The 71,612-nt window shown below is 46.2% G+C and overlaps 2 long non-coding RNA genes across 2 annotated transcripts; both read left to right on the forward strand.

The window, feature by feature from the left end:
* The first annotated feature begins 14,196 nt into the window (after positions 1–14,196).
* Positions 14,197–29,046, forward strand: LOC134144185 (uncharacterized). The gene is made up of 5 exons (XR_009959307.1): positions 14,197–14,409; positions 15,073–15,273; positions 21,032–21,085; positions 22,430–22,513; positions 27,853–29,046. It is a non-coding gene; the product is annotated as an uncharacterized LOC134144185 (long non-coding RNA).
* A 51-nt stretch (positions 29,047–29,097) lies between these two features.
* LOC134144124 (uncharacterized) lies at positions 29,098–33,926 on the forward strand. Its single transcript, XR_009959286.1, has 2 exons — positions 29,098–30,662; positions 33,489–33,926. It is a non-coding gene; the product is annotated as an uncharacterized LOC134144124 (long non-coding RNA).
* Positions 33,927–71,612: the final 37,686 nt, after the last annotated feature.

The following is a 71,612-nucleotide window of genomic DNA, read 5'->3' on the forward strand; positions in this document are numbered from 1 at the left end:
TAAAGGCTTAGTTATGTATTGCTACTACGACAGCTGCAGTCTTTAGAATAATAGACAGATACAAACTACAGTGTAACTTGAAAAGTGAACTGCTTGTATGTCCAATGAAACATCTGGCCTCCAGGTCCTCCCCAACTCCAGTCCTGCACACCCTTGTGCATTTCCAGCCTGGGGTTCACTGTCAGGCTCCCCCAGGAAGGGAAAGACGTGTTTCCTCCCTGTCATATGCTCGCAGCAGTCCTCTGTATGGAGTATTTTGAGGGTACCAGTTTTCGAAATGCTCCTGGCTGTTTCTCATCTTGGAAGCACTGGTGAGACATCCATCAACTTCAGCCCACAGAGGAATGCGAAGGTAGGTCACTTTTTAGTCCCATTAATTAACTTTTTTCTTGTCTGGGTGTGAAGTACCTGAAGGAACAGAATAGCCTTGCTTCTCTCTCTGGATTGTAGCTGTAGCTCAGTTAAGATGGGCAGCATGAATAAAAGCAGACTCAAGCAGAGGGGTCCCTGTAAGCTTAGGAGGTCACCAACCCATGCAGACAGATCGGGTGTTGTCTCACTCAGGGTGGTGCTTTGCAGATACTATTTCCAGACATGAAGCGATAGCGCCAATAATATTTAAATAAGCTTGGAGAGTGAGGGACAGATCCTTGGATTCTGGTGTGCATGCAGAAAGACAATGGGAGTTTCCAAAGTGGGTATAAGATGTATTTCTTTGCGTTGTTTCTGGTTCTGTCTGGACTCATGTGTAAGCTAGAGCAGCCACAAGGTTTCCACAGTTCAGAGTTTGTATGAATGTTGGCTAACTTGGAGGGACCTAGATATCATCAAGCTACAGTGTGCTCAGTCATGTTCCTGTGATGCTGCCATGAGCCCCACCACAGCTTTCACTTGTGCACTCTTGGCTGTCTGGACCCTGAGACACTATTTGCCGTGGAGCTACAGTGGCGAGGGAGCAAGGTGCAACGCTAGGCTTGAAGTACTGTGGGAAGCTGGTTTGCCAAGCGTGACTTGGGTCTCAGCATTGCTGGAGTTGTCAAGATCTCCATGCCTTGACACATTCCCAGATGGGCAATGGAGATTTCCCTCCTTTTTTTTTTTTCTTTTTTTTCCCCTTCCTTTTCTTTCGTTCTGTTGCTCTGTTAAGCTCTCTTCACTGCACTCAACCTAATGGTCCCTTTCTCAGTTTATGTCCTTCAAACTCTTCCCTTTAAACACTTAGTCATCACTTAGCTAAACTGCTACATACAAATATAGCTCTTTTGATCTTCCTACATAAATCAATACCTGCTGCCCTTTAATCTTCATAGTGTCTTTCTGAACTCCCTCCAACTTAGTAATCCATGTCTGCAAATGAGTTGTCTTTTGGGCCTGATTCTACCTGGTTTCAAATCTCCTGAAGCACCAACACCTGCCCGTAGCAGGAGTATGTGATGGTTTCTTGGCCGCCTCATTTGTCTTCATATGATACAACGCGTCCCATGTGCCCTTCAGCTGGTACGGCTCTTCTCAGGTAGCTCAGCCCTCACTAGAACTGACTCATGATGCAGTCCTGGTCTGCTGGTTGAGGCCTCTTTGATCACTGTCTGTGGGGTTAGACTGCAGGCTCAGAGGGAAGACAGACCTGGGAAACCCATCTAAGATCCACGTGGGCTGAGAGACACTTACCATCACTGCGAGAGGCAAAGACTGTCTCCTGCCAGCTGCTCAGCTGTGGATGAAGCTGTCGGGGTACCAGGAGTGTCCCACTGATGGATAAAGGAAGGTAACCTTGTGCCTTGATTAAATGCAGATGCCAGACACTGAGCCCTGCACAACCTTTAACTCAAGTGTTAAGCCTATTGGTTATGTTACATTTAGTAAATAAAACTGTCAGTGAAGCAGTCTTGAGTATATGACAGTGACTTTCAGGCAAGAATCAAGGCTCTTTGTAGGGCCCGTTGTACAATTCCTGTCCCTTTCCCCATCCTGACAGTTACCTACAGCCGTCCCCTAGGACCATTCCACGCTTGGACAGGGAATGCTGAGAGAGTCACTTAAAGCCGTTACAGTAAAAAGTTTTTTTTTTTTTCTTTCTATGAAAGGGAAGGCTTATAATAGCAATAAACCCCTTCTTTTAGCATCTCGTTATGGGTCAAATAAAAGCCGGTCAGAGCATGAGACAGAGAATTTCATCACTCTCCTCATCCCCACTGGATCAATGTAGTAGTGCTGCCATGGGCCTTATAGCTTAATTAGTCACTATTCTCTGCTGTTCCTTAAAGGAAAAAAAAAAAAACTTTGCAAAGCCTAGGCAAGCTGTGTCATATTTCCTGTGTTCTTCGAGGTGTTAATGAATTCATTAATCACTTAATGGCAAGAAGGGTCTTCGGGGACGAGCATTGCAATTTACTGCTCCCAGGAGGCATATTCTCTCTGTCGCTGATCTAAAGTTTCAACTCCACTGGTTTGTGCCAGCGGAGCTGGTGAGCGCCTGCCTGCAGTCCTCACCGCGCACACGAAACTCCTGGCGTTGTGGCTACTGCAAAAAGTGCAGTGGTGTATAAAGCGACTGAGGCCCTTTTGCTGGATACAGCATAGGTCTTGCAAATGCTGGAAGCGTGTCCTGAGCACGTGAGGTTTCTTGCTGACTTACAAGGAATATAAGATAAGGCAGAATCACTATGGAATATGGCTTGGGACCGTAGGCTCTGCTGGGAAGAGCAGAGCTCTAATCCAGAGGCTGGATTAGACCTGCTCTACCTCGTCTTCCTCCCGCCTTCCTGTGAAGGTGCATGGGTGACTGATGGTCAAGTGAGTCTTCTAACTAAAGAATGACAAGGTGGTGTATTTTAACCTAATCTGTTAAAATGTGAATTTGAATGTTTGCATTTCTGTTCCATGGGAAATGTTGATTATTTCCATCCCTCGCCCTCATTATGGGAGAGAGGCTTGTGCCAAATTTCCCTACTAAAACAACTCTTTTGGCTTCATTCTGATTGCGCAGTCATTCAGCGCACGCGAGGAAGCGAGCGGACCCCTCATTGCTAAGTCTGTCCCGCCAGCCTGTCATCGCTTTGTGATTGCACCTTCCTAAAGGTTTTTCTCCCTGCTTTTCTGCAGCTGAGTTCTCGCCTTTAAATTCTGCTGCAATTTGTCTTCCCATCTTCCTGCTTGTTCCGTTACTTTTCCAGCCTAAGGTCAAGGGAAGCGAAGTGCCGTAAGGTGAGGGATAGTTGGGATGGCAGAGCTCTTAGTCCAAGGCAGGAATACAAAATCACTTCATAGTAGAGAGCACAAAAGGAGACGATTGCAGTAAATGCCAGATGGTCAGAATTAACCAGAGACATGTAGAGCCCTGCACGGCCAACTGTTTGCTTTGGCAGAGATTTGTCAGCTCCTCACATGAGTCTTACAGCTCCCCCTTTCCTCTCCTGGGCCTCCCGCTCCCCCTTCTCTCGTGCTCTGGACCCCACTTTTTACCTGCTCTTCTCTCTTGGGCCTTTGTCCCAGCATCCCAGCCCTTGGGCCATGGTTCATGGTGGCAGCAGGGTCACACTGAACCACACTGCATGTGTTAGCTTGGGAGGCTGTAACGCAGAGATGAGCCCTTCTGCTTCATAACATGCTTCCACCATGAGGAAATGTTCTCGTCCCAGAACAGACACCTACTATGTGGTGGGACATTAGGCAGGTGGCCTTGATCAGGTAGGAGGACAATACCATAGAGTTTGAGGGCTTGGAAAGACAGGACAGTGCAGTCGGAAACACTGGATCACTCCACCTCCCAGCTGCCTTCTTCTCTGGCATCGTCGTTTCTTTTGAGCGTTAGCTTCTTGGTCCGATTTTAATTTTTGTTTCCACTGCGGGTGCCCTTGCAGTTTGGCAGGCAGGGGACCAGCGCATACTCCTCACCTCACTGGAGCTGCTAAATTGGGGCCCGCTGCATGACATGGGCCTCCAAACAATGCAATCAGAACGGCCCTTGTACGCTGCAGTCTGAGATCCAGCTAATGACAGGCTCTTTTGTGAGGGTGTGCGCATGTGCGTTCTGTACCTTCTGAACATTTATTATTCTAAATTGCCTTCTGCACATTTTACAATAATTACGACTAGTGTTGGCCTTGTTATCTCCACAGTTGCTAACAAGAATGCCGTCATTATTCCAGTCATTAACAAAATGGATGTTGTTGTCCGGAGTTGCCGGCTGTGGGCCTGCTTTCAGGAGGAGTCTCGTGCTATCCAACCTTGCTTGCTCCATTCTTCTGTGCAGAGCTTTGTTGTTGTCAGTAGGCTCGAACGTAAGGAGGTGAGGAGGAACGGGGATTATGAGAAGAGGAAATGGCTCATGGGAGTGCTGGTAATGGCAGCAGCAGTAGAAGCTGGAGACCAGCAGCTGTCTCCCTGTGTGCCTTGTGCGTTTGGCCCATCTTTGGTCCTGTTCCTGGTGGCCATGGCCGTGTTGGTTGGAAATGAAGAGATGCATGTTGCTCTGATAACAGATGTACACAGGCGAAGGAGAAGAGACCGGAATTAGCTGACCTATTTCAGCTGCTGTAACATTAACACCGATGATGTGCAGTTGTGCAGTCTTTGAAAGCCCCAGCAGAGATTCGGAACCCACTGGCCCTCCTTAGAGAAACTCATGCGTCAGGTATATTCAATTTTCCAATGAGCCTACTTTTTCTGTGGCCTCCCTCCCCAAATTTGTCAACCCTGAGTAAAAGTTTGAAATAAATTTAGATTTTGCCCATTGAGGGGAGGAAGAGGGAAGGGTTTTATACCTAAATACCCTGCCACCAGCCTTTGATTAGTTTGAAGCCTTTGATTTCCCCATTTTCATGAAAATAGAGCGCTTTAAATTTTAGAATCTCACATACCTTTTTCTTGAACTCTTACAACTTTTGCAGATGCCTGGTAACTGAATGAAGCATTTTGTTTTAAGTTGAGTAATAGATTTCATTCAAACCCAAATGATTGTTTTTTTTCATTTTAGTAAAAGGAAAGTCTGTTAAATTTTTGAAATTTTGAGAGAACCAGAGCTGTTATTTATCTAGCTCACTATGAGACTCCAGGGGAAAGGTCTTATTTGTTTAGCGTATAAAGACAAGATGCACAAAGAGAGATAAATTATGAGCAAGATTTGGTCATTTCTTCCAAAATATTGATCTTTTGGACCGCAGCGCAAATCCCACATTCTCCCACAGTTCATTCTTATAAACCTTGGTTTCTCACTGAAAACCCACTAACGTCTTTGCAGAACAACCAAATCCTCAATATTTTTTAACTATAGAATCACATTGTCTGTCCTTGGTTACAATAGCAAGGAAGGGAAAAAAATCATTATTTATGAGCATATTTTCCTCCTTACTAAAGCCACATTATTAATTCTAGGAAAGCTATGTATAATCATTTCCTGATATTAGGTATTTTTTAATGTGTTCACATCTGAATGCAACCAAGCAGACCTTTTTCCATTGCATTTTTGAAAGAAAAGCAGATTTCAATAGAAATGTATTTTTGAATACTGATTAAAGTAACTGAACAGAATTAGGAGGTATAAAATGGGATGAGTAACTTACTGAGTTAAATTATTTCCTGTATCTTGGAGAGATGTCACTAGATTAAAACATAACTAGGATAAAATAAAACTCATAAGGTAGATGATAAAATAATGTTCATTATAATGAAACAGGAACTTTTCATGTTCTAGAAAACTTGGAATACAGGAGAACAAGTAATATACATGTATATTGAATGACCCAAATGTGCTGCAGAATGAGGAATCTGCATGCATATTGAATTATCCCAACATGTGCTATTTGAAAGATATTAAGGTTCTTTTCCAAGTCTTGTGTAAAGTCAAAAGAAAAGGTGGTCTTTGATTTCAGTATGAGCCATCTTTGCCCCTGAGACTGTACTACAAATACAAAATTAGGACTTCTAATGGGCAGCTCCCTGCCCATTCACAAAGGTGCCTGAGTCTTGGTCCAAACCATTGCATTCTTCCTTTCTGTGACATTTGTAGAAGATCTTCCTCAGTAGTTGTGGTTCCCTTCATGGAAATCTGCTGCCCTTCTCCATTCCACATCTCCACCTTTCTGTGTGCACAACCTACACTGGGTTTCCAAGCTTTGTAGCTTCTTTCTGTTAGCTCAGCCCTACAGTACTAACTCATGTGAGCCCACGGGTACCCTGACCGTGGACATCAAGCATCTTTTCCTGGCTATGAAACTAGTATTAGGGGGGTAACAATGTTGAGAAGTGGGGAAAGGAGGGGAAACTACATGATTTATGTCTACAGCTTTGAGTGAGGACTAAGGGGATTGAGGCAGAACCATAGAATGGAGGCTTGGCTGGAATGAAGGCTGCAAACTTGCGTTTTCTGGCCAAAAATGTGCCTTTTCATATGTGCCTGAGCAGGATGAACACCTTTGCTGAGAGAGTCCTTGCTGTTGCCCTGACATTATCATATTGTCTCTGGGCCATTTTAGTTCACTTGTATCTGGAGGTCACTCAAGAAGCGAGCCTTGAGCAGTGTGCTCATGGAGAGCAGGTTTCCATTGACAGCTTGCAAAGCTGAATCTCTGAGCCAAGCTATATGCCTTTGTTGGCTTTAAACTTGCAGGTTCTGTCCATTTATCCTGCGTATTCATGATTTCCCGGTGCTGTACAAGGTGACTTTTGAGAGCACGTACACAGTGAGACCGCATGATCCTGAAGAACGGACAGGGAGCTGTGCTGAATATTGGCTGTGTTTATCAGGGAGGGCTGGTGGCCAGATTGCTGAGGAAAGTGTGCAGACTTCTCAAGGAGTCCTTCCTTGCTTGCCAGTTGTGAAGGAAGGCGAAGAGTAGAGCTGTGGCTGTAGGCGCTGGGCTTCTATGTGGTGAGCTGCAGTGGCATAGTGATGAGTTGTTCCTGCAGCTTGGAAAAAGGAAGCTTTCAGGATCAAGTAGTAGAGATATCAGCGATCTTCAGAGTGGCTGATACAGCCCTTCTAGGATCCTGAGAGAAGCACCACTGGATCTGGCCAAAAAACTAGCTTGCTCAGGTTTCTGTATAAAAAGGGCCAGATGTACATCCTTTGGGAAGAGTGTAAAAACAAGAAAGCAATTTGCAATAATCCTCCTAAGATACTCACTCAGCCTCCAGCCAATTTTAACTCAGTGCCTTTTTGAGCTATGGAGAGATCTTTGTATTGAATAGCTGTGAAAGGAGTTTTCTTCCAGGTATTTGATTCATCACCTTTGAAACTAATGTGAATGTGTGGGATCCACAACTGCTCAACAGGTCCCGAAGAAGTATTGAGAACATTTCAGTCTCTAGAAACCTCTCATTGATCTTCAGTGCAGTAAACCTAACCCCCTGAATCTGATAAATCTAAGAGGATTGTGCGGTGGAATTAGGAAACAAAGCTGGTGACAGGACCCTGTCTGGTGCCTGTTTGGTTGATATTCCCAGGTTCTTGAAGGGAGACAAGACTCCTGGTTATTGGCAACATGTATCATTCAAGCCTATGCTTCAGAGCTTCCACTACTTTCCTGCAAGGTATCACTGGGATACCCAGTGTGCAGTCCACATCCCAGGAGCATCTGAACTTACTACCCTCTGAAGGGGACTGAACTTGGTGACATCAATGTCCTACGCCAACCGAAGACTTTAGTGCATTGGTCCTGGTAAAGTACACAAGAGCATTGCTAGCAGCATTGCAGTGACCAGAGGCGCAGGTCCTGCCATACTGCACTTTCCGTCCACCTCTGGTAAGAAATGATCCTGAGGAAGCATGCTTAATTAAGCAAGATAAAGAGGGCAAGGGAACCAGAGGGGTTAAACCCAGCGCTGAGTAGCGAGGAGTTGACGTCGCTGTAGTTTATGCTGAATCTCTCCATGGGGGCTGTTCTTCAGTTTGTCTCAGTATGCCAAGAGTCCTTTAAGTGAGAGGCTGCGGTTTACAGAGTCAACAGATTTAAGCAAGCTACGAATATTAATTATTAATCACTCTTGGAGAGTGCTATATATCAGATAGTGAAGTAGTTAACGGCTCTGTCTCCTTCTCCCCACAGACACACTCTTGCTGTCAGATTTCTCTCACTGCCTGAGACCTTGGTGCTAGAATTAGGCCAGAAACTATTTTCCAGTAGAGTGGCTTTTAATGGGCTCTCCAGATTTGTTCTTTGCATCCTGTGAGTGACTAGATACGGAGAGAGGAGAGAAGGTGGGATTGATTCATACTATAAGAAATATTTGAATTTTAATTAACCAGGTGGTGCTGCTGTAGCTGCATAAAGCCCCGTAATGTTTTTATCTTGTACTCTGGAAGCACCCACCAATTCCCTGTAGGGAGTGGGTCTGCTGTATAGGTGTGCATTTGCTGGAGACCTTGGGGAAATGGCATTTCTAATGAAAGGTACACCAGTGGTCATCTTGGATCTTCTCTTGAAGTTTGTCAGAGATCAGCATATTTCTGTGAGTCCTTAGTCTACTTCAGCCATGGCAAAATGAATTAACTGATGTTTTGTGTAGTTAGCATGATGGTTTGGAGGTGTTGGCATGTCCCTTCTCTTTGCAGATGTTATGGAGGTGTTTGAGTGTCACAGCTTTCAAAGGAATTGGGCATCTGAGTACTGCTGCCCTCTGAGGCTGTTTGTTTTTGTGCAACACCGCAGGTGTTGGTTGTGCGATGTGTGCTGTTAAGGTCACTCGGACCTTCTTGTTGTCTGGAACTTGGCCCACAGAAAGAGACTTGATGTGAGAGTTGAGTGCCGTGAGGGAAGGCAGTTTGGGATGATTTTGCTGGACTTCTTCTTACCCAAACCAGCAGACTTCTTCTGCTTACCCAAACCAGCACAGCTCTGCTTGCTGTAGAGGTAGGTCATGGCATGGCCTGGGCTTGTGTCACCGTATAGCACTGGTTGTAAAAGACACAAACTGTAAGTAAGCAAACAGCAAGCTGTCTCCTCCCTGTGGGTCTCATCTCACTCTCCAGCTGTGTGAGGAGCAGAACATAACCTTCCTCCCCCTTGTTGCGTGCTCAGGCTTGTGGCCCATCCAAGAGCCGTGCCTGCTCTTCAGCCAGGCTTTGCAGAGCAGTGGCCAGGCATGAAGCTCAGAGCTGAGCAAGGCTCTGTGGGCTGCAGCTGAGCAGAGGAACTTATCAAGCAAAGAGCTAGAGCCTGTTAAGAGATCCAACCGACCATTGATTCCAGCCCCTGTTAACTGTGTTTCCCCCGTCTCTTGGGATGAGTCCTTGTCATGGCAGTTTGGGCAGTAAGGGGTGGTCCTAATTCTGGAAAGCACTCAAACAAGGGCAGTGGAGAGTATGCTCAGGAGCTTTTTCTACAAGGGGAAGAAATATTGTGATCTGTTAGCAGCAACTTGTTTCCAAACACCGAAGACACTTTGTTCATGCAATGTATTAAGTAGCCTGTAGAATTTAATTCCTCTGGGGGGAAAAAAACCCAAACCAAAACAACCTCTCCACCCACAAAGTGCAGCAGTTTTGTAATTGGTCTGTGAAAAAACTGAATGCTTCCTGATTGTGGAGTTACTATTTTTAATTCTGCATCATAATAGAGACACGGAGCGATCCGTTGTCTAGGCAGACAGTTTGGCATGGAGAGTCACAGATGGGTGATTCTGCCTCCCCCAAGCAGGGGCTTTTAGAGTGAAAACGCTGACAGATCCATAGCTATAGCGGGCAGGACCCTCATAATTTATTTTTAATGCCATGCTGTCTTTAACTGTGCAATTTCCTCCGGGGTGTTTGCTTTGAGATTGCGAGATAATTACATCTCAGAAACCAGGCTAATTACAGTTAACAGCCTGAAAAGCGAAGGCCCCCATTTCCCTCCCTCGACAGGTTTTTCCACCCAGATTCTTCGCGAGAGCCTGTGAAAACGTACAGCAGCAGCAGCGAGGAAGTGGCTTTGGCACCGCGCTGTGACGGATGCTTCCCGTCCTCGCCCCACCAAGGTGACGCCCCATTGATTTGTGTTGGGTGGGGACATGGTAAGCCCCGCCAGGATTGCGATGAGGAAGGCGATAGTGGGAAGGTCATCGCTGGTGCGACGGGAAGGAGAAGTTGGCGCTGGGGCTGGCCCGCTTCCCTGGCTGGGATGACCAGGAGAGATCGGTGCCTGTGGTCAGGGTGTCACTGCCCTCTGTTGGGTGTGAGTGGTGGGACCAGCCTGCTCAGCAGCAGCAGTTGCTCTACTGAAGTGGAACAATGTTTCCTTCAGCCAAGTGGAAAAAAATCTGAATTTTCTAAGCCTCGCCCCAAAAGTTCTAGGCCCAGCATCATGCAGTTAGCTGGGGAGCATGTTTTCTCCTTCCAAGTTTCATACTCTTCTTGTTACCATCCTCATGAGCACATAGGTCATGGACCTGGGTGCTTGGCCAGCCGTTGGCTTGGGGATCTTATTACCAGGTCTGCCACTGACTTTCCCCAGTGTCACAGTGAAAGGTGCTTCACCCTCCTGTGCCTGTGCTGATTTATCTGCATTTAACATACTCATTAATTATATTAGCAGTGGTAGGGTGATCTATGGCTTTTGCAAGATAGTTGTCAACTGTGGTGATCTATGGCTTTTGCAGGATAGTTAATACCTTTATTAGTCCAAATAATGCATTGAGGAGAAGAGGAAAAGAGAGAGAAAAATAGCAAACTTGACAAGCTGGTGGGTTTGGAGTCTCATGAGACAGGAACAGAGTATGCGTTCAGGACCAGTCCTTGCTCTCTGAATCAGCTGGTCTGATAAAAGCTCTTAATACACCACAGGATCAACAGATTTTGTAGGGAAGAAGACTTGGTGCTGTCTGATGCTGGGCCTCCTGTGGTCCTCTTGGTCCTGAGCTCAGCACCTTCTCCAGGTGCAGACATACTTCTCTTGGCAAGGCAAGGGGCTTAGGCTTCTGCAAGGATACATAAGGCTATACAGTAATATATAAGGATGATGCTATCCCTAGTTCTACTTCTCATCCTGCATAAGGGACAGAGAATCCAACTGGCATGGTTAGGGGTAGGACAATGTATTTTGTGTGTGTGAAGGGAGAGATGAAAATGGCCCATCAGTGTCTTCCTGGTCAGAAACACAGATGGGTGGGAGGGATGCTAGTTTTAAGGGGAAGACAGACAGAGCATTCTGTCCTCTAGGAAATGTGGACATGCTTTTCCCAGCAGTGCAGGGGTAGCAGTTTGCTGCCCAGGTCCTCACTGTGTCTCTGCAAGCTTCACTCTTCTTGCCCAGCCTGCACTTGGACAGCAGAAGGGGCCATAGAACAGTCTCCAAAGCTTCAGTGCAATAACTGCAGTGCTCAAGTCACCTCACATTCTTCGGGAAATACTCTGAAGATGTAAAAGGCACCTCCTGTGCTGCACAGGGGTAAACTTCTTGCTGTACCAGAAGGTGGTTGCCAGGCTCCTTGGAGAAAAACAGCTAAGACCATCAAAGGAATACACGAAAGTCCTCCTTACAGCAACCTTAGGTGCTCTCTAGCAGAGTGTACATATGCTTACTCTTCGTATTTTTACAAGATCTGGAAGGCTGGCCTCTAATTCTTACAGCCTTGAAAAATAATTCATTTTTCTCTTCTGGGATTTCAGATCAGAGATTAATTTAATGATTTTTCTTTCTCATTGTTTGTTTTTAATGATTAAGCTGATAGTTATAAATTGTTAACAGGTTCTGGTGGAAATGTGATCCCTGGGAACTTTTTTCTGCTGAATAAAATAACAGCGAGATTGATTTAGCAAAGCTGGTTGAGTTGCTATGTCTTCAAAGATTATCTCGGTTCTACATGAAGGGGCAGATTTTTAAAAATTATTTAGGCCTAACCAAAGTAAGGTGCTTAAGTACCTTCAAAATAAGAAAGAATTCTTTCTGTAGGGAGTGATAATTTTGTGCATTAAATCAGCCAAAGTATTAGACCTTATATTTTTGGCTGAGCAATTTTTTCAGGCAGATCCTTTCCTCTGCTCCAGGTTACAAAGCAGAGAGCTAGCACAGCCGAGCAGACAGGGGTGAGGCAAGCACAGGGGGTGAGGTGGGACTGCTGAAATCACTGCAGCACAGGGGGTGACTGAGGCTTCAACTTAATCTAGCTACGTTTACTAGCCTGGCCATTTGAGAGCAAAAGGCAATTGGCTGCCGTGCAATGAAGAGGACTGCAAGGAGGAGGGCTTGGAGGCCAGAAGATGCTGGTGCAGAAGATACTGTGAAGCAGGAGAGAAGAATTTTATTTCCCCCCCTCCCTGAGCCAGAGGAAAGGTCAACTGCTGATTGCAGTGGGGCATGAATCCCTCTTTCTGATGAATGTTACCGATAATCCTTAATTTTCTAATTCTTATGCTCACCTTCTGAAGGTTGTGCCCTTCTTGAGGATCAAGCCTGAAAAGTCAGAGAGTGTGTCTTCTTTTTAATGAAAAGCTTTCTGCCGCTGAGAACAGCACATGTCTCTGGAGGTCACTGGTGCTTGTAAAGGTTGCTGTTTGGCCAGTGACATTCCCATGGGGAGAGCTTGGTGTGTCAGCATTTTGGCATGAACAGGTCCATAAGTTTGCACGATTCTGGTGGAGGCACCTTGTGAGATTGGCTTGACGGGTTTTGCTGTACAGTTTTACTTCGGTGTACAAGTATTTGCTCCTGGAAATTACTCTGGTGAGGCAAGAGGCTATTTGAAAGCCACAAACAGCGGCTTCTGATGAAACGTCTTTCAGGGATAATCTTCTCCTAGGGGCTGTAATTGTTTAAGGATTTTCTGCGTGGATTTGGGCATGAGTGGCTATGGGGCAGTTGGAGCTGTTCTGTCAGTGGAGAGTTTCTGCTTGTGCCCCCTGCCCTCCCCAAAAAGCTCAGTTGCGAGGTCATATATTGCCTTTAGGTTGGTCAGCTGGCTTCTGTGAGTTATCCTTATCTTTTGATTCATTTTAACTTGATCTTGACTATTCTGTCAGACCCCACTGCAAACTTGTCACATTTTTCCAGTTATATCAGTTGACCTTATACGAGTACGTTACCTCTCCCAACACACCTTCCCTCTCTGGCATCCTTCGCCTGCATGGCTTCAGTAATGCTACTTTTATTTTTTATTTTTTTTAAGTAACACGGGCTAGAGTGGTATCTCCAAACCATCAAGTCAGTTCTCTGCTATCATAGACAAGGAAGCATCTAGTCCCTTTCTTAGACCGAAAAAATATTCGTATTACGCTGGCTTTTCCCCTAACTGTTTGGACAGTGAGAAATCTTATTCTGATTTCTCACCTAAATTTATTCATGGATGGTTTATGACCTTTTGCTGATATTGTCCTTTCACCTTAAATAGCAGTTTCTCTTCCTTCAAGTTAAATCTCCTGATACCTTGAAAGAGAGCAATTTTATCACCTCTTCTCCTTCATTTTATTAGGCTAACAAGTTGAGCTCTTCTAGTTGACTCTTGTAAAAAGGCTAGCTTTTCTCTGATGATCCAACTAGCCTGAGCCAGTTTCAGTTTGAATTCACCATCCTTGACCTCAATTTTGGGTGACAAGGATTGCATAGTATTCCACATATGGTCTCACCAGACTGCGCACAGGGACCCTTAGCCCTCTTGAAGCCCTTAGAGATGCTTATGGAGCCCCCTTGTTTGCAGGGTGGTCCTGCAAGATGGAGGACTCCAATTGGTTTCAGCATTGGGGTTTTAAAGATTTGATCCCTCTCTCAAGGAAGTCACCATTAAGATTCACATTGATTGCCAGGGTATGTGTCCAAGACTTAATAAGTCTTGTTGCTCCGTGCCAGAGGTGGTGAACTCCTTTGATGTGATAAATCACATGCCAAAAGCATGATGTGTCTGATGAGAGGAAGAGTTCCCGGAGCGTGTGAGCGTCAGTAATTAAGATGGGTTGTCTCCATCTGCCTGCCCTTTGCATTGCTCAAGGAATAACAATTGTATAAATATTATTAAATCATTTTTAAAAAAAGAAGAAAAGAAGCAAAACTGAATGCTTGGCTGTCTGGTGAAGGAGGGAAGGAATGCTGTGTCGGGGAGCAGAGGCTGTGCAAGGCCACATAGGACTCCAGCAGCGCGTGATCCTGGTGGAGAGGCATTGGGCACAGCCCGAGCCGTGGGCAGAGTCTGAGATGTTTGAGTCGTTTGACATGGATGGGTGCTTTCAAACAGTGGTTGGGAGAGCCCTGTCACAAGGCGCAGGAGGAACCTCCCTTTCATCGCCAGCGATGCTGGGAGCTGCAGCGGAGTCCTGAGGCTGGCTGGAGATCAACCAGAGATCCTGCACAATGGAAACAGAACCCTGCTGTTTCCTGATCTAAGCCCTGTAACACAAAACAGATGCAAAGGTCCAGCTGAGATCAGGAAATCTTTTGTGTGCAAAGTGGAGGAAAACGGCAGTCGTGTGTGCCACCAGCCCGAGGAGTCGACGCGAGAAGTCAGGTACGTTTGCCTGAGGAGAGGCCTGGCTCGGAAGGGGAAGGGGCTATGTGCCTTGTATAAGGTATAACTTAGCTTTCTGGAGTGGGCCCAGGTGCTAACAGGAAGGAGTAGTGCCCCAGGAATAAAACAGAGGCAATGCAGCCTGCTTGCGTTTCTGAACTTAATATCCTCCAAGCTCTGCCCTCTGGGGTTTCTGAGGCTGAATTAGACCTGCTCTACCTTGTCTTCCCCCCTTCCTGTGAAGGTGCACGGATGACTGATGGTCAAGTGAGTCAAGTAGCATGCGTATGGTATGACCTACATCCATCAGATGGATGCTGGGCCAGATTCAGTGCACAGTCCCGTTGCCTCCGGCCCTGTGCTGCAGAGGGCCCTTCTGCAAGTGGCCGCCTCCCGTGTTGCAGCGGTGGAAGCTGCTAAACGAAGCAGGGGGAAATCAGGCACAAGCTGTGCAATTTACAGATGATCTGTGTACCTGCTAGTTTGTAACAGATGTTTTCCTTCATGTGACCATTTGTGAGCTGCTTCCTAGTTGCAGTCTGTAACAGTTGTAAGGCTCAGGAGTGAGTGATATCTTACACCTGTACAGAGCAATATTCCTGCATGTCAATTTGAGTTGCAATTCCAGAAATCTCTCCTTACACAGTTTTGTATCCACTGCAGACGACAGCAAAATAAGACTGCATAATGCTTGCGGCACATACTTCAGAAATGCTAGAAGAGGGGAACTGCTGGAACTGAATTGGGTTCACATAGCAGAATCACAGAATAGTTGAGGTTGGAAGGGACCTCTGGAGATCATCTAGTCCAACCTCCCTGCTCCAGCAGGGTCACCTAGAGCACATTGCACCGGATTGCATCCAGGTGGGTTTTGAATATGTCCAGAGAAGAAGACTCCACAATTTCTCTGGGCAACCTGTTCTAGTGCTCTGTCACTCATGCTTATAACTCTGTGCCCTCAGAGGGGTTGCGAAAGAAGGTAGGAAAATTCAGCAGGCAGATCTGCCCCTCGATAGATTTACTTGTGCTTGCAGCATTAGTATCACTTCCAGCATAGATGTTGGTATTTAGCTTGTAACTCGGGCTATTCTTGTTATCCGTAGACGTGCCTGCTTCCTCTGCAATGTCCCAAATTCTTGGCCACAATGACTTCCTGTGGAAGTCAGCTCCACGGTTTAATTATGCATTGTGCAAAACCAGTGTTTCCTCCTGTAAGCCTGTGCCAGGTGGTGTCAGCAGCACAAAAAAAGCTGGGTTCGATTATGCTAGGGCTGCTTCTGAACAACAAAACAGCAGCAGTGCTCAACTAGCACTGGCTCAGGTTGTGTTTGGCTTCTCCAGTATCTGACGGATGAAAGGACAGCAAGTCAGCGGATGAATGGGAGTGTGATTCCTTCCGTGAAGGAGAAGGAGGTGTCTCTCTCAGAAAGACTGTGCATCTTTCCTGGCTCCTCCAAGCCATACCAGTGGGCCTACAGGCTGGTACTTCTGGTTCTGTTCTGTTATGCAACAGACAAACTTTGGAGAGACCCTTTCCCCTGGGATGTGGTGCTTTCTCAAGTAACCGAGATCTTTTGGTAGCCTGGGGTTTGTCTGCCTAGGGCTAGAGGTTGGAGTGATGGCTACCCCTCTGTGATGAGGGAAGGCTCTTGGGTCTGGGAAATCAGTGCTCACCCTGCCCAGCTGGATTGCTTCTGTAGCTGCTGTGTTGACACGCTCCCAGAAATGCCTTTCTCCAGCACTCTGGGGACTGATAATAACGCTGAACCACAGAGAGACCTGTGGCACTCTGAGTCTGCTCCTGTGCTCATTTTGCACTGCGTTCCCATGTGGGCACACCTGCAGAGAGATGTGCTAAATGACATTCCCCTGGGAGCTGCTGGAGCGTGCTGTAGTCTGTCGAAAGCTGCTGCTTGCCATCTGTTGTTGAGGTGGGCAGCACAGAGCACAGGACTGTTATAGTTTTAGTGAGGTATCTGAGGATCCAGCATCCTCCCCTATGGCACTGTCCAGACTGGCAGGATCAGACTTCTTGGAGTAGCAAAGATGATATCAGAATTTAAATTTGTTTCCCAGATCCAGCAGAGGAGGAACACATCCTGTGTTCCTAGAGGTCTGGTGAGAACAGGGAGATGTCTCTGTGGTTCTGCCTATGCAGCTGGGTCTGCTGATTTGAGTTTGTTCAAGCCCAAACTTTAGGGATTTCTACACGGAGGGTTGTATTTGGATCAAGGAAGTTTCATTAGGGAGAAGTTGTTGCACCTTCAGTGTGTTAGCACAGACTCACGTCTTTTTCCCACACGGTCTGAATGGATCAGGCATGGCCAAGGTTTGTTGTGCTCCTGCCCAATAGTGTGAGCTTGGTTCAGTGGGGCTTCCTAGGATCCAGCTGGGCTAGGGATGGCCAACACAGATGGAAAATGCGAGTATGGGCAATGGGGGTACAACCAACCTACTGTGACAAGAATCTCAAGAAGAGATTTTAAGATAGCACCTGCATTTTGGAGACAGTAGAGGTAAATGACAGGAGTTTTGGGGTGATGATTGCGCTAGGATGGAGGATGAGCAGTTCTGTTTGAGGAGATGCATAGGGCAACAGGAGGTGCGGGGGGACATTACTTGAGGCATGCATGCACTGGAAATCGGGGACTTTCAAGGCAGGCCAAAAGTAGGGAGCAGTGAGAAGGCAACGGATATCCCGTGTGTTAGATGAGGCAAACAGGCATTTTTCCATATGTAGCTTCAAAGAACTGAGACAAAACAGAAGTCAACAAAATTTCCTCTGAGACTCGGCTCTAAATAACAAGATCGTACTGGCCCGTTCAGATCTCCTGGCCGCCTTATGTGAAAGGGCATAAAGTAAAACTCACTATAGTTAAGTTGGAAATTTAGGACAAGGTCAGGAGAGAGGGAGGAGACTTCTCTGGGTAGCGGCTGTGAGACAGCTCTGGTGAGTGCAAGGGAGGGTCCTGCCAGCAGAACCTGGGTCTGACCCACCTTTGCCATGTGCACAGTGTGAAATTTTTCTTCCCTCTTGGGTTGTCAAATTCATGCCCAGCTAACCGACAAATCCATCCCTTCAGAGATCAATTACAGTGTCTGGCTGCAAAGCCTGGAAATCCAATTAACTCCCAAATATATATATTTTTTCCTGTTTAAAAGAAGGGAAGGGGAGGGGGAGAGAGAGATGAAAAGAGAGAAATAGATTGAAACGGGGGCATAAATCAACTCGAAAACATTCCAGACATTAAAACAAACAAGGCCGAATTTCAACTTCATTTTGGTTTTTTTTTTTTGGTTCTTTCTTCTTCTTCTTCTTCTTCTTTTTTTCTTTTTTGGAACCTCTGTCATTGATTTATTTTGTTGCCCTGGTTTAAACCTCATTTTTGTCTTTGTTCAGTTTCTGAATCGCTTGATGTCCCTGGAGTGGAGCTCTGGGGCCTGATGCCTCCTAGCAGTGACTCCTAGTACAGCACTCTCCCCACTTAGGTCTTCATCCCTTTTGCAGAGCTGTGATCAGCTCACCTGAGATTTGAGGAGGTTAAATGGTTGCCGTTTGGTAGGGCATTTGCGGACTGATGAAAATTGTTGCCCAGCCATTTCTAGATCCAAATGGGGTTGGGAGTTTGGATGAAGAACTTAACTTCCAGTGAGGAAATAACTCTGCTTTTTCATCACAAACTTCTGGGAGGTTTTGGGGTTTTTTTTTTTTTTTGATTGTTTGTTTGTTTTTTGTAGCCCTCAGAACTGGCTGTTGAAATTTAACCTCTCTGTCTTGATCTCACATTCTTTATCTTTTAGGGGACATAACCCATTCCAACACTGTGTTCTCCGGTTTACCAAGGGCTTAAAGAAAGCTCTTCTCTACAAGGTCAAGGATGGTGAGCTCTCTAGCTTCAGAAACTAGTCGGCCAGTGAATAAGCCTAGCAAGCGGTCTGTGATATGATTGATTGTAGAAACAAGTGACAGGTTCATGTATGGATGTGTGCTTGCCTGAACTTTGGGAACAAGCCATGCAATGTACACGTGAGATGTGGTAAAAATCCCCTTTGCCCCAGCATGACCCTCTGCTGCCACTCAGCCTGATACCTTGGCTAGTGGTACCAAAGTTTTTCTGGGATTTTGGGCCTGGCCCCACTGGCACACGGTAATGCTTCTGGTGACTCTAGCTTGTTGTTATTGTGCTAAAGCTGTGCATGAGTTACTGGGTGCAGAGGTAAGGGTGATGGATAACCTTGTCTTCGTTTTGAGGATCTCATCTTAAAGAGGAATGCAAGCACTGTCAGTCCTATATTTTAGCTTTGCTCTTGATTTTGGTCAGCCAGTGGTATTACTCAGGGGATTCAGTAGGAGCATTTTTGCTTAAATAGGCTCTTTTGACTCTCAGATCTCCACTGTTTGGCTGGAGACGCTTTGGGGGTAGGGATGCAGGCACCTAACCCACGGTCAATTAGTGTCACTGACAGATACCTATACAGCAGTTGTGGATGGTCAAGGGCTGGGCAGTGAGAGTAATTGCATGGAGGTGTCAAGTCCTGGTCTCTGAGGCTGAAGAACCTCTACTCTCACTCAGGCAACAGGGATTTGAACCTGAAGCATCTGTACTTTTGTCTGTAGTCCCTCTTCCTCTCCTTCAAGAGGCTTTAATTCTCATTCCTGAGTAGAATGAATAATCCTTTGGGGCTGTTGTGAAAAGGAATTATCACTCTTCCTTCAGCTCTATCAGAAACTCTTCAAGAGGCAGTTAACAAATAACCTTCCCTTGGGATAAATTAGCTCCCAATCCCAGTTCAATAGCTGCTCATTTTAAGATGTCCTTGTTACCTTGTGTGAGTGGCTGATCTTCCTTTGAATCCTGCTGTGTTTTCAGACCCCGTGATTGCTACAAGCAATCATGAGTTCCACATTAGCAGTTCATGCACTGATTGCACTGAGCAGTCCCACACAACCTTTTGTGAAAAGTTTTTGAAAGTTGAGCTCCATGCTATGCTATCAGAAAGCTACACAGGTCTCACTCCATCACATATTCTGGCAAACTGACACTTCAAATGAGAAGTAGTTTCCAGGAGCTAGGGTGCAAAAGAAGATCTGTGCTTCCGGGTTCCAGCTTTAGAAAGAAAATCTTGCTGGCATTGTCAAGGAAACACGGTTCTGGTGCAGAGTTTTCCAGCTGAGCCTCCAGGCAGCCTGAAGCAAAGGCTCTGAGACGTGCAAATAGTGGTCCAAATTGATCTTTTTTTTTTATTATTATTTTCTCCCACTCGACAGCCACTCGACAGCATTGCAGAGTAGGAAGGAGGCATCAGAATAGCTTAGAAGAGAAGAGAACCTGCATCAGAAAGAAACCGAGCTGCCATCTTGTCTTGCCTGGGCCATCCAGTGAGAGAACCGTTCCCAGCTTCTTCAAAGACTCTCTCTGATGTTTCAAAATTGTTGCCACTGTTTGCAAAAAATAAGATAATAATTAATAAGCCTCAGCAGAACTGAAACAAGTAATTTTGCAAGGGTGCTTTAATGTGTGTCTTTGGCTTTGAAGACCATTGTGAGATTTTTATTTGCTCTCACACTAGCAGCAGCAGCAGCTCTAGTATAAGGTATCCTATGTCAATTAAATCTCTTTAATCAAATACTGATGGAGAAAATGTTCAAAACATTTGAAGAATGACTCCTAAAAGCTGCTACTTGACTGTGAGTGAATTCATCCAGAGATTGGTCTGCCAGGCTGGCATGCAATATAGTCTCAGTAGCCTTCATTTCCAAAGCTGCCGGCTAACTACAGTGGTGGGTATCAAGAGAAATCTGTATTAAACAGGACAGAGCAGGCTGTGGCCAGTTCTTTTCCAGGAGGTATTGCCCCAGAAAACCTTCCTTGTAGACAAAACTCAGTATTCAATATATCAATCCATATCGACATTTCAAATTCCTATATCCCAAATTCATGGGGATTAGGTCTCTTAATTTGAAATGTGAAACTAGGCTAGAAATCATTGCTGTGCAAATTGTGTAGTTTTTTTTTTTTTTCCTGTTTCATGGCTGAACTGGACTTCAAAAGAATAAATAAAATCAGTTCTGCTAGCCCCCAGTGAGGAGTGTGCATTTTGGAGAAAGAAAGAAAAAATTAACCAACCCAATATTTTATTCAATCCAGAGTGAAGCATTTCAATTTTGGGGAATTCAGCTAATTTTCTTACTTCTCAAAATAGGTCAACTTTGAAATAGAAGTGTTATATTGAAACAAAAAGTTGAATAGACCTGTTTCAAAAATGTAAAATTATATATATATATATATATATATATACATACATATATATATATACATATAATACATATATATGTATTTATATGTATGTGTGTATATATTTGGGAATTTAACAAGCTTTTGAATGGAAAGAAAGCATCCAAGCTATTTAGAATTAAATTAGACTTGGATTTGGGGCAAGTTTTCAGTCTTCATAAACTGATTTTTTTCATTTAAAGCAGTCTCCTTTCTCCATACTCTCCTCAGAAGTTCCTTTTCCCAGCCACAGCTGGGAAATATATAGTTATAATATAGCTGGAATATAACTAGAGCAATTATAGCTATACTGTGTCATCTAATTGATTTTTTTTTTCTTTCCCCAGGCTCTTCAGACATCCAGGCGCATTCACTTGGGAGTATTAGTGTTTGGGACTGAGGTATGGAAAACCAAAGCTTGTACTGTGGGAACTATTATCATGGGAGATTTATTCCAGCAACCCACTCCGCTCCTATAGGACTTTTCAAACCTCTGTCTTTTTTCTCCCATTCTACTGAAGATGTCGTATACCACATCTTCCTTCCATTACCAACAATCTTACAAAATAGCCTCCTCTCTTTTCTGATTGTTTTTCTGTATTTCTGTACCTTCTCTCTTTGCTACATTGGTTATGTATGTGTAAGTAGTAAGTTAGTCTCCATTCTCGCTCAGGGGGGTTGTGTTCCTAACTGTTTATTGAGTAATAAAAAGAGAAAATTACAAGTCGTTGCCCAGGGATAATGTGCTAATAATTTTATGACTGGACAAACTGTTGGAACAGCCCACAAATGGTAGAAAGCCGAAAACCTCGTATCCATTGCAGATAGAGCCCCTCAACCCCCCCAAGGAGATAAAGCCTTATTTCTGGTGATCCACGTTGATGGAACAACTGTGATCTATTAAAAAAAATGCTTCAGGGATAGGTTGGGTGATCAGTAATACTTTCAGAATAAAAGTGGCAGATAGGCTTTTTGGAATGTGTTTAGAAGTTAGTGCTACAGCGAATGAATGGAGCAGATCACCATGTCTGCACGTGCTCAGATTCACACCACCCACAGCTGCAGAGCAGGAGATGGGGTTCTTGGGAAAACTAGTATGAAAGAGTGTTAATGCTATAAAATAAACACAAGTCATCCCAAGACAGCAAAGGATTTAGGCTTCTTTAGACATTGCCTAATTATATGGCGCTCAAGCCCAGTGAGTAGTAGCCCAAATCTAGTGTTGCAGCGCACAGGGAATTCTCTGCAGAATAAGAATCTTCCGCTACAGGGTAACCATTGGTAAAACCAACAGTGAAGGTCGGTACAACTGTAAGGTCCATAGTAACTTTCCAGTGATACAGATGTCAATGGAGAATTGGGTCAGAAGGACCTTTGAGGAGTCTTACTCTATACCCGTCTTCCATGAGGCAAGATGAGCTGTACCTATTCCAAACCAGCAGCAGATCCAGCCATTGAAGTGGGCAGGAAGCCATGTAACTGGGAGTAGTTGTTCTCAGCTGCCAAGACCTCACATTTGTATGTTATTTGTATTTAGTGATGCAGATAAAATCTCATAAACTAGTCTCCATCCTGCTTTACTGCTGATTTAATGGTTACAGAAAGAGCTTGACTCTTTATTAAAACATTAGACAGTAAAGTTTAACAATAGACAGTAAAGTGTTTTGTTTTTCCATCCTTCTAATTGTTAAAGCAACATCAAATTGGGCTGGAGAGGGAATGTAACCTCTAACCTCTCTATCCAGGGATGATGGCACCAGATTGAGGTACGACTGGGCAGTGCTCCTTCCATCAAACAGAAAGGAGAAGTCATGGCTCCTCCGTGCAGGGTAAGCCCAGTATCTGAAGAAGGAAATCCAAAGTATGGCTAGGGCCTCACTTAACTGGGATGTCTCACAGGCCTGGCTAGCTAATGGCAGAAGGGATGCAGCAGGCCAGCTGTCTCTTAAGCCCTCTTTTCTGCCAGGACCACGGGCACCAGCAGTGCTAACTCTCACTGTACAAAGCTTAACAGAGGTATTTGCTTCATCACCCACTTCTCTTTATTCCTTGATAGAATGCACCTCTGCTAAAAGGCCCTGTTGGGGGGGGGCAAGTTCTCCAGCATGTTGCATAAATACGGAAAATCTCTGTCAGCTCTTTTGTCCTGATACCAGCCAAAGCACTCAGCCAGTTCACATCCAGAGCCCATTTGTTAGATGAATTTAAAAGTGTATTTAGGCATCTACCAGATCAGCTGGACATCTGATTCTGAATTATGAAAGTGGGTCCTTCCGTTCTTTTGTAACTTCTGTGGGCAGTGGGATTTTCTGTCTTCACATTACCTCTTCAGGGTGATTCCTAATCTGAGCTGGCTGGCTGGGCTTCTTGTGGAATTGATGGAGAATGATAGGACTTCCTAGGTCAACTTACCCTGTCTAAAGAGTTCACTCCAGAGGTTTGGTCTCTCTTCATAGATTGTAGTGGGACTCCAGATGAGTCTCCTGGGCATTTGACATGTAGACAGGTTAAATAAGAAGTGGCAAATCTTACTTTTAAGCCCTAAAACACTTTTGTAAATTTGACCCTTAGCCTCCAGGGACCTCCTTAGAAAAGCCTGATTGTAATCACAGCAGTCCTGGTGAGGGAAGGTTAATGGGCTTCTTATGCCTTCTAGCTGATGTCTCAGTCCTTACAGAGGTTCCCATCCAGTAGGTGTTTGGAGGATCCTACTGGAGTGTATAAGTGGTTCAGGTGTAGTGGAAGCTTCTCCTGTCCGTTTGTGTTGCAGCAGTGCGTAAAATCCAGGTGCCTCTGGAAGCCAACTTTGTGGGTAAGGAGAATGGGATGAAAGCTAATTCATGAGGGGGCTTTATCCAATGACTTTAGGTGTAAGATCAGACCCCAAATCTGAGAAGAGAGTAAGATGTGTCTTCGCTAGACATGAAGGAGAATGAGATGGAAAGCAAGCGTACAGCAGGTACTGAGAGGAAAAGAAAGAGTTTAATTTGATTGCCTGTGGTCCTGGCATAAAGCAGTATTTGGATAAGCTCAGAACATTAAGAGCTTATTAGGTGCTGAGCTGTTTTTCCAAAGCCCTCACAAAAGGTTTTTGAGAACATAGTTGCCATGGGATAAGAGAAAGGTACTGTTGTGGGCAAACAGGCTCCTTAAACAAGGTGTGAGGGAAAAACGATGCCTTTTCACTCAGAGGGAGGATTACACGTGAAGTCCTCAAGGGAACTGTGATAGGGCTGATAGTGTTCAACATATCCACAGATGATCTGGAAAAGTGAAAAGGGATTAAAAAAAATTTTTTTTGCAAGGGCATAGAATTATTCTGGACAGTGCTAACAAAAATCGCTTGTGAACAAATGCAGAAGGACTGATGGCTACATGATGTAATGGCTGAGGAAACTCGTTGGTAGCTACACATGAGGAAAAATCAAATGCAGCTGTACCTATATGGTGACAAGGTCTAAATGAGCTATTACCTCGCTGGAAGGAGATTGTAGAGGCATTGCAGACTGTTTCTGAAAATGTCAGCAGCAATCACGATGCCAAAGAGAACGTTAGGAATTACAGAGAGGGAAATGGAGAATAAAACAGAGCCTACCATTAAGCTGCTGGATGCATCTATGGTGCACCCACATCTGGAATGATTTGTGTAGTGCTAGTGTTCATGTCTCAGATCGGCATCTACCAGGAAAGATGTGAAAGGGAGCCAGTTACAGAGCAGTAGGACCTCAAAAGATCAGAACACCTTGATCTGAAAAAGAGAGCTGAAAGAGTAAACAGGGCCAAGAAAGCTGTGTGTTGCAGGGGAAGGTGGACATGGGGTTAAATGGACCTCTGTTTTGGCCCAATGCTGTATAGTAAACCCCAGACTTGATTCTCTGTATTTGACCATGCCTCAACAGCATGCCTGTTGAGGAGCACCGGGTTATCCACAAGGCAAGTAAGATGGGTTGGCTTATTTTTCTCCTTCAGGGTCTGCTTCTGAGCGTTCAGTGGGAGGAGTAGAGGGGAGGTTGCATTTTGGTGTTAGGCACATACAAATAAGAAGGCTGTACCTCCCTTAAATGCTCCCCGGGGCGATGGCCAAGGAAGTGTGGGAATGCTGAACAAGGCCTGCACCTGAGAAGTAGGTAACACGAGGCACGCTGGTAAGCAGTGGCACACATAGCCAGACCCTTGTAGCCGTTTAGTCCCGTGTCATCCTTGTCCTGGCCATTCCTGATGAGCCCCCTCTGGCTTAGGAATGGCTGTAAGCCAAATGCCAGAGCAGGAAAGTGTCACTTGTGCATCACTGTCATCTGGGCTGCACTGGATGACAGATTTCCAACCTAAAAGACTTAAGTGGAGCCACCCTGCCTGCTCGGCACTGGGAAATATCCGTATGTCTGAGGATGCAATTCTAGCCCTAGCAATGACAACTCAGTGATTTCTCACTGACTCCAGTGGACTAGAATTTAATTACGAGTTTTAAAGGATCTTAAAAATCAGCTGCAGTATATAACCAGTCTTCTCAGCCTCTGAATACTTCAGCAAGATTGGCAGCACTTAGGTAGGGCCGTGGTTACTGGCAAATTTGTAAGTCAGGCTGGAAATTGGGAAGCCTGGCTGGAATTGAGTCAGACTGGAGAACTGGAATTGCTTCTGGTTGTGACTGCAGTGTGGGGAAAGAGCTCTCTGTGACAAGCTGAATAACAGCAAAAAGTGCTTTGCTTTTGAAGCACTCAAATGCTGTTGATCTATTTCTGTTTGTGCACATGTAGTTTGGAGTGTGTGTTTATGCATGTATGTTTATACACATACATTTACCTCCCCACATGTGCATGCACCAAAATACATGTATTTCCTCAACCTATCTCTTTTTCTAAGTTAGGAAAATACACACAAAAGAATCAAAATATATCCCTTATCATTGCTAAGTCATCAGAAACTAGTATTATATCTACAGGGCATCTTTTTTTCCTGAAACATCCCCACTTCAAGATCCTAATTTAGTGATTCTTTCTGTAGCTCTTTACATTCTATTATTTATAAGAAACAATATTCAGCCCTCCCTTGACAGTATTTGCAGGGCTGCAGAAAGCAGTGCGGCAGAAAGGTGGTAGAACAATTTTGGTTATGTTTCCATAGCTACCTAGCTGCTAAATGTGGTTTATTCCATTATAAAGTCAACCAACACACACACACACGCGCGCACACACACACACACACACTCACACAGGCGCACGCACACAAATCACCAAATGAAGTATGTTCCAACTAATCTCTGGTCTGTCTTATTACAGTCTAATGTTCCTGTGATTTGTATATTTAAAGGGGTACTCGCTGCATAAATAAACGGCAAGACAGCGTTCTCTCTGGGTGTAGCTGGATGATAAACATATTGTTTCTTTCTTGCTCCCCTCTCTGCCGTGTGTGTTCCAGTCGGCCCCTGTAATATTATTATGGATATTTTTACCGAGCGTCGTGCTCCGAGGAAGTGGGAGGTAGGATAGTGTCCTCTCGTGGTAACTAATATCCTTGCAGCCTTCGACCCAGCAGTGCTAACAGCCACCAGTGAAAAAGAACGGGGAAAAGGCTGCCAGGATGCACTAGAACTGCCGGAGCATTTCAGGGGCGAACCTCCTTGGCTGGAGGTTCCTACTTCTGCAAGCAAGTGCAAAGCGAGGTCTGCAGTTTACATTCCCCTGGCATGGGAGAAAGCTGGAGAGGGAATTCCAGCCCTGTGCCTGCTAACTGTGCACAATTCAGTGCACTGAGCTGGAGGCAGCTGGTGGCACTCCGTTTCTCAGGCCCATCACTGATTTCAATAAGGTGAAGGAGAGTACAAGAAAATGAAGCATTGGAATAAGAAGTGGGATTAGCTTTCTAGAGCAGGGCAAGTTCATCTTATCAAAGTGCATCTCTCTAGAGGTAGCTGTACTGCTGCTGTCTTTAGATAATGATCGTGGTTAGCGACCATCCCATAGGTTGTCTTCATAGGTAACAACACTTGATTCCAACTGGATAGGAGAGAGGGACTGAAGACAGAGAAGAACGGGTTCAAGGTGACCTTCCGAAATCTTGTCCTGTCACCTTGGGAGCCACGTAAATTCTTCCTATTCCTGGTGACAAAGGAGATCTGCAGCTTGGCCATGGCAGATGGCTATGGATGTGTGGCTGTCCATAAGAAAATAAGGCAAAGGTGAGGACACATCCAACATCACTTTCCTGCCTTAAGGATTATCTGGAAGTGAGTAAGTGATAAATAAGGAGGGTGAGTATCTTCAGTTACAGCATTTAACTGATGTCCATCTGTCACGACCTGACTGTCCAACTCTGGTCCTTTGCCATACTGGTACAGTGTCAGCAACCGTGTTGGTCGCAGTGGCCTCTGTGGTGATAGGAATGTGTGTAGTGTAGTTTGTGGATGAATCAAGCTTAGTTTTTCTGGTTTCCTTCTGCTTTGTGGTTTATGACTGGCCTTCCAAGATGCCCAGCTGGTGGCAACATTCAGCAGAAGAATGTGAGGTGGGCCCAGCTTGACCAAATCAGAGCTTCTGAATCTGTCCTGGGGTCTTCCTACTTTACACTGTACTTATTCTGAGGACAGCTTGTGCTGTTACTTGCCAGTCAGTGTGTCCCAAACTAGTGACTGCTTGGGCATTGAGCAAAGTAATTCAGCAGTAGAGCTGTGCCAGAGCTTTCTTGCTCCTGTGAGTGTGGTTGACAATTACTGATTGTTTCTGTGCCTTGCCCTCCAAAATGCCTGCTCCGTGGCATCAGCTGGTTACTCATTTTCTCTGTCCCTGTTGCATTTTGCTCTCTCTATTACTGCCGAGTAGGAAATGCAGTTGTAGTGTTGCCTTTTCCTCCCACACAGGAGTCCTGGCTCAAGGGCATGAGATCAGTTATAGATCCCAGTAAAAGGGTCTCATAAGCAGCTTTTTTTCAGTGTTGGTGGATGGAGGAGAGATATGAGGTGGAGAATTTTTGTGTCAAAGTATTTTTTCTGGCTGGAAACAAAATGGAGAGAGAGAAAAAATGTTGCTGAAAATGAGAACATATTTTTTATTGACATCTGTAACCAGGTGCAAAATAAATAATTATTGTAAAAAGCCAAAAAACAAACAAACAAAAAAAACCCCACTGACCATCCTTCATCTGCACAAATTCTTTCACTGTGTTTTTACAGATTCCCTTTGCTCTGCAAGGCTGCCTGGGGTCCGTGAAGGTGCTGGCTGGAAATCAGTCATGAATGCATGCTTCTGGAGTGTTCTCTTTGTACTACATGGAGCAGAATGGAATGCTGGAGAGATGTCCCAGTTAGCAGAGAACTTGAGACAAGTTTCCACGGTTCACCTCGTCCCCATTCAAGTTCTGCCAGCGCAGGAGCAAGTATTTGCAAGGAGCTCATGTCTCTAGCGTGTCCCATGAAAACCTCCCCTGGTTTTGTGGGGAAGATGCTCCCATCACTTCTTGAGAGCTATTTCTCTAGTGCTAAGGTGTTAATGATGCTCATTCCCAAGCCAGCCCCTTCGACCGTGTGATGTTGGATCCCTTTTTGCTCCCTGAACTTGCTGGCTTTCGGTGGCTGTGGTACCAGCTGCTGTCCTCCAAGCAGTCATATCCTTTCACGGACTTGTTTTTTCTCGCGTAGTTACTGTATTTTTCACGCCTTTCTGATGCCCACAGAGCCCAGATCATAGAGCTGGTTTGAGCCAGGCTGGTGAGCATGAACTGCTCATGAGCTCATCAGCTCAGGTGTTGGTTGTGCAGGAGCAAAGGCGTATGTGTGTAAAGGAGAAATCTGAAACCTTGTAAATAACAACAGCGGCAACAGACCATGACTGTATTATTTTTCTCCACAATGTGTAATCCAGCAGTGGGCTGAGAGACACCATCATTAATATGGGTGCCTAATTTATGGCCAAGGCATGAACAAATTCATTGCTGACTTCCCTCAGCATTTAGAAACATTTGTCATTGTTGCTTTCTATTGGACCAGGAAGGGCTTATGCTAGAATCGATTCCCAGTGGCAGTGGTGCTCTCCAGTTCCATCGTTATGTACTATTAATAAACAATTATCATTATCAATAATCATAATAATCATCATGCCACTGTTTCCAAGGCAGGCTTTGCTGTCTTTTGAATTGGCAGTCTTTCATCTCCAGCTCAGCAACAGGCAGATGCCTAGAGGTCAGAGTGTTTTGCTAGGTCTGTAGTGACAGGTAATAATCTGAATTTTACAATATCCTCCAAGGATCACACTCTGGGCCCTCACCTAGCAAGAATCATGCAGGCAGGTAGCACAGAGCAAATTCTCCCTGCTTTCCCCCTCCCCCCCCCCATTTAGTCACCTGCACCATGCAGAAGACTCAGGGGACCTGGCAGAATCTTTGGTTTTGGTTTACTGCATGCTGTGAGGAATGAGGGGTTTTCCTTCTCATTGCCCTAGAAAATAGCAGTGTTGCTAAAGAATGCAGCCTCCATGTAGCAAAGACATGACTGGCTGAAATATTCATCAAGACCTCCTCTCTGGATTAAGGAGGGTTTTTTTGTTGCTGTAATTGGTTCAGTATTTGACAGCTAAAATTCAAATAGAAGCTTAAGAGCTTAAACAACGAAACGTGAGGATGTGTTGGCATGGATGGGCCATCTTGCTTCTTCCTTGAGCACACGTGGAGCTCTGCTTGGCATTAACCTGCGGAGAAAATCTAGGCCTCCGCATTAAAAGGTAATCGAATGAGTTAATGCATCAGTGGTCCTCCCTGAGGCTGGGGTCAGAGAGGGGTCTCCAAAGGCAAAGCCACCTGTGGTGTCATGGTTGCACACCCTCGTTCCAGCTGCACAGCGTTGCTGGAAAATAATTGTAGGTAACTGCCCAGCACTTGGAGAAGCTCTTTGCTATTCAGCATCTGCAGTCAGTTGCTGTCTGCTCCTTTGCTTGAGCGAGTCTGAATCCCAATGAATCCTTGCTGTCCTCTGCCTCTGCCTTCGTCTCTCTCGTTTGATCTCCGTCACTCTTGGCTGCCTCTTATCCTTCTCTGTCAGTTGTAGCAGCTCTTTTTCTCTCCCTCAATGTGTTGTTCTCTCTTCCCAGCTCGTATCACAGAGCAAGTTTCCAAAGCAATAAGCTCGCATCCCACCTCTTCCTTGGTTGCTTCCCTTCTTGTAGGTAGGTAGTGTAAGAAGCCGTCGTTGACCAAGAAGCCAAACAAGACCCACAAATAGATTGCTTTCTGGCAAAAGTGACTTTTTCTGTCCACCATGGAAACAGTTGCCCACAGGGTTCTTGTGTTACCGGGGAATAGGGGCCATTTAAAACCAGGATGGTGAAGTGAAGCTCAGATCAAGTCCCTGCTGGGCACTGCCTATTTTATACCCTTTCCCTTCCTATTAGTGCCACAAAAGAAATGAGGATTCTTCATTTGAGGAAGGGCAACTCTTTCCAGGTTTCTGGATCAGATCCTCTGCTGGTGTAAATAAAGTACTAGACTGCTTCACTCAAGCTGCAGCAAGTGAAAAATACTTTTTCTGAAGCATCTTCCTGCTTGTGTTGTTTTTTTCTGTCTTCCTCCAAATGTCATCACTAAAATCCAGATATGCAACTTGCCACACTTTTTCCCTTCCAGTCAGAGAGGGAGAAGTAGCTGGCAAGATAGCTGAGAAACAGCAGATACAGCCAAAACCGTTACACTTAAGTTCTTATAAATAAGGTGCCTCTGACCACGCAGCAAGGAACCTTCAAAGATGTGGGACCTGTGGACCCAGCAGCTTGGGAACATGCCAGATCTAGCTAGAAGGAATGTATTTAAAGCACAGCTCTGCAGCTGGTGTACATGGCTCTGCTGAAGTCCAAACGTCCCTGCTAAGCCCAGTGTCCTGGGTGCATTGCTGCAGGTATGACGGCGTGAGCGTTACAACCGTAGCCTAAGGAACGGAGAATGAAAGGACCTGAGCTGATGAGGTGGTTCTTAAATATTCCCGTGGCTGTTCGGCAGGTAAGCTGGTATTTGAAAACGCCTTCCTCCAAGTGAGCCATCTGTGCTGTTTTCACTCAGAACCGTAACTGTTTAAGGGTCACCTGTTTCCTTTCCTCCAAAGGCTCTTATTCATCTGAGCTATGCAGAGTATCAATTATCTTCCTCATTCCTTGTCTGTACCGACATAGTGATACTGTTACTGCTTCTTATCTTTATTGTTTTTATGCTCTCAGTCACTAGCTCCACATATTCTCTAACAAGGGAATGTGGTTTCCTGATCACCTTCCTTCATTAAGAAAACTTAATTTTAGAGCTGATGGGAAATGAACTGGATTAAAGAGAATAAACTGCCCTAAAACAACCATAAGGTTTCTTGTTGAATTAAGTATTAAATTAATAATCCAATGCTGCACTCAGCCCCCTGTATTTGTGTTAATATTTAATTCAACAAAAGCACGTGTTTCAGAAGATTCCCGTTTGTGTAAAGCCACAGATGAAACTGCAATTTCTGCCTAAACTGGAATAACACATAGCTAACTGTTCTATGGTAAGGAGGAGGAATGGCAGCTCGAAAGCCCTCTGCCTGGAAGGGAGGGGAGGTTTTAGCAGCAGGAAAGTGAGAGGATAGTAGGGCTGCAGAAGACTGCAGATCCTTGTAGCTGGAGGAAGGTTTGACAGCTAGAAAAGAGGCTGAGAAGAGGCACTACACGATGGAAAGCCCAAGAGCAGTAGGTCCTCTTAATGTGGCAACTGGTTTTGAACTGTATTTTGCCCTCGTTGCACTGGGCAACTGTGGAGAGGTAGCAGCAGAGGGCTTTTGGATGTTTGCCACTGGGAGGGAGCTAGGCCAGTGCTGGGACAACAGTCAAGAACAGGTTCTGAGCTGAGAGGTCCACCTCAGCTGTCAGAACTGACCTGCTCCAGGTCACATTTCTTAAAAGTGCCCAGCTTCAATTTTGACTCATTTCCAAATAGTGAAAATATCAGACACCTTGACTCAGACTCAGTCTTTGCCATGGGACACCCGTGGAGGCCTTGCAGCTTCACTGTTTGTATCTGGGAGTTTTCTTCACTGAATCTTCCTGCTAGCAGAAAAGTAGAGCAGTGAAAAAAACACGAAGTTTGAAGTTTAGGTGTGGTCTTGGACCAGACGAGGTTTCAGGCTGGATCGCCTGATAAATTTTCCCGTTATAGCTTCAAACTGTGAATACCAGGCAAGGTTAGCTATGGAATGAACTTTACCAGAATCAGGAGCTAATTCCCTTTTCTAGTGCTGAATCAAACCTGACTGAAGTAGGCCTACACCACTACTGAAGTCCTGGCATTCAGTCTCAGCATCCCAAAGGCAAAGAGAACTAGTTGCCTTGGAGGTTTTGTTTTTCAGCCTGGAAAATCAACTGGGAGGAGCTTGAAAAGTCCTATTCAGCTGTTTCCCAGTTCCAAGGGAGCAGTGGGCAGAGCCTCTTGCAGAGGATAATGCTTCGGTATTGCAGATTAGGGGATAATAGAACAGCCTCTTTTTTTTTTTCCTGGGGTAGCTAAAATGTTGAAGAACAGAATATTGTCTGACATTGCAAGGAGGAAGAAGATGGAGTATCTAACAGTGATCAAGAAAACATAAATGCCTTGGAGGTGGAGTAAGAATAAGTTTTCCAGAGTTCAGCTACATATCCAAACTTCTGTGAACCTTTTGGGGCCTAATTAAATTTGAGGGGCTTCAAAAAAAATCTGCACAGAAGATGATACTTTTTTATGTTAAGAACCTGCTTAATAAAACAGATTACATATAAAATAGAAATACAGGCCCTGCAAAGGAAGAGTGAAAAGACACTAATGAACACTGTCTCAACGTTAATGAATCGTATTAGCATTCCATTACCTGCAAATATTATAAATAGATCAACCAGTTTCAAGTTCCTCTTTCTCCAAAGAACCTGTATGTGATTTCTAAGGTAGCCTGACGTGCGTAGCCTCATTTTGGAGACGGGGAAACTGAAGCAGAAGCATATCACCTGGCTTTATCCTGGCCAGCTGAGCACTGTCCCGCCCTGGGTGTGCTCTCTTGCTGGTTTGAGCTCTCTTGGGAGCTGGCGTTGACGTCTGTGATGGACAAGGCTCAGGCTTAGGGCAGGGTAGAACTACAAGTAATGGGCTGATTTAATGGTAATATTACTAAATACATGTTTGTGGATGGCTCTGTCACCTCAAAGTGCTGCTGTGGAGAAGGGGATTACTGTATTTTATTTGCCCTTAGTTTATAGAGCCTGGCTTTTGGAAGGAAGATGAAAAAGAGACAAAATGCTGGCGTACTGGGGAAGGGAGAGTAGGGATGGGAGGGCATGCCAAATTCACGGACGAGCACTTCTGTCTTATTATTATTTAGATTGATCCTTCATGTAGTCATGATGGGCATGTTTGATAATATTCTGGATAACAAAGTGGGAAGGAGGCGCTACTAATAATTGTAAAGAATGTTAAGAAGGAAGAACTAATGCATTTTAACATATGGACTGGGACTCCTCTCTCCTAACCAATCATATAAAAATTAGGTGCATGCTCATTTTGGCGCACTCTGTAGTCCATGCGGAAGCAAGTTCCTTCTGGAAGACGACTTCCACTATCCCCAAAGAGGTGTATACTATGACAGATGGGTTCAGTTGTTTTCTAGAGATGCCTGTCTCCTCCTATTTTCAATAGAGGGAGCATAGACCATTTTTTTAGTATAAATACTTAACTTTCAGTTGGTGCAGTTAGTAGAGATGAGCCCTCTTCCTTCCTGGGAGAAGTATAAATAACTGTGATTCCGCAAAATTTCGTGATTGTTAATCTTCATTTTTTTAACAGCCCTAGCTGTCAGGAATAGCTGATGTATTTGAAGAAGATGAGTTGTGACTGTAACATGGAGGGAAGAAATGGTGTGTAACTGCTGTTTTCTGCCTGATGGAGAGTGACTGCATTTTCTGGTGTATCTCTACAACTTCGCAGTCCATGTCCAGGCATTTAGAGGTTGCTTAGGAATTGCACTGCCCAGCGTTGCCGGCCTTAGGCGAGTTAGGAGCCTTGTTTCCACGTTCAAGTATGAGCTGTAGTCTTACTGAAAACCAGTGGGACTTCATCTCCTACCCACCTAAATAGTGAAAGGAAATGGATTCGTGGCTCCTAGGCTATGCAGGTACACTGCTGAAAAAAGTACTGAAGTGCACCAGCAAAGAGGGGCAGCATGTACAGCAGACTCTCCTCTGTAAGGTTGGAGCAGCAAATAAAAAGTATTTTCTCTGTCCATTTTCCTGGATGGTTGTTTTCATTTTGCGCCACTGTCTTTTTTTTGTTTGTTTGTTCTGGAGAAGAGTGTAAATCTGTTTTACATCTACTGTTGAGGGAATGTAGCTTCACAGGAGGTGGCAGATCCTGATCATGGGCTACATGGCAGGTTTTGTGGAAGACAAGACCAGCCGTTGTTTCAGGCTGGGTTCATGCTCTGTTCCATCCGCATTTCTTATGCTCGGCTGGGCCACAATGAAAGCATCACTTCCATGAGAGGTGAATTTTATTCCAGGCTGGAGATGCCTGAGTGCCCTTGCAGAGGAGCGGCTGTGTCCTAGAAGAGCTCTGGTTGGCTGTATTGCTGTGTTTTCCATTGCTTTGTGAACAGATGAGGAAAAAAAAAAAAAAAACACACAGATGACTGTTTTGCCATCTTTTACTGCCGCAAGCAAGAGCGAGCAGATTTGTTGTACTGAACGTGTCTCTGCAGGCTTCTGGCAGGTTGTCTGTGGGCCGCAGTTCGTGATGGCTCTCCCAGGGAGCAGCCGGGACACACATCTGCCTACCGACATCCATGTTGGTCCTGTCAGGGAGCAATCACCTATCCCGGGCTGAGCAGCCGCCTGGTTAATGGTGTTTAAGCTTCACCGGCCGCAGTGTGGAAACAGCCTCCATACTTCCCCACCCCCTAAGGCCATCCAGAGTCTGAAAACCCTTTGATTTAAAGCAAGCAACATCCGCCCGCCCGCCACAAAAGATGCAGCAGAATTGCAAATGTCCAAGCCTACTAGGATTTCGCTGAAGATTCAGCAGCCCTGTACTGTTTTCACCTTAGGGGTTTAGACTGCGCAGCAAGTCCGGTAATGAACTGCTACTCTGGAAAATAAGACTTTCATTAGGTTAGGATTCTGCCGGGGTGTTTGCGTTCCTTCATAATGAACCATGATATTGTGCAAAAATGTGGCGTTGAGCAGAGCGCTGCTTATCTCGCCGCTATCGTTTAGCCACTTATACAACCAGATTCTTCTGCCTCCATCAAATACTACAGCTGGAAGAAAGGGAGGGGGAAGGTGCAGAGCTGGGATAAGGTGTCTGTCTAGCTGGAGAAGCTTTTTTTGAGGGAGGGGGTTGAAACCCTGAATGGGTCAAACTGTCTGTCAGCATCTTCTACCTGTTGATTGTAACACTGTCGTCTTGTTATGAATGTCCTATGAACGAATGCTGATTTTTTTTAATATGTTCATTATTCATAGCTAGCAAGTACTGAAATTGCAATGTGTTTTAGTTCGTGGATGAAAACATTAATAACTACATTGGCTAAGCACAGAAAGATCATTTGTTTTACAAATATGCAGAAAATTCAAACCAGCTGGGATTAAAGTACGGCATTTCTTTGTAGGCAGCGCTTTCAGGGCAGGTTTTACCATGAGAAGGAATTGGTTTTATGTAGCCCTGTCTTTCCACAAACAGACTCAGCTGGACAGTTAACCCACCAGCCGCCAACATAAGCTGTTGTTATACTGATGGTGAAGAGCAACGAGTTCACAGACTCAGATTTTTGCCGTGTTGCCAGTTTGGTTGAACTATTTGTACTGTAATATTCATGGTGCGACTGGGATGCTCCGTGGCAGGGTGGATAGGACATCCCATTTTGGAGAAAACAGCTGCCTTGTAAGCCTTTCAGAGAGGTCTGCTCCACAGCATAGAGCCAGGACTGAGTTGATGGTCCTGCTGGGTTCTCACTGGCGGGCCGGCTCCAGATCCTCCATGGAGGTCGGGTCTGGCCGATGCCTGGGGAGAACCTGCCGTGGAACGAAGCAGGCAGTCCCAGAATGGGCAGATGATTGACAGCATGTGATTTTTCTGTTGAAAGCTGCCAAATAAAACAGAAGTACGAACAGCCTTGGAGGTGGTGCACCAGCTGGGACAGAAGCAGAGCTCAAGTTGTCCCAGGACAGGGCATTTTCCTCTTTGGGAGACTGCTTGGAGGGCTGCTGGCCAAAAAGAAGAGCAGACGATGGTTATTTACCCCATGCAAGACAAAAGTGCAAGGCCTGGGAACTATTTCAGGCCTCCTAGCTGGAGATCTCCATCAAAATCCATGCTGGGGTCATGCTTGCCTCCCCAGGGCTGGATCTCCCCTTCATCTTGCATTTGATCCTCTGGAGCAGCAGCTTGAAAAGAAGTACGGTTAACGGCTGAGGTCACCTGCACCGAGGTTGGCCGAGCGGCATGTCCGTTCATGAAGAGGGAGGCCACAAGGAGCCACCACTGCTCACTGAGCCCCTGAATGCTGCTCTGCCTACCTCACCTCTGCCAAGGACAAAGAGTAGTAAATCCCATCAGCCTTCTCCAAATACTTTAATTAAAAAATGACATAATGGGAGCTTTAAAGAACATGAAAGAAAACAGCTGCAGAGTTCCTCTCCCCCCCATGCTGCCTGCCCTCCCTTGGCAGGGCTTTTCAGAGCATTTGCCATTTAAAGTGATTTTATTTCCTTGGCTCTGGACTCCATCAGCAGTTTTTGGTGTGGGCTCTGTTCCCTGGCCACGAAGCACCTGCAGGGTGGATAGTACCGTTTGTGGAGGTTGCTGGAAGGGGCGGGTGGCAGAGGGGAAGAGGAAGGCTGAAGGTCCTTTGCTGGACAGGTGGACAGACTCACAACTGGCTCACACCAGATGAATGAATGTGTAGCTTAGATCCTTGTGTCCATGGATATGTCCAGCATGAGGACTGAGGCAGTCAGAGGGAGACCAGCCTTACTGAGAACCTGACCAGGCAATGATGCAGGGAATCACCTTTGGAAAAGGCCAACTTCTCAGAATTGAACCCAAGGTGATCCTAACTCAGCCAGCGCCTTCAAGAACGTGGGCCGATCGCTGATCTATCTAAGCCCAGTTTTGCTGTTAGCGCGACTCCTTCCCTGCTCTGGCAGTCCCCTCGTCTGGCAGCGTTTCCCAAACAGAGACTGAAGCGTGGAAGATGATATAGATCTCTGTCTACATCGATAGAGAAATGCTGCCAATCAGATGTGCTTGGGAGAGGTTTAGAGGTTTTGTGAATGTGTGCATGCAGGCAGGAGCTGGCGGAGGAGGCACCAGCCCATTAACCACTGAAAGGGTGTGACAGAGACCGCTGTATTGTGGCGGATGCCAGCATGGACACCACCACTGAGACTGAGCTCCCGGAGGTTGAAATTGGCAGCAAGCACCGAGAAAAGGATGCCATATGACCACAGCATGGGGGCAAAAGCATGGTTGTCCTTGGCCCGGGTGAGAGCTGAACCCTGTGGGACTTTCTGCCCACTTTGAGTTTTGTCAGCAGAGCTGCCGGACAGCATCTGGCATAGCTAGCAGGAGCACGCCGTCAGGAACAGGTGCCTTGGGGCAACCTCCCAGGACTTCGGGCTGGGCAATGCGACAAAAAAAAGGTGTTTTACCAGCCAAGCCCCTCGGTCCATTCAGGATAGATACTCTGCAAAATATTTTGCAATTTCCACCGTGCTTTCTAGGGTTAGTCCAGTTGTAAGTGGAGGTTTCTTTAGGACAGCCTGGAAGCAGACACGCTGGAAAGCTCCCACAGCCAGGTGTCTCGCACCTCCCAGGCTCGCCTTGCACAAATCTGGGCAGAGCACCACTAGGGACTAGCAATTATAGTGGACACACTGATTTTTAGGGAATCCAATGAAGAGGAGGAGCTCGAAGAGTGTAAAAGCATGCCGTAACCTCTCTTTGATCCTACCATTTCCTCCCTGCTCTGTCCATCCAGCATTTATGGCTTAAAATGAGGAGGCAAGCCAATAAAATGAAAGTAACAGCAAGGCCATATCCCTCCCACTGGGACCGTTCACGCTTTATATTTTGCAAATATGAAGTACCCATCAGCTCAGGGCTTCCAATTAGAGCCAGACAAACGAAAAACTTCTCAGCTCGCTGCCCAACCCTCAACAAAAATTTCAAATAAGAAATGATTTGGATCAATGGGAACTACAGACTCTTTGATTTTATTTTCTCTACCAAAATAACCCCTTTTCCTCCCCACCCCAATTAATTTTAGATCAAACACAATGTTTTATCCAATTTCTAATGGGAATGACATTTCAGAACATTAAGTAGAGTAATCCTCTGTTTTAAAAAGTGGCAGAGCAAAACGACTTTTGAAACTTTTTTTCTACCCGGGTGGATGTTGGCACAAAATTGGGGGGGGGGGGGGAGAGGAGGGGTTCTCCTGAACAGTTTTGCTTGGCACCCTTTGGCTCTGTAAGCTGGGTTTGTCCCCAGTGGAAGGAGGTGTGACTGGTGCTTGATGGACTGACCTTCGGACAGCTGCACCATGTGCAGCCTAGGAGGCGAAAATCATCTTTATGCCACAAGAGCTTCCTCCTCATTCTCTGCTAACTGCTCTTCAATCAACTGGTTAAAAGCCAGCTCTGAGACTTCTCAATGGTTTCCAAATCCCTGAGACTTAAGGAAAAGAAAAATAAAGATCATAAAAAAGGAGAAGAAATACTGTCAGTGGGCAGCAGTTGGTCTGAACCTGACACAGAGCTGAGAGCTGCGATTGCCCTGCAAGGAAAAGTGGGTCTGGGATGGAGAAGGAAGGGGGAACTTTTAGGGGCCAGAGCAATAATTAGATTCTCACAGGGTCTGAGAACAGACTTCAATTTTCGTTGTGGCTACAACTGGCATCGCAGGCGGATCTGGAGGCAGGGCTCCAGTGGGATTAGTAAAGATTTATTTTTCTTTTTCTGGAGTGAGATGAAAGGGGGGAGGGGGAGGGAAAGATGAGCACAGAGTCCTGCAGAAAGGAACTCATTATTTTTTATCTTTTCCAGTGACCTTGTTTTTTTCTTTTTTATTTTATTCCTACTTGAAAGCAGCTGCTTTCCTTGCAAAAGTTTGGAGATAGCTATGGAAATGTCTCCTTCCGTTAGCTGATGATTCTCCAGGGAGAAACCCCCATCCAGGGTTGACACCTCAATGAGCACCATTTCTGGAAGAGCCTGGTTGGTGCCTGGAGCGTGGGGAGGGACGGCTGGTCCTGAGGGTGAATGAGGCAGAGGTGGCCTCCTGCCACGTGTGTTTAGAGGTCACGATTGTGCACACTCACACATGTGCTGCTTGTGTGCAAGCAGCTGTTGCAGGTCTGGGGAAGGGATGTGACTGTTGCTGTGATGCTGGAAAGCTTCCTGGGCTGCTGCACCCAAGGAAGCAGATACTCATGGTCGCTTATGAGGGGTTTCTGACTATGTTTACTGTATGCAAAAGGAGGCCCACCTTTTTGTGACGCCGGTGAGTCTCACCCTAATCATGTCTGTGCATCTCCTAAAGGAATTGCTCTAGAGCCATCACAAGAGGCCCTTTTGTTTCTTCCCCTCTTTAACTCAGTGAGCTTTGATTCAGGCTGGAAGGCTCACTAGAACATTTACATTTTGCTTCTCAGCCTGCAGGGGCAGCTTGGAAGTTGCCACTGGGGATTCATTCGGCTCAGGGTTTGGAGATTGCCTTGCTGCCCCCCCCCCCATTCAGTTGGCCCTGGCTTTTTTGCCTTAAGCACCTTGTTCTGCAGTTAGTCACCACACAACGAGTGTGCAGATTAGCAATAGCTCAGGCAGACGACTGAGGTTATGGCCTCAGAAGTGCAAGGTGGTGCTGCCTAGGCCGAAGGAGCGCCCCGATCCTGATCTGCTTCTTGAGGGACTGAGGCAGAAGCGTGGATCACTTCAAAGGAGGGTTTGGGATAGGAAAGGAATGGTTCACCATCAAACTTCTTGCCACCGGAGGTTGCAGAGACCAGTTTCAGTGTGATTAGGTTCACAGGTGAAGTTTATTCAGAGGTAATCAGCAGAAAGATAAAACTTAGGGGAAAGCCTTGAGACACAAGTTCATGGGGACTGGGAGGTTTTTCAAGGGCAACATCATGCTCTGTCCTCATGCTTTGCATTGGGCTTTGCTGTTGCTCTGGCAGAGGATAGCAAAGGGCAGAGGTCTGCTCCTCCTGGCTGTTTGATTGCGTTGCTGATCGCAAGGGAGCTGCAGCATGAGCAGCATTGGAACAGGCATGCTGAAAGGAGAGGATGTAGAGGTAGACATGGGCTGTCCCAGGTCCTACAGGTGGGGAGGAGGAAATAAGAGAAGGAGCAATGGATGGAAATACCCAAGAGACTCACTTGGAGACTTGGAATGGAAAGATGCTCTTGTTAAGGTGCCTCAGAACTTCTTTATCTGTGGGCATCTTCTTGTTAGGTGCCCCGTGCTGGAGTGTGCAGTCATGGAGAGCTTGGCATGAAAGGTCCCTGCCTAACTGCAGGTTGCCTTGAGTTCATTCAGGAGGAAGTCTTCTTCCTGCTGTTGCTGCCACTGCATTCCCATTCCCACACAAAATGACCTTTTGTTTCTCCTCAGTGCCTCGCTTTGTGGTCCCTATAACCTCTATCATCCCCATAATCCTTGTGGCCCCCAGACCATTTCCGTGGTCCCAGAAAGGTCCGTGTGGCCACGGCCACTTTTATATGCAGCCGGGCTTTGTCCTTGAATTGGAAAAACACAATTACACATTATTCCACGTAGTCCCTGTATTCACGTTAACAGCCCCTTCATTTGCGTTAGATTTGTGACATTTAACCTTTAACTTGGCATGTTAAAAATTAAAAACTAAAAAGCAGACATCCCAAAGGTGCAAGGACAGTCTATTAAGCTGGGAAAAAAAAAAAAAAAAAAAAAAAAAACCTTCTCACCAACACTAATTTTAGATAATTTTAGGTAAAACCCAACTCTTGCTTTCCACTGGCAGCTTGGGATGATCTTCTCATGGTTACTCATAAATACTTATAAGAATGCTTCAAGTGCTCGATTTGCATAGCTGTAATGTCTCATAAATAATTCTAGGTACTAGTATTTAATTATGTGACCTATATTGCAGAGGCGTTTTTACCTCATTTATGGAAATCGGAGTCCTTCTGAATGGAAACCAGGTTATTAAGTGGCCATTGAGTTGCTGTCAGAGCAGCTGTAGAGAAGGAAGTGATGGGAACCCAGCCCAGATGCTTACCTGCAGCTTCCTATTAGTATTAGCACTAATTAAGAATAATTTAACTGAAACTTTTATGCCTGCTATTGGGAGCAGCATTTACACAGTGCAGATGAAAGCTAGCCACGAGTGGAAAAACTCTGGCTAAAATGCAGAGTTTGGGCCTGGATCTGCCAAGCGCTGAATTCCGTGGCAAGTCTCCTATTTTAGATTTAGTCCTTGAATTCGAAAGGAAATGCAAAAAAATCTGATTTTTTTTTTTTTTGATTTGAACCCACTCCAGTATTGAGTAGTTTCTAAAGCCCTTTGAAGGGAACAGGTTTGAGTAAAGGCTGTACTATAGAGAGTAAAGCTAGAGAAGAGGAAATGCAGCATGAAGGGTTTTTTAATAAAAACTAAAGACTTACTGGATACTGGCTGAAGTCTTGTGTGCATCAGTGAAGACAGAATGCAAGTGCAAACCGAATCATCTTGCAGTCGCTCTCTGCTTCTGGGAGTGTCTCTAAATAATCCCAACTCCTATCCTCAGGCACGTCCCCGGGAACCTGAGTGACCGTATGCCAGTGAAGACGTGGTGGGGAGAGATTTGGGCTAGGCATCATGGCAGGGACTGGAGCAGGGCAGTGATGGGGCCTGGGGACCTGGAGCGTGTTGGTGGTGGGGACTGGGGGCCTGGAGCTTGTTGGTGTTGGGGATTGGGGACCTGGAGTCCATCAGTGATGGCCATTTGGAGGAAACTACCTCATTCGCACGCCCCACAGCCTCTGCCCCAGCACAGCCGTGCTGGGCTTGGCCACCTCTAACCAGGAGGCTCCCGTGAGCATCTCACGGGCTGCAGATGGCTCAGGAGCCCCGACTCGTCCTTTTCCGCTGCCCATTTCTGCTCCTGCACGCGTGCCCGCCATCGCAGCGCTGCTGGGTAAACGGCCCTCACGAGCTCGCTGCCAGCACCTGACTGCTGCACAAGCGCCGCCTGACTCCAGCAGCATGGAGCAGCGATGTTATTATAAATAATTTATTCTTAGGCCGGGGGGTTGGGGAGGGGGAGAGACTGAGCTTTTAATTAAAATGATATCGTACAGATCAAATAAATATGAATAAGATGCCAAATACAACTGTATGAATCCCAAACATTCTCTTGTGTTTTAATTATTTGTGTTGATAAAACAAGAGCAAAGCCATTTTTGCTCCGCTTAGCGGGTAAGGAAGCAAAAGGTTGCGCTGGCATTTTTTTATGTTCTTTTCAAGGAACAAATGTTTCAGAAGCACAGATCTGACAAACTGTAATTCATATCGGGATTTAAATTGGGATTTAGAGAACAATTGTTAATATTTCAAAGTAATTGTTTAAGAAATTATCATTTTGTATCTGCCTCCAAAATAATTACCCACCACTAATTTTTCTTTTTCAAAGGCTGATATTTGTCGGCATTGTGGAGAGACGAAGATTTTTGCTGTGGGGTATTTATATAGTTCGAACGAGGAGATAAATAGGAAGGGACTTTCATGTAACCAGGCAGATGAATCTGATTAACGCACGACTTCGAGCTCCAAAATGGAGCCGGAATTTATTTGGAAATTTGAGGAAGTTTTTAATGGATGGGCTTCACAAGTCACAGCAGGCAATTAAGAATCAAACCCCGTGCATTTTAATTAGGCGTGGAGAAAGGAGAATTGCCTACTGCTTCAAGAAATCCTACCTGGTACCCAGGGTGGGCTGCCAGCGCGGCGGCGCTGCCCGCGGCCGTGCGGGGCTGAACCAGGCCTCCTTCTTTGCCCCGCTTGTATAAGAATTAATCCCCTTATTTGCAGCTTATGTGCGTGCTTTTGCAGCCATTTTTTTCAAACGTAGCCGGTGCCATTTCCCACACAGTCAAAGGAGACGTGATTGCGGGCTGTAAATACACTCCTGCAAAGTGTGGATGAAGGAAGGAAGGATTTTTCAATAGCGTATAGCGTTTTCTAGCCTCAGAGGCTACAATCTGCCCGTGTCTTGTTAAAATGCTAAGACCCCAGGCACCCTTACGATGCCTGGGGAGCAGAGAAGAGCGCCGAATGCAAGGCCTAGGTGGGATGACCACCACGGGAAGCAGTCATTTCTAGTTCTGCTCTACAGACAGAGCATTGGTAAGCTGATTTATCTGTGGCTCCCTGGAAAGAGATATTTAGATAATCATGGAAAAGTCAGGACTAGAAGGCCTCATAAACACCATCTTCTACATCCCAAAGGCTTAGGGCAGGGTTGTCTGGGCCGGTACTGTTGCAGACTCCCCTTCCCTCTCCTGTGCTGCGCTGCCAGAAAGCGTGTCCTGGCGAGTTGCCTTGAGCTGTTTCAGGGTAGCTCCCTTGCTCCTTGCCGCATTTGCAGCAGCTGGCGAGAAGACCGCCTTCCCTGTCCCCTTAGGCATTTGGAGATCGTTGCCTCATCCTCTGCCTCGCATCCTCGGGCACTCAAGCAACACAGCACCCATTGAGTTGTCAGCCCCGATCAAGGCTCTGCGGCTGTTTCTCCCCAGATTGCGTCTGATTGACGGCATCGGTCACAACTTGCGCCTTATCCCTTGGGCGTTTGGGTCAGGCATTGCCCCCTTGCCCCCTTCTGAAAGAAACCCCCCCCCAAAATGCTGTGCCGCTCTCCTGCAGAGCTTGCGAGGATTGTACCTGCCTGCAACCCACCTCTCTGGGCCAAGGGGATGGAGGAGATGGCTGCTTCTCTTCTGTTAAAACATTGCTTTCCACCGGGAAAGGAGGAAAGGCGCAGCAGCGATACCATCACAACAGGTTTGGCAAGTGACAGTTTCAAGGAGTTGCTGTAGACTTCTCAGATCAGAGACGGTGAAACTGGAAACTGTTTTCATGAAAACACAAAATTTCAGATGTGCGTCTGAAGGAAGAGACCTCATTTCTGTTTTTCCATAATTTTTTCACAAATTATTAACTCACTTTTTTGTTGAGAATAATTCTCAAATGTACTTTGAAATACTTTGCTTTCAAGCACGTGGCTTTTTTTTCCTTTCTTTTCAGCTGGCTTTTCTCTAAGTGACACTGATAGTGACAATAATTTTTAAAATGCAGAGGGAAAAGGGACATTTTACACAAAGTGTCGTTCTGGGAAAGGCTACTTTTCACTGCACAGAATATTTTTTTCATGCAAATTATTTAAACCAGCTCAATGTCAGGATACCCTCTGGCTCTCCAGAAATGATCCAAGTGTCCATTGAGCTTCTCCAACTGTCCTGAAGGCCACCAGAAGGTTTTGCCTGACAATGTTTCTTAGTAGGTTCGTCCTTCCACTGGGTGAAGGACCCGTAGTGTCTACAAAACTGTCTGCCAACCTCCCCAGGGGGCAAGACCCTATGGCGTGTGGGCTGCTACTCTGTCTTCCACTCGCTTCATCCTCTGCCTCCTTCCCCCCATAAATCTCAAGGACTTGAGGCACTCTTGAAGACTGGTCTGGAAGCTAATGAGCAGTGCACTTGACCTTTGCTGATGCCGCGATTAGAGATTACCGGCGAACGCTGGGGAAGCAGAGAAAGCTCTTTTGGCTTCCTCTTCTCGGCGTGTTGCGAGTATCCCAATTACTAAGCAGATCACAAGGGCTGTGCTGGAAGGCGTTGGTATCAGCAAATTACCAGGCTGTGGCGGGAGCAGTAATTAACACAGCTTTGTGCTGCCCTGTGTTTGGGGCTGTCACGGCTGTTTACACACTGCTGGGGTTGTGGGTCCCCTCGTGCGCCTGGGTTTTGATATCCTGCTGCGTGAAGTGGTGGTTTGCGCCATTTATGCCGTGCTTTTGAAATAATTGCCGCGTTTCGGGAATTAATTGCAGCGAATGCAGGCGAGGGACGGAACACAGGCAACGATTTGCATCGCAGGGGGAGGGATGGGAGCACGGGGAGAACCTCAGCCTGCTGGCTCTGGCCAGCCCCTGGAGGCACCCGCTAAGACACTGTCCCTCTGAGGATGGGCAGAGCGCTACAAGAGAAGTCAGATTTGTTTCTCTTTGGCAGTGAAACGCTTTCTTCTGCTGTCTCACAGTGGAAATGGGAGAAGGGCCGGCTTCACGCCCTCCTGGTGCCCTCAACGAGGTAGCTCCCCGGTAGCTCCTGCGCAGGTGCACAGGAGAGCTTGGAAATTACTGAGAATTGCTAGCCACTTTGCTAGAAGTTCTCTGCTACATGTTTTACTCTAATCTGGCTTTAAATGGATCAGGCAGTAGGGTTTGCAACCCTTCCTTTGGGGAGGCAATTCATAGCATAGATCTAGCCACAACAAATCTCTCTGCCAGGAAGTTTTCTCCTACAGTTAAGCCAATATTTTCCCATTCTTGATTTGAGCTATTTCCTACATGTTTTGCATCTGTTTGGAAGCATTAAAAAAAAAATCTCAAAAAAATCTCCTTTTCATGCTGTTTATCATTTCTAAATATCAGAACTAACAACCTAGACTTCCCTTGCTCTTTTCATCCTGCCTCGTAAATCACGTCCAGATCATTTCAGCAGCTCTTCCCTGCCACCCGTGTCCATGTTGCTGATGGAGGGGTAATGGGAAAGGGCTGCAAAATTCCAGATGCGTCAGATATGAATTGGTTGTCTTAACCCTGAGGCTAGAGAAACAATATTCCTCCACTGCCTTGCAACATGATATTTATTTCATGAAGATTTTTCTTCCCTGATACATCACAATAAATTTGACAGGAACCCAAAGAAACCAGCAGTAACCAAGATTCTCACAAGATTTCATGGTTCCCAGTTCTGGACTGGGGGGGATCCCTTTTCTTCTTATATTTCCTTTAGGCTCACTGAAGCTCTAGTTACTGACTTGATAAATATCTACCATCTTTTTTTGACATAAGGCTCATTATGGGAGAAAGAAGGGAGGGAGACGGAGAGGGAGAAGCCAATCATGCCACCTGAAAGCTTGCCATCTCTGAATGTGCCTGCTTCTGGAGGCCCAGAGACTAGTGTCTCCCCTGTGATTTCCTTGCAACTGCGCTAAGAGCGGTCTGCCCACCCTGCAGATCTTGCCAGCACAAAAAATAGCAGGATTTGGCTGCTCAAAGGGCCTGGCTCCCCGCCTGGTCCCCCTGGATGTACAGCGCTCGGTTGAACACCTCTCTACCAGCAGCCAAGGACTGGATTTTGAAGCACTGCTGCTCTCTGAAGGATACTCGCAGGGTCAGCTGGAAGGACACTAAGAGCAATGGCAGGCACCCAAATTGCTTTTCACACTAATTTTCCAACAGCCCAAATAGTCCGTGAAACACGACACCTGCTTCCTGCCCAGCTTTGTCTAGGAGTATGCTTTAGCACAACAACTGTTCCACCTGGGTCTGAGTTCTCGCCTTCCTCTTTTTTATTCCTTGAAAGGCTTAATAATTAACCAACTAATTTGATCTGTATCGTGCTAGATCCAGAAAACACCCTGACAAAATCCATGAGCATCTTGAGCATCTTCAGGCATTTGAACTGAATAGTTACCCAGCTAATAGCTGAGGTGGGCCACCACTAAGCACATGGAAGAACGTGGAAGAATTCATTCATTGTAGGACATCTGAAGCAGCCAGAATACTTTATCTACATGTGTATATGTTCACAAATGGCCCTAGTAAGCCATGTTTACTCAGTAAATGCACCATGGGAATACTGCAATCTATCATGATGGCAGTGGGGCACAGCCAGCACAACCGAAAAAGCAGAGATTAGGTACTAGTGGTTCTAGTGGTTTCTGGAAAAGATTTTGAAAATATGAACCAGCTCTCCCAAATAGTCATGAATGAAGCAAAACAGCAGAGGCTCTCAGACTATCAGGAATGGATCAGTAACGCTCAGCAGAGCAATTGCTGGGAATTTGTAGAGTGCTGGCTTATTTGGCTAAGGGAGCAAGTGCTCCAGCTGAACAAAGCAGAGCGGATGATTTGAGTGCGTGGTCTGATGAAGGAAGGAAGAGCTGCAGTGAACGTTTTTTCCTCCCATAGGAGAACTATGTATTTGCACTAAAGATAACTTAAAATAGAGATGTGTGTTTCTCCGCAGTATGTCTCTGTGTTGGCAATGCTGCAGGTCCCAGGAGGCTCTCTGGGTGGTTAGGGAGGTGTCCATATATTTTAGCATACAGGGGAGCTGTTCGTGAGGAAAGCTCTCTAATTAGAGGAAAATATTTGATCTCCATATGCATTTGGTGAAATATCTGAGAAAGGCAGCAGATGTTGCTGAAATGCTTTTATTCAACTGTTTTCCTCCTTTTTCTTCCCATGTTTTTTTTATGTGGTGCACTGAATCAAAATTCAATATATAGCTCATAGCTATTTATTGGGGGTGCCAAAATCTTGCTCTCAATCAAAGCCTGTTCCTCACCTGAAGCAGAGTACATTCACACCCACCAGCTTACACCCACTGCCTTACTTCCAAAAGCCACAGGTTATCCAGAATTTCCAGCTCACCCCTGGGAGCTATCATATTCAGCAGAATGGTGAAAAGGGGGCCCCAAAAAGGTGACAAACAGGAGTGATGGCTGCTCCCTCGGTGTCCATCACATCAGCACCATGCTGTGCCACCAGCCACGTAGGTCCTTCAGAGGACCATAGCATGCACAGTGATAAATTTGCAGCAGCCTGCCCAGGTACATGTTACCATAATGGTGGTGCCATCGCAGTACTTCTTTTGCTTGACCAACTGGAGCAAGCAATTGCAAATTAAACCAAATCTCATGGCATACGTCCTTATCTGCTGGTTCCTTAGGAGGAACTGGAAACTCTCCAGGTGTATATGGGTGGGTGTGTCTCAGGCAAGACCGCTCCAAGGACTCCTCCAAACATCTCATAACACGCTGGTCCCAGCCAGCCCCTATTCCTCCACTGGATCTGGTGTCATCCTGGTCAGTACAGCATCCAAATGATACACGCTTTCTGTAGTTCTGCCTTAGATCTCTTCTTTGCCTGATATTTCACCTTCTCTGAAGAGCGAGAAAGCTGCAAAACTGCTTCCTCAGTCCCAAAAGAAAACTAACACAAACATATGACTGCCTCAAGAATCTTCCAAAAAGTCTCACTGAGGCATCTGACTTGCAGAATGGCTTCAGAAGAAGAATAATTCGAGAGAGGAACCTGAATATAGGTGTGAACTCTTCAGTTCAAGGAGACTTGAGAGAGAGAAAGCCGGATTTTAGAATATTACATTGGGTGTCACAGTGTTGCCCCCATTAGGCTAGCTCTGAACCTACTTACAGGGAGAGTCGTCTGCCCCAAACTACACTGAATAGTGCAAAAGTGTGAAAATGTTTATCCTTGTGTGAGACACATACAGAGGATAACTTGGCAGTCTACAGCAAAGGACAGCTGGAAGCTGACAGATGCAAAGAGATGATTTCACATCCTCCTCGTGAAATTTTCCCTTTAATGGCAGAGCTAGAGGGATTTTCCTCAAAGAAAGGGAGCTGTTCTCGAACCTCAGCAGACCACCTCCTACACGCCATCAGCATGTCCAGCACACACGCGCAGCGCCAACTGAGCAGGGAATAATGACATGCCCTTCTCCTTGAAGGACCACTGCCCAAGAGTCTCTAGAGAATCAGCTGAGTAGTCTGAGTATCAAATGTCGCCTCAGGTCGGAAACCCCACTGGTTTTGTTGTAGAGGCAAAACAAGAGTCTGTGAGTTCACTTGTCTTGTGTCACCCCAAAAGCATTTACAGGACGCGACATTCACTCTCACAGGACAGGTTAGTTAATTATGTTGCGTGAGTCAATACATTGATCAACTTATCAAATGATAAACAGAGTTTCTGCTTTCATCAGGGTAGTGAATATTAATTGATTTGACAGGTGAAAGCTTGGTAAAAACAAGTAGAAGGGGCATCAGGGCATCACTGTATTAATTAGCTATGTTGAAGCTGCTTTTAGCTGCTTCCGAAGTTTAATCAATATGCTACATCTGAGTCCCAGAAGGCTTATGAAAACAGCTTTTGAAATCCTTTAAATTGTTTCCTCTGTAAGGTTTTAGATTTTTCATGTATTCCTGTTCTGTTGTTTTTCTTTCTTTTTTTCTTTTCCTTCATGTAAACAAAAGCAACCCATAAGGATTGGTAGGGGAGGGTTTTCTTATTTGTATCACAAATCTGTATTCACTAGGAACAGAAATAAAATGAAAAAGATCTTCTGTTTTAGTGCAATAATAATAATAATATTCCTGACATTAATGAGCTGCCCTCTGCCTTCCTGTTTCTATATGCAGTAAATTACCTCTATAGACTTAACCTGATGTGAATGGGCAAGGCACCATTTAAATCATGTTTTTCTGAGCCCTTGCACAGTGCTGAGACTTTGATTTAATACAAAGTAAGGTTTGAGCTTGTTAAGAAATTTTACTGAGAGGGAGGAAAGAGAAAGTGGAGCTGAAAATAAAGCCAGAAACTGAACTACAGAGAGAAAGGGATAAACAGCTGCCTTCCCTCTGCTGTCCCAGTGACCATGGGATGGAAATGGGATGGCAATGGGGAAGGCAAAGTAGGTGGAGCAGCTATGAAACCCTGAGTCTCAACATCTCATAAAATAGCTGGGGGGTGGGAGCAGAGGGAATGAAAACAAATGGAGGAGATGGTGAGACCATGGGACACCTGAAAAGGAAGAAGTGAAAGCAAGGATAAATTGGAAGAGCAAAAGCAGGCTTGACCCCTGTCTCCAACGCTTGGGTGACTTGGTGTTTGGTGCATGAAATGCAACTGAGGAAGAGCGAGCGGTTCACTGGGGAAGAGGACTAGGAGTAATCGTACTGAAGCAGGGCAGCAGAAATGTAGGTTGGGCCTACCAAAAATGTCACTGCCTTTCAAGTTGGTGATGCCTTCATACTGCGTGGGATGGCATGGTGTTTCTGACACTGGCCACCTTTAAGAAGCTGGACAAGGGACAAGAGTCCCGCCAGTGGGGTAAAGGAAGAGCTGTGCAGAGGTGTCCTAGCAACCTGCCTTCCCACACTATTTTCTTTTAGTTTGTGGCTCTCTCTCTGCCCGTCCAAGAGGCCCGTTGCATCTGGGACACGGTTTTCTCCCAGGGGAGAGTCGCCTTGAGACCCAGAGCCTTGGGTCGCTCCTTGTGTGGCCACAGGAAGAGGCAGACCTGCTGGAGGGAGTGGGCCAGCAGAGCCCCAGGACCAGACCACCTAGCAGGGCCTGTGGCAGAAGCCCCATCAGACATGCACAGGCCTGAAACACATTTTCCAGTTTTCAGAATCCAGGAGTTTCTGACCCCGTAGTTTTTCCTATCATCTTTCTGTTATTTTGATTTTTCATCCCCTATCAAGGCAAAACTCCTCCAGATGTGCCCATACTGGCTGTACCAGCACACTTCCAGGGCCTTCAGTGTGTCTGCTTGTGTCAGCTCCCCTAGGTCACCATTATAGATGTCACACTAGCCCAGTCCACACTGGAAGACCAACAGTACTTGAAATGGTACTCAAGGGCCTGTTTAATTATAACAGTTACGGAGCCAGGCCCTGAGCTGTGCTTTCTGACGCACACATCTGCCACGCGGCCTTCACTGCGTGTGCTAACGCTGTTAATAACAGAAGATGCCCCAGTCCCTCCAGCGGCAACAATTTTTGCTACGGGCAAGGTACTAAATCACACCTGAAGTTTCTAGGCCAAAGTATTTTACTTTTATTTCTGAGAAATGAAGTTTCGAAGAAATACAAGGCAGATTTCCAGCCCTGACTAACGTAATTTACCCGCTAACAGGTAGAAAGGGGGCAGCCTTGTGGTCTCCTGCTGTGTGTCTTACCCGGGCCAATGATGAGAGCTAGACCATCCCATATAGATGGCATATATGTTTTTATATGGAATTAGAGAAAACAAGGCTGAAAATGGCCCAGGAGCTGTGTGGGCAGCATTAACTCTTCCTGACATGGAATCTGAGTTCCAAGAGATGTGAGAATTTCTTCACCCCATCTGTGGAGGCACCAGGGATTTGTTGGTTCTTTGGCTCCCCTAGAGCTCCTGCAAATCAGTCAGCTGCAAATGCAATCTGAACCCTGGAGCCAGGAGAAGGTACAAAGCCCTTTTACCAGCGGGTATTTGGCAAGCCTGGTTTAGTCAAAAGGTGTCTAGGAAACCTGTTTTGTCTGGGCTTGAAATAAATCTGGGTTTCTGTTTTGCAAAAGCTTGGCACTTCCTATCCTGCCCCACTAACAGTGCAAGCACCATGGGGCATCCTGGGGCTTTGCAGCCTATGACAGGGCAGCTGGGTAGAGCTGGCTTGCTGACACCCTGGCTCTTGATCAACCCAGGCTCTTCTGCAAGCTTGTTTGTGCTTCCCTTCTACGCTTTTAGCCAAAGGATCAAGAATGTGGTGCAAAATGCACGCTTAGGGCATGTCTCAAGCATATCCTCATTCCTCCTGGCCTCAGGCATTACCCAGCTCCAGCCTGTGGTGGAGCTGGCCAATCTGGTCCCCCTTCCCAGGAATCCCACTGCCCTTTCCTTTCACCAGGCTGCATTAGTTTGAGAAGCTCTCAAATTCAGTGACATGGGAAATATCTTTTCTGTGTAGGGTGGCATTTTAAGAACCTTTTCTCTGCAGTTTCTGCATCCTGGTGACTCTTTTGAAATTGTTACATCCATGAACGTCTTTGTGGGTGCAGACTAAGCTGTACAAGGTCAGAACTCCCTCATGGGCCACATGCAATGACAGTAACCATCATTAATAACTTCCACTCAGAGCAATGAATCTGAATCCTTCAGAAGACCAATTAATCTGAGACTCATTAGTCTATGAGGATAGACAAAGTCCTCCACAGAGGCTTCTCAAAGAGAAGGAGAGAAAGATGAAGGTGTCAGAGTTGGGGCAGGCAGGGAGAGAGGGGGAGGAGGGAACAGAAGTGCATGCTTTGCCACGCTGGCTGTCTCTGTCCCCAGGGAAGCAGCGCTTCCCCAGAGATGCCCAGACGTTGCCCAGTCTTCTCCTGGCACTGCTGGCACCCGCATGACCACCCTCACACCCTTGTGTTGCCCAAATCTGACCCTGAGATTTTCATCTGTCACCTCCCCAATGCCTTGATGGGGCAACAGGAAAGGTTTCTGGTGTCCAGAAGGGAAGACCCAGGCGACTTGATGCATGAGACATGGGTAAGAAAGGTGCAGGCAATGCTGGGCTGCAAAACCAGCAGTGGCACCTCTCTGTCCACAAAACTAGAGGGAGAGAGCGGCCGTCACACCTTGCAGCAAGCGCTGGGGAAACCCACGGGCTCCACTGGGTGAAGAAAATGCTGAGAAGAGGCGATTTATACAAAGAGATTCACCTGATGGCTTCCCAGCTCGTCTGGAAACGAGCCCCGTGTGAGCTCTTCACTGTTGCTATCATTTCTGCCTGCTTAGAGGAGACCGAAGGGAGACCCAACAGCGTGTGTTACCATTTATGACAATCTATAGTTGGGATTTGTCCAGAAAAATATCAGGGAAAAAAAAGAAAGAAAAAAAGGCCTCTCCCAGTGGAGTGTGGGTATGTTCTAGGGATGCGAGGATGGATTTTGGAGAAAAGCTTGGTGGATACGCTCATGTGGCTTACAGTGCTGAACTGCAGTCAGAGCTGTCGGCCCCTTACCCCACTCTCTTTGAGATTTCTCCTCAAATTTCCAAATTTAGCATCGCTGGGCATGGAGTATTTTTCTTTTCCCCCTCTCTCCCAGAGATGTATCCAATAGGCATAGGGGACAGGGCTGGGAATTTCAGAGCTTTTCCCAGCTCTGTGTCTGCGCAGACATGAAAAGTCAGGCAGACATATATACCCCAGTGCCAGGCACATCCCTTCGGTCAGACTCCAGGCATTCAGCCAGTGAAGGGACCAGCTTTTGCAGCGATGCTCCCCAACGCCCTCCAGAGCAGGCGCTTTGGAGACCAGCTCGCTGACGGCCCCAGCGCTTTGCCTCCTCTAAACCTCTCACCTCTGCGGGAAAAAGCCCCTTGCCAGAGTGAAGTAATACCCGCCTTATGTCATCATTAGTTTTAAAATTGTAAAGGAAACCCTCCATCAGCACTGGCACAATTACCTTCCCATTTTCCTTCTTCACCTCATTAAAAGGAAAATGTTACAATTAAGGCTGAGACCGGAGGAGCAGATTAATGTTCTGTTTCTAATGTATTGATGAATCGGCACTTAGGCAGAGGGCTTAAAAATATTAGACCCTTCGTGAGAGCTATCCCAAAAGGGAGTGTTTCTTATTTGAGGGATACTTCCTTAAGCCCAGATTGGTGGCGATTTTCCACCTAGGCGGCGGATACAGCGGTACAACCGGGTTTGCAACGGGGATGGAGCTTGCTCAGGTTTCGCGGCTTGTTGTCTTGCTTGACAACCCACCGAGGTGGTCATGCGCACCCGGGATGAGGACCTCCCCCAGGGGAAATGTTCTCTAGGCGTTTCCCTTCACGTATTAGCTTTCCTGGGGGGGGGGGGGGGGGGGGGTATTTCACATGCAGCTGGACATCATCCACTTTTAGTCTTGCTTTTGGATCGCTCTCCTTCTGGCAGGTCTTCAGTGGCCCTCATGGCTTTGTTCTGCCAAACACCAAACCATTCTCGTTTCATTTGGTAGCCCATTCCCAATCCCCAACCCAACTCCCTGGTTTCTGCGGGATAGTCGCGTGCCCTGGGCCTCGTCAGGATTTACCTGGAGGTTCAGAGCAATCCTTCAATAAACCAGTCACTAATCTAAAGCCGCTTCACAGGGTGCGCAAGGATGCCTATGATCTATACCCCATTTTCAACACATTTTCATCCTGTTTCAAAGCCTTTTCGCCCCGAGCCTCAGGCCCACCACGCTCCTGAAATTCCCTCCACACTTTGTAATTCCAGCCTGCCCGTAATGAAATGTCACTAATGATAAATATTTAAAGGGACAGCGTGCTTATTTTTGTATTTACTACCCTGACCTTTATATATTTGGATTTTATTTTATGTTTTATGTGGCTTGCCTTCTCCTTTACAGAGAGACGCGACGCCAAGGAGAAAGAAGTACTGCCACGGCGCTACGATTCCTGTTGCATTATAAATACGCACACAGTACATACAATTACAGAACTTTAATGTCTGGTATAATTACTGTCTGCAGTTTGCATTAATGCTCAGGGTGATATAGCGAAGCAAGCCATTCAGACGCTGAGAAATCTAAGTCCCGAGGGGCAAAAGAAAATCACTGCTTACGATCGGGCGGTTAATTATTGCCGAGGTTTTCCGGAGCGCTCCGCACCCGCCGCGGATTGAAGTGCCGACGCGGGCCCGACGCTGCCGTGCGGAGCCGCAGGCGGGGCTGTGCTTCGCGATCAGGCAAGGGGCCTCGATTTTATCCTCGTACGAGCGAAAAGGAGCAAGCAAGGAGGAGAGCGGGCGCGCAGGAAGCTCTCCGCTCCCAACCCAACCGGCTGGTCCCACTGGCACAAACGGCTTCTTTGCGCCCCGGGAGCCGGCTCGCACCCGGTGGCCACGGGACAGGGAGCGCTGCCGTGGGAAAGTGGCATCGCCGAGGACGTTAAACCAAGATCAATCCGGTCCCCTGCCCCGGCGCAGCTCCCCGGGGGGGTCGTCCGGCCTCTGAACCGGCTGACGGCGGCCGTGCCCATCGTTCGAAGCAGGGCTGAGGGGTAAATGATCGCCTCGTTTTTTCAGTTAATCGCGGTTATGTGCAGGCTGGTGGCAGCCAGGAGCATGGTGCCAGGCGAGGTGGCCTCAAATCACCGATTCCAGCGCATACGAGGAGGGGGATTAAAAAAAAAAAGAAGAGAGCGAGCGAGATCTCACTAAATTATCATTTATTTCCCAGTGAGATGCTGCCAGCCACGACAGGCGATGCGTCACCCCAGCCCCATCTGCCCACAGCCGGGCCCCAGGAGCCAAAAGGATTTTTTTTTTTTCTTGGTGGAGGAAGGGCAGGCGGAGGCAGATGGACACATGGACACACCGGCTGTCGAGGAAAGGGGCAGCTCCCAGGGCAGCAAGAAGGAGGAAGTTCTCCAGACCATCAAGTCTAGCAGCCTTGGCTGAAGCCCATGGCTGCTTTTCCTTCAAGGAAGGTGAGGGGAGGAAGAGAAAAAAGAAAGAAAAAAAGAAAGAAAAAAACACCCAACGAAAGGAGTTAATAGGCTTGATTGAACTTTGCTGGAAAAACTGAATAAAAAGAGGAAAAAGGAAACTGCTGAGGCAGCACCTTTCTGTGTCTTTGAACTTTAGACTTTGAAACGAAGTGGGGAAAATCTTCAGGAATTAACGAGGACTACTGGGAAATTACTCAGGAGAAACTTTCAGTGCTCTAGACTTTGCAAAAACTCAATCCCCCACCTTTATTTATATATACACACACACACACACACACACACACACACGTATATATATGCACGCACACACATACACACACACATATACAGGCATTTATGTGCATATGTATGTGTGAGTGTTGCTCCTTCAACCAGCTGCTAATCATTGTCTCCCACTGATTTTTTTTTTTAATTACCTGTCTGCCCTTTCGCCAAGGCTGCTGCAGCGATTTGATGAGGTACCTTCCTAGGAGACAAGCAGCGGCACCGCAGGTGGATCATATGGACTGGAGGAGTAAAGTTTGTCTGGGGGCTGCCAGAGAAAAAGCCAAATTTTCTTTTGAAAGCAGCAGTTATGGAGTTTCTGGGCATGCCAAGAAGCTGCTGGGTCTGAAATACTGCTCCCGATTTGGTGGCTAGAAAGGGTGATGTTCCACTGAGCAGTGGATTGGAGTAACTCCATGTTTCATGCAAAAGTGGAGTAAAAACGATTTCAGTCCAAACTGAAGCAAGTCAATGCAAACTGATCCTGCAAGCCAGCCCCTCTCGGTCTTGGCCAGACATCCTTCTGAGGCCTGGAGATGTTCAGAGCTCACGGGGAGCGAGCCCAGGGTTGCCCAGTTGTGGAGTCTCCAAGCTTGGAGATGTTCAGAACCATCTGGACAAGGTCCTGGGCAACATGCTGTAGGCAACCATGGTGGAGCAGGAGGCTTAAACTAGATGATCTTCAGATGTCCCTTCCACCCTCGACCATTCTCTGTCAAAAAAGTGGTGATACTTTTTTTTTTTTTTTTTTTTTTATCCATTAAAATGCACGCGAAGGGCCAAGGATTTAAAACCGTGACTGCCACTGTCCCTCCCTGGCACCTGCCTGCACTGCTGGGCTCTTTCCATGGACCACCAGCTCCACAAATAGCCCAGATTTCTTTCTTAGCTTTTAGACAGCTGAAGGCAGGTGAGATGAATTCCACCTTTAGAGGTCAAGACTTTTGCAAATCAGATATAGAATATTTACATAGCAAAAATGGAGTTTAAGATTCTGCCTTTATCCAGCCATTTAAATCTTGCACTATTTTTTAAGTAATTCTCTCTTTGCTCCCAGTAAATACTTCATTAAATATATGAAAGTCTTAACCAGCAGTCTTTACCTTCCTGGGACTAGTCTGCTTTCCAGAAGCTTGCAGATGATTGCAATATGTGACATAAATGTTAAAAGAGATTTCTTCGGTACAACATTTCCCTGAGGCCAGCAAGACACATATTATCCAGGGAATAAGGTTCTACTGGAAATAGTAGCAGGAATGCAAGGTTGATATTTCTTTATTTATTGGTTACAGTAATTGGCTAGAACAAGGCTGAGTAGTTGGATGAAAATAATCAATAGTTCTTGTCCACTAATGAATGATTTTCCACGAGTCACTGGTGTAAATAAGTTTCATTAAAATAGCAAAACCCACCCGAAGAAGAAAATTAACAGCAAGAGCTTATGAAACCTGCGAAATTACATGGTTTTGAATTTCTGACAGAGATGACAAATATCTGCTATTGTTATTTTTGGTAAACAGATTTTCTTTTCAATTTTCACTCTTGTCACTTAAATAATAACAATACTTAGCAAATCCATTATTCCTTTCTCAGAAATTTTCAGGTGCCTCAGGCATGATTCTGCAAAATGCGTCAGCCCCAATTCAGGAAAACATCCCTTTTCCGAACAACCCTTACAAGACAGTTTTAGCACGTGCTTAAGTCCTGCAAATTCAGTTGCGTGCATTAATAATCCGGGCAGGTTAGGCGTTTCGGCTTCAGATAGTGACCAGCCCACTTAAAACCAGTGCACTGTCACATGCTTGAGGCATGAGGCTCGTGAAATGCAAGCTTGGGGCACCTCGGTGACTGTGCCAGCAGATCTGCAGCATCGACTAGGAGCTGGGTCCTCAGCTGGGAAACGGCACCAGCGATTTCCCTTCTCAGAGTGGCGCTCTCATTTTTCACGATGGTCGGTTCTTTCGGGATGTGGATGAAAAGCGAAAGCATTTCATTTGCTCTTTGGAAGCTGAAGCTATAGATCAAGGCCCTGCTCATTCCCCTGAAGACTACAAATGGTCTTTCTGTGTGAGAATTGTGTGAGGCTATCCTCCATGAAAACTAAAACAGTTACCTGCCCTTTCATCAGGAGTAGATTTTTCTCCAAAAGCTGGATAAATCCAGGCATTTAATGCCTTTTTATTACAAGAAGGGTGAAGAATAAGCAAATACGTCTACTTCTCAACTCTACTAACTGAAAGGCCTGAATGGACTGCAATATTTTGGTGTTGCTAACGCACGTCTTTGCCTGCTTCCAATCTATATTTCTGTTTCTGGGTTCAGAAAGTCAAGTCTATTCAATAGTTAAATCTACCAGAATAAGGGATGCCTAGAAGACCTACAGGTAAAAGGAGTTATATCCTATTCTCCTCAAGAAAATGCTTTTGGTTTTCCACGGTCTCCATTGCAGCAGGGCACAAAACTGTGCTACACACAGCAATGTGAGGTCTGGGCAAACTGATACGTAAAATGTAAAACGAGGGAAGCCCTGTCTGTTTGCACAAGTCAGCCACAGGTTGCCTGTGCTCTGGGCCTGAGTAGGTGCCTGGTCTCTTTGGTTGCCAGGAGCCGAGGGCAAGCAGATTTCCAGGGCTGCTTAATCTTAGCAGGTGGCACAAGCAAGGTGACGTTCAGAACACGACATGCGATGTCAGTGGAGGCCCAGACCTCTCCCTCCATCTTGAATGTAGCCCAGCACCTCATCCACCTGGATGGCAGGTTAAATGAGTTTGGCTTCTGCAGCACCTCTACAGGTGTCTTCTCCTCAGGCTAGTTCCTTTTTCTACCATACATTGGTTGTCTTCTGCTCCCTGAAGTCTGGTTTTGGATAGGATAATGTCTTCTCCATCTGTCAGCCCCAGTTCTGCATAAGCAGGTCCTGTTACTTTACTGACACCTCCAAGAAGCTTCTTCCCCAGGCTAATTGCTCCTGCCAGGTCTCTTAGCCCTTGAAATGTGCTCTGGGAGATGAATTGCCTCAAGCTAGTCTGTTGCCTTCCTATGCACTTCCAAGCAGCATGGTATTAAACTCTATCAAAATATGCATACCGTAAGTGCTGTGATAACCCTGTACCACCACGTGGAGACAATCCTGAGATCCAGGCCAGCTGCTGTTTTTGTTCACCCTTATAGCCTGGCCTCCAACCTTTGCAGCACCTCAGTGGGTTGGGAGGTGCATTCCTCAGGTAAGTCTCCCATGAGAAAAGGGAGTTTGCATTGGGTTTTTCCTCTTCTCCCCAAATTTACCATGACTGGTGATTTGTGCCGAGAACGATGATGAGCTGACTTAAGGTCTTCGCCTTGTCCCCGCTGCACAGAAAGCCGAACCAGTCAGGCAGCAGCTCCTGAATAGTGACCCCAGCAGGTCAAGCTTCCATGGTCAATCAAGCAGAGCATTTGGGTTGTCTTTGCATACCAGACTGTAAAACTTGGTGGTTCAGGCTCAGGTCTGCAAAGAGTGTGCCTTGGCATTAGCCATCCCAATGCAAGTCCTCCTGCCTCGTGAGTCATAGCTCTTAAAGCCTTTCCAACATTACATAGAAAGTCTTATTACACCACAGGGAATTAGAAAGGTGTAAGCCAAAGCTAAGCTCATATTCTGGCCATTGGATCATCCTATTTTCATCATATGAGCCCCATTACTTCAAACGCACAGCCAAGGATCTCAGCTAAAATTGCCAGCACAGCCTCAGCATGAGGAATGTGATTGCTTTTTGGCTCCACTACAAGTGGAATCCACTTCACTGCCTTCTTCACTCATCTCTTTAGAGAATCACAGAAATTTAAGATAGAAAATGCTATTCAAATGACCTTTTCCAAGACACAACAGGCCTCAACAGTCCCACCACAATGAACAATATTTACTGAACTCCCCTCTCTCCTGGGAACCACGATCTCCAAGGGGAATACATCTTCACTCCCTTTTTCTTTTTGGAGATGCAGAACTCCTTTCTGCTCTCCTGAAACATCCTCCTGCATCCCAAGGCCATGGATCTTTTCTGATTCTGGTATGCCAATTGCAGCTCAACCTGCCTTGTAACACTAGATGGATCTGGCTGCCTGTACTCTTGGTAGTGCTGGTTCCTGTCCCCTGTTGGGGACTGTGGTACTGGGCCTTTGCTTGTGAAGAAATAGCCATTTTTTTGCAAGCAAAGGCCCAGGCTTGTTTCAGCTAATGCTGGCTATGAGAGTTTTGGGAGGGTTCCTCTCAAAGGCTTCTCTGAATCCAACCCGCTCTCCTGCAACCATGGGCCTCACGATCATTAACTTCTACCTCTGCCACAGACAGTGTCTGAGTCTGTCGGGCATAATTTAGTCTTTCCAAGCCCACAGAGATGATTACATTCTTAAGGAGCAACTTGGGGATGAAAGCTTTTCCTCCTGAGAGCACCTACGGAAAACCACAGCAGAGTCCTTAAAACTCAGGCATGGACATAAAACCTCTATCCCCACCTGGACCTTTCTCTATTTCCTTAGTTATATCTCTTGACCTCACTCCTTCTATCCCTTCTTCTCATCCCCGTTTTTCCTCTGCTTCATTTCTACCACTATTACTTATAGTTCAGGTTCCTCTTTAGGCAACCAGAGTTAGGTTGCCCAGAGAGGCTGTGGAGTCTCCTTCTCTGGAGATACTCAAGGCCTGCCTGGATGCAACCCTGTCTAACATGCTCTAGTGACCCTGCCTGAGCAGGAGGGTTGGACTAGATGATCTCCAGAGGTCCATTCCAACCTCAGCCACTCTGTGATTCTGTGAACCAACCAAATAGCAAGAGTAGTCCTCCAAACCGACTGCGGGGTACATCTGGGCTCCTGATGACACTATGTTTCACTTATGGCCCGGCACTCCAGCTCTCCCAAATCGTTCAGGTTGAAATTTTGGCTGCGCACAGCTGCCTTTTCCCACGGCACCTCGGCTCACATCTATTTGTTACACTATGGTTGGAGAAACGGGAGCCCAGAACTGTACAATGCGTTGATTATAAGTCCGTTACCCTCCCGTGAGCTCTATTCCAAAGGTGAGCGTGCACAGCAGCGCGAAGCCCAGCTCCTTTGGGTGCCCCACCAGGCTGTCGAAGCCCACAGCCTCTTCTATGGCTTCGTCGAGTACTAAAAGGCTGCAGCTGAATAACTTTCCTCTGGGAGAAATCCACGCCGTGGTTTCATCTTTGCTGCCTCTCCCCCCCCTCTCCCATGCAGTTCTGCAGCGGGTGGGAAGTGTGTTTTATTGTTTGTCACCTGAAGCACTTGAAAAAATTACACAAATCCATCAAAGTAATGAATCTTCGCAGTAGTGGCAAATAGACAGAGACAGACAGGCACTCATCCGCAACAAGTCATCTTTAAAAATTAATACAAAATAAACAGCTGGCCTTTCGCTTCGTTTCCAGGTGGTGGCCATGTGGCTTGGCTGAGGGCAAGGGCTTTTGTGTGTTCAACCACCTAATTCCCAACTTCCTTCATTATCTAACACTGCATTACCCAGGTATACTCTCTCTCTCTCTATATATATATATTTATATATGTATGTATGTATGTATATGTATGTATATAAATATATATGTGTATATCTATATATGTACATATATGCTTATATATTTATATATATCGTGCATATATAGTCAGTACATGGAGGCAGAAAAGATGGGTCTGAGGCCACTGCTTGCAGGACAGGTGACACATCAGGTAGATGAGCAATAACTCATTTTTAGCTACTGATGCGCTCTGGCGTCCTGTGCCAGCACTGCATCCCTGGCCCTGCGGGGACTCGGGGAAGACCTTGGTGCAAACACTCTCACCCGACACTGGTGAGCAATTTCTGGACAAAATTAATTCCGTTTGGTTTAATTACCTCGAACTCCCATTGCTTCATGTTCAGGTGAGTATCTGAAATTTCCGGGCTATGGCAGTGCTTCCTCACACATGGCCACATCAGCTCCTAAATACTCACGCAAGCTTGCTGGGTACTGCGGTTTGGATGCTCAGGCCTGGCAAATACTGGCTGCAAGAGTCATATTGACTGACGCCTACCTTAGAGCAGAAAACTTAGAAGTTAAAGGCACCTGGGCCTTTAAATTGCCACAAAATTTTTTAAGAAGTGATGAAAAAATAATACAAAAATCTGAAACCCTTTGCAGCAAGTCAGCTTTCATTTCCCTTCGTTTTTCCCTTCTTGTTTTTCTTTTATTTCATTCAAATGTTGCAATGAGTTTTGAAAGAGGCAAAAAGGCTCTTTATGATCAAAACTTGTTTTTCATTAAAAAAGCCTGTTGGGTGGCGGGGGGATGGAATCAAAATCAGCTCTTAATAAAAACCCACAGAAGTACAGTAATTAACTTACCCAGAGGGACAGACTGCTATACGGGAAGCTGCGCATCTTTAAAACCTCCGCGTTGCTTTTTGAGTGTTGCATTGCCGCTGTCGCTGGATGCTAAGCAGCGAGCGCAGACACACCAAGTTCTCCAGAAGATGAGGATTTCATGAAAGGCCACAATCTGCCTCCTCCAATGATTCAAGAGAAAAGGAAACAGCAGCAGGCAGGTCGCTTTCTACCACCAGGATCTCTCTTCCGCTTGACCTGGCCCTATCTCCAGGTTTTTATTTATTGGTCTATAAATAGGCCAATGTGTCAGGCACCTCTGGGGCCCTCACTTGTGCAAGACACAGCAACAGAGGAGAAGAGCTCATCCTGCGGCAGCCCGGGAAAGGCACGGCGACAGAGATCAGGACGGGAAGACGAATGGATCCGGAATTGCTTCTAATTTATGGGGCTACGCGACTCCCGCTGCCGTATGTCTCCGAGAAATGACACCACTACTTCAGGAGCAGAGATTAATCTGAGCCAGCAGGAGAAGGACAAAACAAATCATCTACTGCGGGAATCTCATTTGAGGTCGGTTAGTAAAAGCCCTGGGATGAATGGCTTTTGTAAAGACCTCACCACAACGTGTTTTTTTTTCCTCCCCCCTTTTTCCTGCAAATTGCAGTTGTAGACCATTTGCAAGAAGTCCTATTTATGCTCCTTATTCCCCACAAGACGTTTTGCTGGATGCAGCCTCCGGAGCTGGGAGCTGTACGTAGCGCTGAGTGCTACCCCAGCGTGATGTGTTGTAGCTCACATCAAGAGAATCCATTTAATTGATCTTTTTTAAGATGCAGGCCTGGAATAGCTGAGAATGTGCAAGACGCAGCTAAGCAGGTACTTCCGCAAAATAATTTGTCAGGCTCCACTGTGGAAATCTAATGACGGCTGTAATTTATGGCTGGCAGACGATATTTATCACTGCACCGTCCCCTCTTTCTCTTTCTCCGTCTCCTTTGGAATGGCATCAATAACATTTATTGTAGCTTTTAATTTTTTATCATTGGTATTCTTACCTGTGCTGGCTGGAGCATCCTTTGTAGTATTTTCCACCCGAGTTAGTCTTGCTATTCGGTGTACAAACAATGCTGGCTCTCCGGCAAAGACGCCTCCGAGTAAATGCTATTTATTCGCCTTTTCTGCACAATTTGCCATCGCCCCCGCGCTAAACGACGCTCGGCGTTCCTAGATGGCTGTTTGCATTTTGCACGCAGCCTCTTTTCACACCTATTAAGCGCTGTCCCGGTTCAGCCGAAATCTGTGAGCACGTTGGCAGTCGCCTCGCTGCGGGAGGCTGTTTGCTGCCTCCACTTGAATAGCTGGGCGTTTGGACGGCCCCAGAGCAGGCAGATTTGGGCATAAGCTTGGTCCCGCAGCAAGGCAGGATGGCGCATATGGGGCCGTGTCTGCCTGCAGCTCAGCAGGAAGGATTTATTTTTTTCCCCTTCCTTTTTTCCGACACGACTAATTACAAACCCAATGGTTATTTTAACATCATTATAGGAGCCTCTCAGACTAGCTGGTCATTTACAGATTAGGCAGATATTACTCGCATTGTTCGTCAGTGATTACGGGACTGACGGTTTGGCTGGCACCCAAAATACGGCGTCCCGCTTCAGCATAATTGGAGCTGAACGACAGAGCCGGCGGGGGGGAAGGGCACTGGGCCTGCTGACAATTTAGTTAATGCTGATTTTATCGATCCCTGAAATCCTCTGATGCTGCAGATTAGTCTTTATAGGGCAATAAAGTTGATGATAGTTTGGGTTGTCCTGGGGGAGTAACTGATGCCTCTCCCAGCTGCTCCAGAGCTCTGAGGCCATCGCCGGTGGCGGGAGCCTGAGCGACCCCAGCTACACGCCAGCGTGTCCCCCCGACTGAACCGAGCTTGCCTTCTCCATGGCGTTCATCTCTTGGGTGCCTGCTCCCACCTGGATTTGCAGCTGGGCAGAAGAAAGAGACTATTGCCCTCAGAGATGGGGACCCATCTGTGTTGGTGGGCTTCAAAGTTTCTGCCACTGGGCTTGTCCTAACAAGCGGATAGCCTCATCCCGTGCAAGTCTCCTTCTTTGCCTCTCTGGAGCCTTACTCCCGTCCCGCAGTCCATTTGGGAACGAAGGAGGTCTGTTAGCTTGCGTTTCCATAGGCTGAGGACACGGTCAGAAACTAGGTTGCTGCTACAGGAGCAGTTCGGCTTCACCGACAATCAGAACACAAGCAAAACACCAACACTTTGATACTGTCCTGAAAGCAAAATTCCAGGAAAGGAATGATGAGAAAATTAAAAGTAATCCCTCCCATGTCAAAGTTCAGGCTTTTTTTTTTGCTTAAAAAAAATTCTTTGTTCTTCTCCCCTCCCCTCTCCTCCCCTTTACTCTACCCTCTAATTCTATTCTATTCTATTCTATTCCATTCCATTCCTTTTTCTATTCTTTTTCTATTCTATTCTGTTCTTTTATTCTTCTACTCAGTTCTTCACTTTGTTCTTTTTTACTTTGTCCTACAAAATTCCGGAATTTTCATCATTTAACCTAAATATATATATGGTCTTTCTTTCCTTTCCCCTCTCCTCAGAATCCCTGCCTGATTTAGCCTGGGCCTGGCCCCCCCTAAAAAAAGTCAAGCAGTTTGTCCAAAGTACTAAAAAACCCAAATTAAAAAAAAGAAAAAAACAGCTGAGGGCACGAGCAAGATAGCGATTCCAGCTCCTCCAAAGCCAGCACTAGTGACTGAACACCTAGACTCATTTCTGTCACATCTGCCAGTGCTGCAATTAAAAAAAAATACCTCCCTGCTCCAACCAAATGATCATCTAGGTTCAGATGAGGAGCTTGCTGCAAGGGCCTCTGCTGCCTGCACTTCCCAGCCGGAAAGGAGAGCTGCCGCCGCTGCCACAGATGGGAAAGCAGCACGGCCACCGAGCAAATGCAAATATTTAAACAACTCCCAACCAGGCAGCAGGCGGGTTTCAAGCTGCCGCCTGAGGACTACGAGTAATTAGGTCTCCGAGCTGACCGGCCGGGGGGGAATTTCAGGAGGGGCCTGGAGAGCTTTTTTTTTTTTTTTTAATCTCCCGTCCCCTCCGTTCCTTCCCTCTTACCACTGATTTAGCTCTAACGAGTTGGCAGAGCCCCGTTTCCTAGTCCCGTGGCTAGGAGCTCGTTTGTCAAACGCAGAGATCTTTATGAAAGGCCGTTAGCAGAGCATTTACTTCCCATTTCTCATCCTGAGCTGTCAGCGCCTTCCAAGATTAATTAAGGAAAAAAAAAGAAAAGACATCATGTCTTCCTTTGTTCCCCCCCTTCCCCGCCTTTTTCTACAGCCCCTTTCTCTCTGTTCATGTACTGAACACTGCTGGGAAGCAAAACTCAATAGCTTCCTCTCCCCTCTTGTGGCTAATGCATCATTTTTTTTTCCGCCTCCTTCTAAGTGGAAGTAGTTGGGTGAGCTTCGTCCTGTACATCAATTCTCTCCAGTGGCCTCAGTTGCTAACGCTAAGCCAGGAAGGATCCAAAATCCATTGACTTATGATTGCTGCAAATGCTCGCTGCAGAATTACAGCCCCAATCCCGTGAGCCAGTGTCCCGTCCCTGAATTTCTTCCAGGGTCACAGAAAGCTATTCATCTTGCTCACTTTGTGATCCGACACCTGCATGTCCTTTCCACATGCGGTTTGACCTCACGTGCTGCCCCCACGTGCCACTGTTGCCCTGAGCATGAACACAACCCTGCCAGCAAGGGCAGCCGTGCTGCAGCAGGACACTTGGCTGGTGGAAACCATACTGGTGCTTCCCTCTGGCCCTTGGAACACTTCTACCACCACTGATGAGCCCCCTGGCAAGTGTCTGAAGGCATTGCTGACTCCAGGAGCTGGGTTTGCTTTCTCTACTGCAGTGCCAGAGGAGCAGAAATCAAACGTGCTCTGCAGCAGCGACATCAAACAGCATAGCTAAAACCACCATTGTGGAGCAGCGTGTGTCACTGTGTCCCATGACGCTCTGCACCGAGGCGAACCGCCTGATGAATCCTTCCTTGGTCAATGGTAGGAGAATGTATTGCCTCACTGAGCATGTGGGAAGGCACCGGTGGTACAGCCAGCAGCTTGGCTGTCCTGAAATTACCCGAAAGGAGGCACCATGTTCTGGTTGAGGGTGCTGTCAGTCTATAGATCCAGCCCATTACACGTGATGCCAAGTCCCACCCAAGGCACGACCCAGCTTCCTGGAGGGTCAGCTCTCACACCTCCACAAATCAATGAAATGCAACCCTGGTGAAGGGCCTGTGGCTCCCCCTCCACGGTGCCCAAGGTGGGGAACAGCAGCTGGTGTCAGTCAGCCTTACCAAGATGAGTGGATCTGAAGGATGACTTAACGGAGACCATCACACTGAAAGGAAACTGTACCCCCCCCCCCCCCCCGGTAATGAGGCGCTTCAGTTCAGGCACCATTTCACACACATGTTCCTCGTACCATTTACCTCTATTAGAAATAATAACCCTCAGTTTTGGGCCTGAAGTGAAATGGCCTTTTCTATTCTTCCAATTATGGTGTTGTATTTGCAATAGTTTGACCCATTTTGTCTACTCCTGATGCTGTTCTGGGCCCAGCTGTGTGGCTGAATTATACTTAAAAACTAGTGCTGACCCTCACCCGATACCACATTCCCATCTGTTCCCTGGAGGCACCAAGCTTCTCCCCAGCTACACTATTAAATCACCGTCCTCACTTGGTGACTGGTATTTTATGATTGTTTTGCTTGTTTCTATTGTTGACTGCCCTGGATGCTCTCAGGAGAAAACAGCTACAAGGAAGACAGTGCAATATGTCACGCAACAGAATACATGGAATCAGGGACAAACCCCATGTATCAACAGCCGTGATTTATGGCACAAGACAGGGAACTCACTGAGCAGAGCCGTGCTGGCTTTAACAGGGTGCTTTTGCAAGTAGGTACTAACACATGAGAGGTTGCCAGGAATGAACGTGATCAGCTCTCTGCTGGCGTTGTCCACACTCAGGCTCTTAATGAAAATCATAGCATGGCCTTCCCCTCCTTGCAAGACATGCTGGTGTATTTTGAATTAACTTGAGCGAGTGCTATGGAATTCGACTGCACACGGCTGTAGCTGCCACAGAGCAGCTGATGGTGGCTTGTGAGGCCAAGACCTTTGTACTGGCTGTTCCCATAATGTTGGATCTCCTCCTAGGGCAGCTCCATGAAGTTGTTTTGGGTGATCCCTTTTCACCTGTCCTTGACAAACTAACATGTCATGTTATTCAGAGGTTTATTTTACAGTTTAAACGGCCTTGAAGTGCTGTCTTCATGATGGCACAAGATAGCGCTGTGCATCAACATAACCAAGAAACTGGGGAGATCCATGGTCATCCCCAATTCCTGGGGGAATTTATTGTGTTTTGGTCATTGGATGAGCCATGAGTGTGGCTGCTCAGCAGTCCTTGACCATGGGTCATCACAAAGCCAAGGACCATCTGATGCAAAAGTTATGGGAGGCCACTAGGAGAAGCCAGAGGAGGGCTTAATGTATTGACTGAGATTTCCTCAGCACCTGTGCTGTGTTGTCTAATGTAGGAGGAGATGCCTCCTCATGCAGGTATCATTATTGATACAAAGAAAAATTGAATGTTACTTCGACAAAATGTAGGAAAAATGTTGTCAGCTGGTATTTACATCCCTCAGACATTTACAATATGCTATTTTGCATATTTATAAAACTTAATTCCTGGCACTTTGCCTCACAGGTGTGAGTCAGGCAAAAAGAGGAGGAAAAACTACCTAAATCAGATTGTGACTTTTCGCTGGTAGCTCGTACGCACCACTCTTCCTTGGATGAATGCTGAGCACAGAGGTGGGATTTTCCCCTTGTCTCGGCATGTTGGCTTTCTCCCCGCACTCGGTTCCAAGGAGGAGAAGGGGGCAGGGCACTGGAGAGGTGGGAAATCCCTCATAGCATCTTCCCCATGACATGAGAGCTTCCATCATCATTACAAGCCAGGTTCTGGCTTCCTGCATCAAAGCAGGAGGCCACACGAACAAAGCATGCTAGAGGACACTAGCCCTTAGAAGATGAAAGAGAAAGAACCTTGAATCTGGCTCTCCAAAGGACTCACCTCAAGCCTTCTCAAATCAATGGAAAGTCTCTCTTTGATTTTGCTGGATTTTGGATCTAGCCCTGAATTAGTGCAAGTTTAGGCCAATGTTCTTTGAAGTAATCAATCCTCACTGCTTCTACCACCCCAAACTGCGCACAGAATAAAGATGTGAAGAATCAGATCCTCAGCTGATGTAAATCAATATAGATCTACCATAGTCAATGAAGTTAAACTTACAACCAGCAGGGGAGGTAACCCAAAATGCTGCTTGTTGGAGCAAAAGAAATTTCTGCAGTAATTAGATCTGGAGCGTGATTACCCAAAGGGAAACGAAAAACAAATGTGGGTGACAGATATTTCCAGGATAACTGCAGTTATTAATGTTTTTCTCTACCAGTGACAGGCACAAGGGATTAGCATTGCCTTAAAAAGTCTGGTTTACTGTGGGAAAAAAACGAGGGCTGGAAATGAAGCAAGTAGAAGGCCATATGCTGTTCGGTGTGCTTGTGAGGTCCTGAGAGGATAGCTTTAGCCAAAACAACAAAAGGCAAATATGTGAGGCATATGTGAGGAGAAACATGAACCTGTTGCTTGTAAGTTTTCTTTTAAAAAGGGGGAAAAAAAAAAAGAAAAAAGCAAACCCAAATTAGGAACCTGTTATTCTCACCAGCAGGTAGTGCACAGCATCCCTCCAGACTTAATGAAACTATTCTGAGGGCCCAGCCACTGCTAAGCCTGCTGCTTGCCTTCCCTACCAGGGTGGGTTGAATTAGTTGGGTACGTAGCATGAAATAACAGCCTGAAGCACCGCTCTTTCATTCGGGAGCCTTTCCCTTGGCATTTGTTGCAAGAGGCCTTGTCTTTCCCAGCAAGGGAATGGTGGAAAAGGCCCAGGAAGAGCTCAGCATTCAAATGAGCTGGCCGGTGGCCGTGCTGCACAGCTTGGGCAAGTAAACAGGAGTTCAATGCATGAATAAACACATACTTGAGAGCTGTGTGTGGGCTGCTGAGGCTATGGGAATAGCACGGGCTAAACCACCCTACGGCTTGCTTTTGGGTGTGCACGCTTGTGAATGTCTCTCTCCGCTCATCAGTATGGCTGGCTACTGAAAAGCCTGAGTGCTGAAAAAAACCCATATCCTTCTTTAATAAAAAGTTTGGAAGCCAGTGGGATTAAAAAAACAACATAGGCTAGTCCTTAAAAGTGCATGGATATTTTTTCTGTTCAATTTAAAGACTGCTGGCACTTGGGGCAGGGGGTGGGGGGTGACAAGATTAATTCCTCAAATGCACATTTGCCAGGAATTTGGAGAAAACAGAGAGATTATTTATTTGGAGAAGCTGGAGTCAGCCCTGATTCCGTGCAGCACTACTGGATGCCAGCAATGGCTTGGGCAGCTCGGGACAGGGTCCATCAAGCCTACGGCCTTGGCTCTGACAGCAGCCAGATGCTTCAGGGAAAGTGGATGAACTTCATCGTAGCCAGACAACCTACCTCAGGGCAGTTTGTTTCTGGAAGTTAAGTTCAAAATCAGACATCTATTAGCGCATTCAAAATACATGGCACCATCAGGGGTCTTAACCACGAGCAGTCTTACTTGCTGAAATGTCACTTACATCTTCATTTCTTCTATGGATTTGATATAATGGGCAGCTCCTCAGCTGGGGTAAATACATGTGGCTCTGCTGAAGTAGATCTAACTCATGCTTGAAGTATAAGGAAAGCTCTCTGCAAAGATCTGCCCTTTGGACTGCAAGCTGTGAAGTATCCCACCAGCACTCCTTGGAGAACCCATCTCCTGGCTGAGCTCCTGCCACATTTCCAGGCAATGTCAGCATTCCAGGTGCTGGCCCTTCCCCAGGATCTCCCTTGCTGTACACAAATGAAGGTAATTTTAGAAACAGGACAGAAAAAAACAGATCCTTGTGAGCTGGGGCAAGTTTTCCTGGTAAGGCAGGGTGGCCTGGTGTTTTTAGACAGTGGTATCAAGCGCTGAAAAGGGCCAGTCTAAGAAGTTGGGGAACTGTATTGCCAGTGTGGCATAAACTTCAGCTCTTAAGTGGCTTTTGAGAGGACCCAGATGTTGGTCTCAGGGCCTGAAAAAGACACCGAGGCTGGGAAATGAGTTTAAGGCCAAAAGATACCAAACCACAAAGGATGCTGGTTGAGAACTGCTGCAACTCTGAATTGTTGTGGCCCTCCTTTTTGGCCTCACATCCCCAAAAAACTACCAAACCCACAAAATGTTTTTGGTTTTTAGTAAAAAACATGAAAAAAAGAGAAAAATGAACCTTTCATTTAAATAAAATAAATTTAACTTCCACAAAAAACTCAATTTTACTCACTGGAGTCAACAAAAGCCTTCCCAGTTTCCATTTGCAAGTCTGGAGATCTCATCCGCAGGCTCTCCATACCCCAAGAGACAGAGGAAGAAAGCTCACAGACAGCTGCAAAGACAGATCCCAGGTAGGAGCTGCTGGATCTCTTCCCATGAGAAAGTTGCATATTTATTTAAAGGAAGGACTGAATTCCACCAGACACAGCGAAATGTCAAAACATTCCTTGAGGAGGAAGAGGAATGAATAAAATTGTCTTTGGAGTTGGTGCATAATGAATAAATTATAACCTGGGCAGAGCAAAAGTCATAATAAAGCAAGTTAATGCAAAGCACCGCTAAATCACCATTTGCAGATGGGAATGGCACTTAATTCTTTGTCCAAAGGGTATTTAAGTGGATAGTGTAGCCTGAGCACTCATAGGGCAGGGAACAAAGACAAATATAACTGAAGTGAATCTATGCTTTTAAGGGATTCATTGCCATATTGGTCTCTCTATATATGTATTTCCTAAAAGAAACAGCTCAAACAGGAGAGACTGGTGTTGCAGGTGCCAATTCCCATCTGCAGTACAAGGAACTATTAAAGCAAATTTACGCTTGAAACCTCGATTTTGGATGGCTGGAGTTAGATGCATGAACGCCCTCCTGAGTGCTGTGTGAGTGACCTGCAGAGAAAGCACAGGGACGTGATGAATTCAAGTCTTTGAAAATTCCCCTTTGAAACTATTTGAGAACCACTTTCCGACATTCTGGGGAGGACAGCAGCATTTAGACTTTGTTTTCAAGAAAATCACAACTGCAAGCCACTTAGAATTAAATTTTACTGCAGTATAGACCTGTATATTCCCTTCAGCTGCTGCTATAGTTTATTGTCTCTTTGCTCAACACAAACAGGAGGTAACCTTGATGGGCAAAGTAGTTCTGTTCAGAGTTGGCCAAGACTTACCCATTTCATAATGTTAACAAAATGCTGAAATTGGAAAGAAAAACAAAGACTCAGAAACTTCTCCTAAAATTATCCCCCTCACTATTCTATGTCAGCTTCAGAATTAGCTGAATTCTTAAAGAAGTGTCTAATACTGAAAAGACAGTGGAGAATGGATGATTCCCCCCCCTCCCCACTAAGTATTTCTCTCTTTTTTTTGCTTCATTTTAGGTTCCTCACATTGTAGCCACTTCAAAGTCTCTATCCAAACTACTAGACTGCACACTGTAAACAACCAACAGCCCTGGGCAGCTTCCAAGTACAATTGCAACAAACGAGTTAAAATTAAAAGAACATGTGAAAACCAGAACTATCTTCCAACCTCGACCAAAGCCAGGTTGCTTTCAACGTCCAAATTAGGTCCTAATATTTACCGAGTTGCCTGTATGCAGTCCACAGACCGCAAAGGCTCCGTGGGTTTCTTTGGTGGGTCCTGCGGGAGTAAAATCACTGCACGGGAGTCTGTGTCTCCACTGGAAATGTGTTTTGGTGTGTGCAAACCCGAAGA

The sequence above is a fragment of the Rhea pennata genome, chromosome 9, assembly GCF_028389875.1.
Source record: "Rhea pennata isolate bPtePen1 chromosome 9, bPtePen1.pri, whole genome shotgun sequence".
Lineage (NCBI taxonomy): Eukaryota > Metazoa > Chordata > Aves > Rheiformes > Rheidae > Rhea > Rhea pennata.